We start from the raw sequence: 72,089 nt of genomic DNA, 5'->3' as shown, positions 1-72,089 counted from the left end.
CACACACACTGACTGACATTCACACAGAGCCACCAACATAAACCGAAATAAAAAATAAAACTAAACAGAAAATTAAAAACCAGACTAAGCGCAAAAAAAATTATATTTGTCAGCTTGATGGACAACAACTGTTGGATACCGGATGCCTTAAGAAGCTGTAGGATGTAATAAAACGAAATATATTTTACTTTTCATTTTGCAAATTGGCTGTGTAACAAAAAAAAAAAACAAAAACAGAAATACAAAAGTAGGTTGTTTGGAATGTGGTTTTAGTTTGGTTCGGTTTGGTCATACAAGTTCAAGTTATAATTTAAAACAGTCAGTCGTGTCAAGACATTTGGGTAGATGGATTTTTGACAAGTCAAACCAAAAAGACACAGACCACAAGATCCAGAGACTGACTGTTAAAACATATGTCGGCTGTCTTTCTTCCTCATTAAAATACCATTTTCTACAACAAAACGAAAAATGAAATGTGTTCTCCAAAACCTTGCCCAAAAAAACAAGGATCAGTTCATGATCACCCGTGTCTCTTTTAAATATAGAAATTTCCTATCTTGTCCTACAGGATAATTAAATATGGCCAGTCATTCGTTATCAAATCCCATTAATGAACGAGCGAACACACATCACTTTGTTAACCATGGTATTTATGTATGGATGAATGGCTGTATGCACTGATGTCTGTCTATATGTAGGTTATTTGGCTTAAATGCCAAACAACAGCTGTTATGTTTTTTATTTTTATTTTATTTTCCAAAATTTAATTTAGGCCATTTTTATCGAATTCGTTTTTATGAAACACTCACACACACAGATACTCTTTTGAATTCCTAAATGAAGTTTCTCTTTTTTGGCGTATGAACTCTCCCTCTCTGTCGCTATTGTTCTCAACACGAAATGAGTGAGTAAAAGTGATGTCAACATTGGTGGATGGGCTTCAAATTAGCGTTTTTAACACTTTGAATGGAAATTTTAAATGGATGGGGACATAGACGATGATTTTTGTAAATTGTATTCTATAGCGTTTATATTTACTCCTGAAAGACATAGAGCCGAGAAGTTGATAGTATATCCAAGAGGAGTGGTTGATTTTTAAATTGATACTAATTATATTGTCGTAAAAGAAATACACTTAATATCTACAGGTGCTTACGTACTGAGATATTATGTAGTAACCCATTACCACACTAGAGGGCGGAAATATAGCGGTGATCGCTTTGAAATTTTCCATGAGATTCCAGTTGTGGTCAGCAAGAGCTGCCTTCCAGTTGTGGTCAACAAGAGATGCTTGCGCCAGTACCCATGCTACAGATCCATATAACAGCACGGGTAATATTAGTGTTTTGTAGAGTGTGAGTTTGGTCTGACGGGAGGTGGCCTTGTTTCTAAACTGCTTACTTAGACACATTGTCTATACATAGTCTACTTAGTACATAGTAGCATCTGTGTCAACACTATTCTTCTTCGGCAGACTCCTTCTCAATTCGTTCAAAGGTGGCTATTCGACCATTATATTTATGTCATCGGTGTAGGCCTCGTCTGAATCCTAGTCCTTTCCGACTTTAACTGCCTTTTGTCAGTTCAAGTTATCCTGCAGAGCTGTATTAATTTTTCAGAAATGCCGAACGCAGACATGGCTTTAAACTCCTCTGAATGGATGCGGCTTTATAGTCGACGAATGGGTGGAATGTGTCGATGTGTTTTTCGTGGGTCTTTTCCAGGATTTGGCGAAGACTGAAAATCTGGTCAATGGTGAATTTGCCAGGCCGCATTGGTGTGGACCAATAATACCATTGGCTTCAGTCGTTCACACAGCACACTGGATAACACTTTATATGTGTTGAGAAGGAGATTTTTTCCTCTATATTTGGCCCATATTATCTTCTTCTTTTTGCTTCTTTTGAGGTTCCAATCATTGGGCAAGCATTCATCTAGCCAAATTGTACTAATCAGCTAGAGCATGCTCCTGACCAGCATCTGACCACCAGTCTTGAATAGTTCGGCTGGTAACCCATCGGATCCTGTTGTTTTATTGTTCTTCAGCCGATTAATTGCTATTCTCATCTTATCTTGGCAAGGTGGTATACACTCTATACCGTCATCTATTATTAGTTGTGGGGTATATTCTTCACCGCCACTATTTGATACTAAAGTCTTTTCAAAATGCTCCTCTCAGATCCTCAACACGCTGTCTGCATCTGTCACCAGGTTTCCTTCTTCATCTATACAGGAGGAGGATATGCCTGCACCAAAGCTTTCGGTTTGGTGTTTTACTCGATGGTTAAATTTCCGGACTTCGTTCTCCTGATAATTCTCTCTCGCATTACGTGTTGCTACTGTCAGTGGGTTTCTTATCATATCAGTTTTTTATATCAGTAGCATTCCGGGTTCTGGATTTTTTTTTCAGTATAGGCCGGTATTACGACATAGCCCCACGAAATTGTGCTGACACGTTGGCCGGCAGGTGCTCACGATAACTCTCAAAGTGAGTGACCGATTTCATCCAAATTTTGCACTTCGTGATACTTTTTCCAAACATAGTTCAAGTTCGAAGATGGGGAATATCGTCCACTCCTTCCGGTACCTCCCCCACAAAATGGTCAAAATTGAGCAAAAAAATAAAATTATTATTTCATACGAACGGACTATCCCTTTTGAACCAAACTTTGTACAACCTATTATCTGTACCAAGCCTAGATAAAGTCGGAAGATGAGACGCATGGGTCCACTCCTTCTTGTACCACCTCCACAAAGAGTCAACATTTTCAAGATTTTTAACTCCAATATTAGGCGGATGGAATCCCCGACCTGAACCAAACTTTGCACAAACCAGTATCTCTACCAAGTTTAAATTATGACCGAAGATTAATCCTTCTAGTGCCTCCACCACAAAAGGTAAACATTTTCCATATTTATAAATTCAATATTCGTAGAATAGAATATCCCATTTCAATCAAACATGCTACAGTCTTACAAAGTCTTAATCAAGTCCGAAGGTGGACCTTTGGTACCTCCCTCCAAAAGGGTCAACATTTTATAAACTTGTAAATTTAATGAAATTGAAGCGTATTGAATATCCGATTTGATCAACACTTTAATTCTGAAAACTCTTTGATAAAAGCTTATACCATGTATAAAGTGAATAATAAAACCTGTGTGTAATTCCGAAGAGCTGCGAAAACCATAGGCTGTGGTATTTATGTGTATATATTTGTCGGCAACATCGACTGGCACTTTTTTACTTTTTTTTTTTTTTTTTGTATTTAATAATAACATTTTTTGTTGGATCTTAAAAATTTTTTTTTAACATTTCAAGCCCTAATAATGGGTGACCAAGCCCTAATAAGGGGTTAAAAAATATTCTTAAAAATTAAAAATGTTGTTTATGTTTAAAAAATCAAGATAAATCTAAAAAAACAATTCTTAAAAAATCAACGGTTCAGCATCTGATGACCAATGAGTACGACTCTGTTTACCATTGAAATCATATTGTTAAAAGCCAATTTAGCTTAAGTTTAAAAATCGACGCTTTAATATCATGCTTATATACCCTTCAATGTATATGCATGGTCTTTAGAAATATGTTTTTCAAAAGCCAGATTGAGAAGAGATGACCCTTGAACGGCTAAAAGTCTCTTCAAAATCCCCATAAGGTAATAAATTCATGTTTTTGGCTATGGATGCCTAAAATATTTGGTTTACATTCCACAAAAATAAAATCTTTCTTTAAATTATTATTATTTTTATTCTAGTAGTCTTTCAAACTAGTTTATCCCATTTCATAATTATTATTTCGTCAACATAAATCCCCAAAATAACCCAATAAGCAGCATTGACATCACCGTGGCCAACATTGACATCACTCTCTCTCACATTCAAAACAAAACAAGAAAACAACGAACAGATTCATTCTTTGAATTGTTGTTGTGAAAAAAGCCAAAACAAAGATATTCCGTCTCTTTCGAAAAATGCATTCTTATCGAAGGCTGTCTCAGTCTCTCCCACACAGGGAGTTTGACAACAACAACAAAAACACAACTCAAGAAAAAGTTAACATATGCTGCTATACAAAGTGCAGCAGTAGTTCATTAGTGATGTTGGTGGTGGATTTACGTTTCAGTGAGAAACGGCAAACAAAAACAACAACAAAAACTAAATGGATAGAGGAGTTAATGGTGGATGATTTCTTGTTGTTGTTGTTTTCAATTCCAAAGCAAATATCTTTCGCAAGCAGCGGAAAACCCAAACCCCACACAACCAACAACAACAAACAATAGCATAACAAAAGTCATTTGCGCATTTGCTCTACTCTTCCGCTCGCTCTCTTTGGCCAGACACACACACACACTCTCTCTCATACACACACTCCATTGTTTCAACAGCGAACACTGTGTGTTGTTATGATAAAGACACACCGCCAACTACTGCTCAGTGCTAAGAAGTATGGAGTTTCACAATTTTATTAAATTCAGTTGCTTACGAACAAGCGGCATGAACGGTACGCGTTTATTTTTTGAACTCACAGAGAGAAAAATATAATTATAAATTATATATAATAAAAATAATTATTAAACCAAAAAAAAACTTAGAACGAAAACAAAAAAAAACATGAAAATTTGTGAAATGCTAATAAGTGGAAATTGTTGTATGCAAATATTTTTAAAAGGAAAATCAATTTGAAAAAATATAAAAAAATCAGAAAGAAAAAAAAAACAAAAATTGTGTTGAAAACTTAAAAAATTTGACAAACAAACAAAAAATATTTACAAATTTCAAAGTATTGGATTATTTCATTTGCAATTGCCCGCAACAAACTTGGATTATTTTTATAACTGCTATAAATTTTTAAACCCAAAAACCAAACATGGTGCGCAGTCTGGCCCAGTGGACGAAAACGTTAAGTTTTCCTTCACGTCTATCACCGAATCGCAATTCCAAAGATTGTTCCACATTGAACACAACGACGACGACAACGACTAGTCCGGTGCCACCACCCACACCACCAAGGAATAAAAATTCAAATTGTGCTACCTCTCGTTCCACATCATCGACAGTATCATCGGCCTCGGGCACTTCGACATCATCGCATAATAACAATAATATGCCAATTACCGAATTGGAACAGATTGTAAGTTTCGCACTTTTTAAAATTAATATTGAAAAGTAAATAATAAATTAGGGAATGATTGGATTTGAGGGAATTTTGGAGAATATTGAAGATGTTTGTAGGGAAAATTGGGTTACAGATATTTTAGGAAATTCTGAATTCTTGACAGTCCGGATTTAGAATTTCACTGTTATGAAATGATGTAATTCGTTTTGACAAAAAATTTTGAAAATTAGTAACAATTTACCACTATGTCAATTTTTAAAATGTAGCAATTTCAATTTTCTTAAAGTAAAAGAAAAAATATTCAAAACTATTCAAAAAATCCCAAAATTTTAGAATTTTTTAATATTAAAAATATTTCAATCTACAGTTATTTTTAATATTAAAAATAACAAATTTTTTTAATAAAACATACAAATTTTTTTAACAAAAAAACTAAATTTTTTTATAAAAAAATCTAAATTTTTCAAACAAGAAAAATCTATATTTTTTAATATAAAATCTATTTTTTTTTTTTAATAAAAACTCTAAATTTTTTAATAAAATATCTAATTTTTTTAATAAAATATCTAATTTTTTAAATAAAATATCTATTTTTTATAATAAATTGTAAAACATTTTAAAATCTTTAACAAAAAGATTTTTTTTGTTTTATATAATGAAAAAAATCTAAATTTAAAAAAAAATATCTAATTTTTTTTAAAAAAAAAATCTAATTTTTTTAAAAAAAATATCTATTTTTTTTAAAAAAAATATCTATTTTTTTAAAAAAAATATCTATTTTTTAAAAAAAAAAAATATCTATTTTTTTAAAAAAAATATCTAATTGAAAAAAATATCTAATTTTTTAATAAAAAATCTAAATTTTTGTAATAAAAAATCAAAATTTTTTAATCAAAAACTGCAAAAAGTCTTAAAATCTTTTTAACTAAAAAAATATTTTTAAAAAATGTTAATTAAAAAAATCAGAATTTTTACATAATAAAAAGTCGACCAGATATTTTAATATTAAAAATATTCAAAAAAATCTAAAAATTGTTTAATTACAAAAATATTCAAAAAAAAATGATTAAAAAAAAGTGAAATGAAAATTATGTTTTGGAATATAGGGAAATATTGTGATTGATATAAGTGACAGAATTAATTTTCAATTTAAAATTTTAAACATATTTTTTCTGAGTGAAGGTTTAAAAAAATGTTAAAAATATATTTTTTAATTTGTTTAAAATTAAGAAATCGAAAATTTGGATCTTGATATTTTATCTATCGATAGAGAGATATCTCCAAATTTCTTCTAATCACCAGTTTTTTCTTCGAGTGTATCAGTAGCCAGCTTTCTTTAATTTAATAAAACAAATAATAATTTTAAATTTAATTAGGCTCATTATCTATGTGTGTTTGTACTACTTTTGCCGGTTTTAACATGCAATGCCCTCCCTCTTCCTCTCACCCACCACACACAACACATTCTCCACATGTCTAATTAACATATATGGACAATGGCTGGAGTCACAAAAATTTCTACTTCTTCAACCATGCATTGTGCATTGACTCTATGTTTTTTTTTAATTTGTTTATAATGATAAAAGCAAGAAAATAATGTCTAATTAAAAATAATATAAAAAAATCTTTTATTGTTACGCTTCATAATCACAATAACAATTGATGGCGAAAATCCACAGCCAAGAGTAGTTGTAGGAGGAGTTGGAACGAGCCGCCAACTTTTACTTTAATTGAAAATTAACTCAAGCGAAACTAAGTATTATATTTTATTTGTTATTTTTATTTGTGTTTAACTACTGATATGTGATGTGCACTCATCGCACTCGACATGCTAAAATATTTCACATTTATTTTTATGTGGATTTTTTTCTCCAAACTTTCCATAATCAGGAAATTGCAATGCTTGGTTAACTCCAGGGTGCCCGAGCGACAGCTGTGTAAATAGTTGTTTTTTATTTAGTTTTTATTTTGGGAAATTTAGGCCATCATCGAGCGAACCTCTAACTAGCTGGAGGTCATTATGATAAGAGAAATTATATCACATTGTGAGGAAAAAACGTAGTTACAAAATCGTAACAGTAAATATTATGAAGAGAATTGGTGTGTGGGTTGTTATCAATTTAAATATGACGAAGTGTTAGATTTGTAAATACATATTTCTCAATAGCCAATCGATAATTCTTCATCCATCATTGATTATTCTGTTTTAGTAAATAATGGAATATTTTGATTTTTTGAATATTGTTATATGAAGAAAAAAATATTAAAAAAAAAAAAATTAAGCAAAATGTTTATAGATGAAAATGTTACTGATATGAAAATTAAAATTTTTATAATTAAATTTACCAAAAAAATATAAATTTTTTCAATTAGTTAATTTTTTTTCTAAAAAAAAAATAATAAAAAAGATTTCCTCAATTTTTCTCCATGTACAAATTTAAAATTTTGGTATAAAAATTGCATTTATTTTGTTTTTTTTTTAATACAATTTTTATAGATGAAATTACAATTTTGAAAAAATTGTATATATATTTATTTTATTATTTTTTTCAATTTTTTTTTTTTTATTAATTATTATTTTTTTACTAATTATTATTTTTTTTATTTGGTATTTCATATTTTTATATTTATTATTTTTTATTTAATATTTTTTATATTTATTTAATTATATTGCTATATATCCATAATTGCCACTACAAAATCTCTTACACACCTTTAAATCATATTACAATGAGGTTCTCTTTTGTTACTCAGCTCTACCATCATCTCTTCATCAATAACTCCTCACATCAGTGATATATAAAAAAAGAGAGACATAGTAGGAGAGATAATCCCAATTTGCAACGGGAAATTAATATCATCTCTGTTTATGCTGGGAGAGAGAGATAACCCTTTAAGGTTGATTGTTCACAATTTGTTGGTTTTGTAGTTGTGAAGGAAATAACCGTTTAATAATCGCATACTCTTTCTCTCTCTCTCTTATGCAAAAAAAAACATAACTGTTATACTCCAATGAAAGAAAAATATGGCAATTGAAAGTATCCCTTATTTAAGGCAATTTAATGACCCTGTAGGAAATAATATGTATGAGGTTTCTAGTAATTAATCATATTTAAATAATATGGAAATTTGTGTTAGAAAAAATCTACAATAATAAAAAAATTGACGTCATTCAATTTAATAATTATTAAAAGCAAACTAATCTCCATTTGAATTGCTTGCAATTAAGAATTTAATTTCATATTTCTTTTAAATGTATTTATTATTATATTTTATCCAATTTGCACAATTTTCCCATTTATGTTTTATTGCCATTAGAATTTTCCAACCTTTGTACTTTGTAATCAGCATTATTTCTGTATAGAAACAAATTGAAAAAAAAATGGAAAAAACCGGACACACTTTAGCCGGATTAGCATATTATCTAAACATTTAGATCTCTCAAATTGTTATGACCTTCAGTGGACAATTACAAACCATAGGGGCTTAATTATAAGCATTTATAGCAAGGTAATGAAAAAAAATGGAAATATGAAAATTATTGCAAAAAAATGTGTTTGCATGAGTGACTACAGACAATACCGGATTTTTTTATTTCAACTTCTTTTTTTGTGACACATGGAGGACACATGTGTCTCAGCTCAGATCGCTTTGACTTCTTTTCCTAACACACGACGGACACTGTGGGAAAAAAATAATATGTTGAGGATCCAAATAGAGTGCAACAAACCAGACAAGGCTCTCAACACTTATTTCCGTTCCAATGTGTGGCATATTGTATGTGTGCTTCATCATGTGGATAAACAGGATGTGCAGTAAAATGAGAAAAAATCATCTTCAAAAAAAATATGTGAACACATAAACATGTTTTTCATCTCTTTGAGAGTTTATTCCGTGTGCGTTTGTGTGACACCATGAGGGTGTAATATGCCACCAAAAGGATGCATCGTAATATGTTCAACATGTGTTGCAAGTTAATTGAAGTGAAGAAGATTTCTAAAAATAATGTCATGGGAATCTAAAGAATTTCAAATCTCTATTAATAAAAAAATCATGGGAATCTCAGGAGGGAAAAAATGTTTAGGCTCTTCTTTCCATCCTCCCCCCCTTCTTGAAACCAAAGACAGGTGCCAGTAGTAGTGCTGGTGTTTTGGATCACGACATGACCATAGCAAAGTGATTGTTGTTCTTCTCAAAATGCCATAGGTAATAGGCGGTTGGGGTTTTTCCTACTTGTTGTTGTTGGTTTTTAAATATTATGCAATTTTTTCTGCAATGTTTCTTGTTTATGTTGTTAGAGTTTTTTCTCAGATTTTTCTCATTTCGAAGTTTCGATTTTTTTTTTCGTTGTGAGTGCAACATAGTTTGTCATAGAAATCAGGTTTTTGCAACCAGCTTTTGCAGACATTTAAAAAAAAAAAACATTCTTTAATACCAGCCATTACCAAACGATGATGGTCGACGGATTGGCAACTAGCTAAGTTAAAAAAATGCTGGCATTAGGCTCAAATAAAATGCAAAAATAATTTGAAAATTTTAACGGTAGAAAGCTGCCCTGACTTAGTGATGAGATTCCAATTTAAGAATTTGGGATAAAATATTTCGGAGCAAAACATTGTCAAAATTTGAAAAAAATTAAAATTGAGAAATTAAAATTTTAACGGTAGAAAGCTACCCTGATTTAGTGTCGAGGTTCCAATTTAAGAATCTATGATAAATTATTAGAAATTCGATTTGATAGATATTTCCACCCAGTGGGAAAAGGTCAAAGTCAGTATTAAAAAATGCTTTGGGATATGTTATTGCCAAGGAATTACCCAGGGATAATCAATGTTTGAATTTTTTACGGAAAAATGGGATATTTCTTCCATCATATTCTGAGAACTTGGAAAAAAGTCTTGGTTAGTTGAAGGTCTTCTTATATAGGATATTGAGTACTCAAAAAAGGAGGTCTTATTTCTATAGAAGATCTGAAAAAATGGAAAAAAATATTCTCATACTAAATACAGTTATAGTTATAAATATTCAAGACCCTCCATCCCTTCCCTTGCCCCTCCCTCATCCTCCTTTGAACATTTTATAGTTTTTTACAAATAAATTTTCCAAGAAATCATTGACCGTAAAGTAGAAAAAAAAACAGAAAATCAATTATCGGATATCCATTTCACAAAACATATTTATTGGGAAAATGTTTTAAGTAGCAAGGTACATAGATAGATAGAATTTCGGAGGAGGAGGAGAAGGGTGGGAGGAACAAAACTACATGTGTCTTTGGAAAAAATGTTAACAGTAAACAGAAAAAAATTAAAGAAGCCGTGAGGTAAAGGAAAACATAGTGCTGACTTGCACTTGCTGCTGAAGGAATGAACGGTGGCGGCGACGACGACGACACGTTCAATGGGAAATTTTTGTGTGTGTACGTCGTCGTGTACGTGGTGGTCTGGTACCGCTAGGTAGTTAAATGCTTGGATGGATGGTTGGCTAGATGTCTGGCTAATGCATCCAAATGAATTATATAAGACCTAAAGAACAACAACAAGAACAACACCGATAAACAGCACAAGGATGATGAGTGTCAATGTGTGGATGATCTTCATCAGATCATCGTCATTATTATGTTAGCTCTTCTTGTCGTACACACATAATGAGGACAACAATTGTTGTTGTTGCTGTGGCACATTGTTAAACCCGCAGCAGCAGCAATGGTGTTGATTTGTAATTTGTTGTTTGTTTGATTTTCCCAGTTTTTTTCAGTTATAAATTCTTTTGAAAAAAATTCCAACAAACAGACATAGAAAGAAGAACACACACCACAATAACATTTGTTTGTCATCGCCAGCCATCATCATCATCACCATGATCGCCGATCGTCATTATGTATGCATATGGTGTGTTTACACTATACAACAATTTTATTTATCTTTTGTTGTTTTAAAATGTTCATTCCAAAACAATGATATCAAACAGAACATAGAGAAAAATAGAAAAAATTCAATGGATGACTGAATTACAAGTTTTTTTTCAAATCCAACAATTTCTATGACTGGTGTTTTTTTTTCTATCTAATTTGTCTAACAATTTTTTTGTTCATTTCCGTCTCTCATTAAACAAAGGCCCAGAGAGAACACAATAATAATCGTTTGTTTTGCTGTTGTATTGAGGAGTTGGAATATAAAACTCTAAATGAAAATAGGCTTTAGGGGTCATTAAACACGTTAAGTGACACCATCCAGATTATGCTTTTGAATTTTCGACATTTTTACTGGAAAATTTAAAGATCAATAATATTTTGATTGAGTTCTCTTCAAAACCCATATTCTTTATTTCAAAGCTTACCATTATTTACCCACATAAATATCACAATAATGACCTGTCTCTTGAACTCTTCCTAGTACTATTCTTCTCTCACTCTCTCTCTCTCTCTCTCTCTCTCTCAATCTGCAATAATGAAAAAAAAACTTAAAACAATTTAAATGAAGTTTTAACATTCTTTAAAATAACCCGAATAATTTAAACTTCAAAGATAAAACCAAGCTTTTATCACTTATCTTCCAGAACCAAAAAAATAAAATAATAAAAAAGAAAAGCAAGAAAAGAAATGATCATGACAATGTCTGCTGCAGCAGCAGTTGCCCGCATTTTTTGGCATTTCAATTCGTTGTTAAGTTGTTTTTACTTGTATTGTTGTTGTTATTGTTATTGCTGTTGTTCATGTTGCAGCACGAATGTAAAACACTAACTGTGAATGCATATTTCGTTTGCTGTTGTTGTTATTGTCTTCAATACAAATTGCAGCTGTCGGCCAACGTCGTCGTTGGTAAGGCCATTTACCACTCACACACAGACGACAGACTGCACTCTCCCTAATAAAGAACACGATGACGAAAATTCACCTGTTTATTTTCTCAGAGAATAAAGGTAGAGGTAACTAACTAACAACAACAACAACAGTGATCACAAAGTACTGTAACAATTGTTGGGTTCTGTGTTACAACAGCAACAACTACGTACTAGTCGTACACACTAATAATGATCAAGTTAACAAAACACGACAGAAGACAACAAGACAGCCGAGCGAAGGAACGAAACATTCATGGCATACAAAATGCAATGAGAATTTATTTTGTCTTCTTTCATTGTTGTTAGTGGATAGATGATTGTTTTGTTTAGAAAAGAAGAAGAATAAATGATGTTATGGACAAAAACAGTAAATAGAGACATGATTATCTTTGCCTGGCCGATATTTTCTAAATGGTTTTGGCCTAGGTAGCAGGCAGAGCATTATTTTTTGTTCTATACCTGGGAACTAAAAGAATTTTCTTTTGCAGCAATGTCGGGCTGTCAATCATGTTTCGGCACACAAAAAGAAGACGGCAATTTGCAATGGCCCCTACTTGTTGTTGTTGCTATTTTTGTTGCTTGCTATTGAAATGATTTCCTTTTGCCACAGCTGTTTTAAATCTTCTTTTGTTTGGTTTTGAATCAATAATGATTATTTAATTTTGTTGCAGAAAAAATTTAAACGTTGTTGTTGTTGGTTTTCAAAAAAATTATTTTTTTGTATTCTTTTTTTTGTGAGGCGTTCCGTAGAAATCACCTTTAATAATTAAAGAGATCAGCTGTTTTTTTTCTTTCGTGAAATAAAAACTTGTTTTTTGCTTTGTTGTTGTTCTTGTGGTGTGTTGTGTGTGTGTGCATGGGGAATATGACAGCTGAGAGAGTAGACTTTAGTCTTGCACGATGAAACAAACATGTTTTTGAATGAATGTTAAGGGGACCAAAGCCAAGCTTAACAAAGTCACAACAAGTAATGCTAATTCGGCGGTTTTTGGCAGACAGAAAAATAATTTAATGGGATAAATAAAGAAAATTAAATTCATTCAAGCGCAAAATTAATTTTTTGGTAGGTCGCTAGTTATATTTAGGGATTTGAATTTTATTTTATTGCTATTTATTTAAGAATTTCTTGGAAAAGCACCATTAGGGAAAGGGTAAAGCCAATATAGCGTTTTTAGAGAGCACATTTAAATAAAATGAAAATGTATTTAATACTGATAAATGATCGGATGTGGGAAACCCCATTGTAGAGATATTGGCGCTTTTTCTGTATCAAACAAATTGGAATAGGCTATATTTAAAACAAATTTAGAGGTTTAATACTTATTTTTTGGTCTATCGAAAATTATTTTGCATTTACAAATATTCTTAATTTATTTTATTTAAAAAAAATTGAAATTTATATAATGCGAGTGTTTCCGACAAGAAGCGTTATTTTGGCGTTTAAAGGAAAAATAAAGATTTTTTAAATAAAATATCGGATATTGAAAAATTAGAGCGTTAATATTTATATTTTGGGTCATGACAAATTTCGAAAAATTGTTTTAATATAAAATAAAAAAATGTTAAATAAAAAAATTAAAATAAAAAAAAATTAAAAATATTTTTTTATGGATTTTTTATATTATTAAAAAATCGCCTAATTAGCCTCACTAAATTTTGTAACCTGTTTATGTTTTATGATGAAATATCAGCTGTTTCATTTCATATATATTTTTCCATTTTGGGATGAACACGCCACGCCGGATGTTGTGAATACACAACATGAATAATCATGTTTTTTTTTTTTTGTGATATTAAAATGTATCACCAGAAAAAACTAACCAGTTCTCCTTAAGCTTACAGAACAAACAATAAAAACACACATTTAGAGATTCTGGCAGGTATCAAAGAAATAAAATGTAACCCAAAGAAGAAGATACAAGATAAAAAAGATCACACTACTGGAAAACACAGAAAGATATAAAATTTCATTCATGATTAACGTGGGAATAACCAGATGCTAATTTGTTTGGTCAGGCCAAACCGAATAGCATTTAATTTGTAATTCACTAAAATATGTTAATAATTACAGCCATTAAATTTAGAATACAACATAATTTTCATTGGGCAATAATAATTGTTAAAGTATACAATAAATAAATAAAAAAATTAAATAATGGTTATAGGGTTACTGGTGAATTTCCACATTATTATCAATAAATGGGAAATTTAACACCTCCAAAAAACAACCTCACTTCTTGGTAATGAAAGAAGAGGCATTGTTGTGTGTTGTTACCCCAACCCTCCCAAATTGAAAAAAAAAACTTGAGACCACGTGCATTAATTTTAAATGGAAGCTTGTGTTGTCAGTAGTAACCTCCATTTGTATGGAGAATAGTGTCGAGCAAAGATATCAGCCACGAGTTATAACCGCAGCCGCAGTAATCCTCCCGAAAAAAAACTTGCTATCTGGCACAGGCACTTATCACATTTTTTTCTTTTGTTTGTTTGGAAGAAGACCCATGCCAAGCTTTGTAAGAAAACTACAAACACACAATTTTTTAAATAAACAATTTTATTTTTGTTAATTTCGAATAAACAAACAAAAATAACAAACACACCGGGAGAGACGAGTAGGTCATAATATTCCATCCAGGGGGAAGAATTCATTTTCAATGTATTTCATTTATTTTTTTTTTCAAGAATATAACGGATCGGAATATTTTTGAAGAAAAAAAGAAGCAGCAGTTTTCATAATAATAACAACAACAACAAACAAGATATTGTTGTGTCTAATAAGCCAGACAGTCAGCCAGCCAGGCAACTAGCTAGACAAAGTCAAATGCTATTGCCCGCCGCCAAATAAGACCCATGCCAAGTTTTTGAGGAGCTAAACAATTTTTTTGTTTTGTGTGTGTGTGTTTTTTTTTTTTTTGGCCACTTGGGATTTGTTAATAAGCAAATCATTAGAGACATAATTTTGTTATTGTTGTTGGATTATCAGGAAATCTTGACGAGTGTTTTAAGTGTTTTGGAATATTTTTGTTAACAATTTGCAAATATATTTTATTTTTCTGTGGGAGGATTTAATGGTTTGTCAATTAATACAAGTTTATCAAACAATTTGTTCTTAATTGAGATAACAATTTAGAATGGAAAGTATAGAAGCCAGGCCGAATTTGTTATACCCTTCACTATAAGGTGAACGGGCATCAAAATACCTAAAACTGATAGGGACATTTATATGGGGGCTTTTAATTGATAACTACAGTTTAACTCGGGTTGTAACATTGGTACTGCGCTTTTAACATACGGAAAAGACGCATTTACAAATTTTTAGTATAAGAAAGACCATCTGAGAAACAAATGTAAGACGGCCTTGGTTGTATTAATGGTGGTCCTCTTCATATATTGAAAGCCCAGTTAGGGGAAAAACTGCTGACCATTTATTACCATTAACTTAAACCGAAACCCATTGTGAAAAATCAAAGATTGATCGAAATTGGTGGGCATTTTATGGTAAATAAATTTGAAATTAAAAAAAAATATTGGAAAATTTTATAAAGTATTTAAAAACTGTTGACATTTTTGTTTTACAAAAAATTATCTTAAATTTTTCATAATTCAAGTCCGAAAAGAAAATTAATTAAACTAAAAACTAATTAGATAACAAAAATATTAAGGGACCATATTTATAACAAAACGTTAACCATTTAAAAAACCGGAACCGATTAAAAAAATTGTCAAGCTTTATAAAAAAATTACATAAAAACGGCATAAAAATGTTAATTGACAAAAAATGTGACCTTTCAGTTGGGTAGCCCTAGGGTTGACAATAAAATTGTTCATTTACATTAATTACTTGGCAAAAAATATTAAAACTGAAATAAAAGGAGTTCAAGACAGCAACAACAACATTGCAAGACATGTTTTGAAAAAACTTGGTCTACCCCTTTCGTACAAACATTTCCATGTTTCTTATCTTTGTTATAATTATATTCCTAGAAGCCCAAGAGGAGAGGGGAAGTGAGTGACAAATTGCATAGGGGGATAGGGTAGTGTAATTGAAAATCATAAAATACTTGACATTAATCAAACCGGATGTTGACAAGCCAGCCAGCAAGTCAACCAGCCATCAGTTCGTTAATTCATTAATGCTGAAAAGTTCTTTGGGGTTTTTTTATGCAGAAATTAAAAGGGGGACGACTCTTTTCTTTTTTTTTACAAAAAAGATAAATAAATAAATATGGAAAAAAGAACAATAAAAATTGAAGCAAGTTTAAACAAAATATTTCAAAACAGAGAGAAGCAGAGGGAATGGATGGGGGACATTTTTATGAATTCATTTTTTTTTAAACAATTCAACGGGGCGGGGGCAACATTGTTATGATCGTTTTAATAAAAAGTTTGTTTTTCGGGAATGTTATTATTCCCTCTCTTTTTTCTCTTTAAGCATTGACATTTTTGATATATAAATATTTCAAGACAGAGAGAAGTAGGGGTCAGGGGAACATTTTTATGCTTAAATTTTATAAAAAATTTAAAAGGGAGGAGGGAACATTTTTATGACCACTTTATTAAAAAGTTCGTTTTTCTTCGGGAATGTTGTTGCTCCCTCCTTTCTCTCTCTCTCTATAAGCACTTTTTTGATTATTGATTCTATTTCCGTTTTGAAGTCGTCGTCGGTGTTGTTGTTGTTGTTATTATTATTATTTTGCTGTCATGCTTCATGTATGTTTGATTTTGTAATGGAAGAGCAGACGACCAAAGGTACCGTTGTTGTTGATTGTTTTCCCTGGCGCCCAACGCACACAACATACAGAAATCGATGGAAAACCTGTAGAGAGAGTAGAAAATAAATGTGAATGAAAACAAAAATAAATTTGAGAAATATTATTTTTTGTTTAGTAAATACTTACAGACCTTAGAGTTTAGAACGGTGTTCGAAAAAAGTTTGGCGGAGAGTTTGTTTTTAATTTTGAACAAAATTTGAAACGATAAACAAATTTTCTGGGTATTCTTCTTCTTGTTAAGGCAGGCAAAAATCATTAACTTGTTGTTTTTGAGTCAAAGGGTAAACACAACATCAAATTGTTTTTCTTATTTTGTGTAAAGGGTAAAATACGATGTTTTGTTTATTTGCAAAGGGTAACAATGCTTATTTTCCGACCTACTTTAATTTGGTTATTAACAAGACCTTTTCCATACTTTTTCAATTTGTATAAAACTCCTTGCCTTTTAGTTAACATCAATCATTAAATCACTCCATTTCCTTAAGACAACATCATCATCTTCATCATCGACTTAGAATCTGAAAATGAATTCATTATTCCATTTAATAACAAAAAACTTTCGTAAATTTAAGGTTTATTTTTTCAAAAATTAAATTCTCACTATAAATTATTCTAATCATTTTGTTTTTTATTATTCTTCTTACAGATTTACCCCGGTCCTGATCCAAAACAAGCCATAATGGGTTCTTTGGTCTTTTGCATACATCACAAACAGGGCTGCACTTGGTCGGATGAATTACGTAAACTAAAGGTAAGTTGAAAAAAAAAATAAAAAAAACATAAATTAAAACATTAAGTTAAAATGTCTAAGAGGTCATACTACCTGTTCTGGTGTCTGGCTGGCCGCTACTTCCTCCATTTTAATAACTGTTACTAATGTTGGTTAGCTTTTTTTATTATTATCACCATTTTATTTTTGTTCTTTTGTCATTTTTTTAATGTCCATAAAAAGCCACAACTTCCTTAAGCGGTATTCCAAGAATCAAATAGAATTTTAAGTAAAAATATTTGAAGTTTTGAAAGTCTTCTTCTTTCTTGGGGAAGTTCTAAAGAAGCAATTAAAGTTGAATTACCATCACATGGAATAAAAACAAACAAGTGAAAAAACGCGCTCAAGAAAAATTAAAATATCGAAAATTGGGAGGTACCCTTATATGGGGGCTACCCGAAAAATGGACCTATATTTATAATTTTTATTGGAGACATTTGGTACCCAAAAATAACACAATGTACCAAGTTCAGCGAATTCGCCTGAAAAGTGTGCTCAAAAAAATTTTAATTAAAATTATTTTTTTTTAATATTCCAACGATCGGCATTGACATTTTTGTAATGAAAATTTTCTAATTGCTTTAATTCATTATTAATTTTATTTCTATTGAAAAAATCCAACTAATAATCTCCTTCTTTATGTTTCCTTTCCAGGCCCATTTAAATGTGTGCAAACACGATGCCACCCAATGCCCCAATAAATGTGGAGCCCAGATACCACGCATTATGATGACCGATCATTTACAATACACCTGTACAATGCGTCGCACCAAATGTGAATTTTGCCAAAGTGAATTTTCCGGAGCCGGTTTGGAAGAACATGCCGGCACCTGTGGCCAAGAACCCATCTATTGTGAGGCGAAATGTGGCCAACGGGTATTGCGCGGACGCATGACTCTACACAAATCCAAAGATTGTACAAAACGTTTGAGACGTTGTTTACATTGTAATAGAGAATTTTCTGCCGACACTTTGGCGCTGCATGCCAATCAATGTCCCCGGGCACCAACTGTGTGTCCCCAGAGGTGTGATGTTGGCCCCATTGCTCGAGCTGATTTGGAAGCCCATTTGCGAGATGAATGTAAGGCCTTGGCTATTGCATGTTCGTTTAAGGAGGCCGGTTGCCGTTTCAAGGGTCCCCGCCATTTGTTGGAGGCCCATTTGGAGGCAAATGCTGCTGCCCACCTCTCGTTAATGGTGGCCCTCTCTGCCCGCCAGGGACAACAAATACAAATGCTTAAATCAGCCGTTTCAAAATTGTCCATCAACTTCACCGGTACCCTATTGTGGAAAATCACTGATTGGTCTTCCAAAATGGCTGAGGCCAAGGGTAAAGATGGTTTGGAACTTGTCTCACCACCATTCTATACATCTCAATATGGTTACAAGTTGCAAGCCTCAATGTTCTTAAATGGTAATGGCCCCGGGGAAAATACTCATGTCTCGGTGTACATTAAGGTGTTGCCTGGTGAATATGATGCTCTACTCAAATGGCCCTTCTCCCATTCCATCACTTTCACGCTTTTCGAACAGGGTGCCCAATCGGGTCAGGGTGGTGTTGCTGAGTCTTTTGTACCCGATCCAACATGGGAGAATTTCCAAAGGCCCTCAAATGAACCGGATCAATTGGGTTTCGGTTTCCCACGATTTATTTCACATGATCTGCTCTATAAGAGGCCATTCATCAAAGATGATACGGTATTTTTGAGAGTCAAAGTGGATCCAAGTAAAATTGTGGCCGTTTAAAATAAGATTATTTTTATATTTCTTATATTAATTATTCATATATAAATACTGTGTATTTAAATTAGCATTTAGAGAAAACAAAACAAAATGTAAATATTAACAACAACAAAAACATTATTTGTAAGCCATTGTTATTAAGCAAAACACCAAAAATCACAGAACAAAAAAAAAAACAAAACAAAGCAAAAAAGATTGAAAAGCTTCGCCAAAGTAATCCTTGGAGGTTACTTCATTTAGGCGATAGCTCAAAGAAGATATCTTAGACACACACATTTTAGTCAACTCGAATAGTTATTTTAATTATAAGTCAAAAAACAAAACAACAACAACAGAAAAACCACAACAACTCTACATTTTTAAGTTTTTTTTCTTTATAAAAAAACCGACAAAGAATTGCAAAGTTGAAGAAAATGAGAGTTTTAATTAAAAAAAAAACAATCAAAAAATATATGTGCTGGAATTAAACCAAAGGAGTAAACAAAAACAACACAAAACACCACAAATTAACATATTTTTTGTTAACAATTTTGAAAAAGTTAACAAATTTCACAACAACAACAAAATCATCAGTAACATCATTGTTTTTTCTATAAAAAATAAAGTTTGTGTCTTAAGTCTTTCTTTTTTTCTTCTTTTCTCTTTTAGGAGGAGAGAAAGAAATGGTCTCTCAAAAGAAATAAAGTTTATGTCTTAAGTCTTTGATTTTTTTCTTCTCTTCCCTTTAAGTTGGAGAGAAAAAAATGGTCTTTCAAAAGAAATAAAGTTTGTGTCTTAAGTCTTTCGCTTTTTTTCTTCTTTTCTCTTTGAGGAGAAGAGAAAAAATGCTCTCTCAAAAGATAAAAAGTATTACACAAAATTGATTGAATGATTGATAGATGTCACAAACAAAAACACAACAACTCTCACTCACACATACACATACACATACACCTGTAGTATACACATTTAATGACAACTCTGGTAGTTTGTATTTTTTTACTGTTTAATTTTTATTTTTTTTAAGAAAAAACGAAAAACAAGAACTAAAAAGAAAGAAGAAAATAGCATTCATAAACCATTTATCATTTCACAAATAGTCAATCATGGTTATAATGGTATTTGTAAGGATTATTTATTCTAATAATGTAATTTTTATTCTAATTCTAATAATCCAAAAATGTTACATTATAACCTTGATTTGACTGTATTTCAAAATCAAATATCATTATTATTTAATTTAATTTTTATTTTTTTAATTTTTTGATCATCAACGAATGTAAATTTGTTTTTTTATTTTTTCTTTCTATAAAAGGAAAATAGTCATAGCTATGTAACGCACATGTATTTGTATTATTATTATATACTTACATATACTTTTTATACTATAACAAAATATATTATGTATCTTTATCATCGAACGAAACGCCTAATTATAAGAGCAAAACACAATACCAACCAACACACTTATTAACATTACAATATGTTGTAACGTCTTTGACGTAACTTGGAAAAATGAATGAAGACTTTTTGTATAAAAAAAAACATATAACCATGAGTTTTATTTAAAAAAATGTTTTGGGGGGTAAAAATTGGTTGGCTTAAAATTTACAAAAACAAATGAAAAAGCATCAAGTTCGGACGGGCCGAACTTTGGATACCCACCGAACTTTGGATACCATATAGGTATACTGAAAGATACATGAAATGAAAATATAGTGAAAATACCAAAAAGTGAACCTATACCAATAATTCTACAAACCGGTTTATGTAAATCATTGTGTACACCAAATACAAATATCAGCAATTTTGTAATAAAAACTCTAAAGCGTGAGCTGATTCTAATAACGCAGGGTAGAATATACAATCCTCAAACTAGCGAATATTTTGGGTTATAATTATATGAGGGCTATGCATATTTTATGACCGGCATATGCCAATTTCGAATCCAATATTTTTTTTAGTTTTGTGTCTCAATTCATTCTTTCAGGAGGTATAATTATATGGGGAAGATTCCTAAATGCTGGCCGATATATTTCATTATCGTCAGGTTCGAGTTTTTTATCACGATTTTCTTAGAAAGCGAAATGATTGCAACTGATGGCTAAATCGTCTTAGAATTCCATATGTTCTAGGGTAAAACTGACAATTTCGAGCAGGCATGTTTACCCTTATACGATACCCTAACTGAGGGTCGATAGGTAAACACACGTTCTCTTTTTTCTCTTTACGTCAAACGTTTTCAATGGTGAAAATTGGGGACTATCGAAAATATGAGCCTATATTCAAATTTGAATGAATTCGGTTGAAAAGCGCGCTCCAGAACCCCCTAATATACCGTAAATTGGGGGGTACCGTTATATGGGGGCTACCCGAAAAAGTGTACCGATATTTATAATTTTTTTGTGGAGAAATTTGGTACCCAATGTACCAAATTTCAGTGAATTCCGTTGAAAAATGCGCTTAAAACCAAAAAAAAATAGTTTGGGCGTACCTTTATATGGGGACTACTAGAAAAAGTGGACCGATATTTATAATTTTTAGTGGAGATATTTGGTACCCAATAAGAACCCAGTGTACCAAATTTCAGCGAATTCAGTTGAAAAACGCGCTCAAGAACCCCAAAATATCGAAAAGTACAAAGGGGTACAGTTATATGGGGGCTACCAGAAAAAGTGAACCGATATTTATAATTTTTAGTGGAGAGATTTGGTACCCAAAAATAACCCAATGTACAAAATTTCAGCAAATTCGTTTAAAAAAATAACGTAAATTGGGGAGTACCGTTATAGGGGGGCTACCAGAAAAAATGGACCGATATTTATAATTTTTAGTAATTTTTTGGTACCCAAAAAGAACCCAATGTACCAAATTTCAGCGAAATTTCGGTTGAAAAACGCGCTTAAAACCCAAAAAAATCGTAAGTTGGGCGTACCGTTATATGGGGACAACGAAAAAAAGTGGACCGATATTTATAATTTTTAGTGGAGATATTTGGTACCCAATAAGGACCCATTGTACCAAATTTCAGCGTATTCGTTTGAAAAGCGCCCTCAAGAACCCCAAAATACCGAAAATTGGGCGTATCCTTATATGGAGGCTACTCGAAAAAATGGGCCAATTTTTAGTGGTACCCAAAAAGAACCCAATGTACCAAATTTCATCGGATTCGGTTGAAAATCTCGCTCCAAAATACCTAAATATCGAAAATTGTGGGGTACCGTTATATGTGGCTATGCCTATACGTGGACCGATATAGCCCATCTTCGAACTTGACAAAAGACGAATCTATGCAAAATTTTGGCAATCTATTTCAATTGGTTTAAACGCTAGAGTGATTAAAACAGGCAGACGGACATGCAGACATAGAATTTTACGCTGATCAAGAATATATATTTTATGGGGTCGAAAATTATTATTTGATGCGTTACATGGTGGAGGATATAAAAATGTTTACCGATAATTGGCGAGGTATCAAAAGTGGATTACCTATATGATTTATTTTAGGACTAGACTTATTAGGAAACTTTATATGAAAAATTAAGCTTTTTCGATGAGCAACTCTAAATTTACTCCGAATTAGGTCTATAACCAGTTTTTGATGAAACCCATGTTTAATTTGGTCAATGTGTATACAATTTATTATCTATAAGATTACAGTTATAAAATGAACAATGAATGAATGAATTACTGGCTATTAATTTTTATATCCATTAAATACAGTACCGGCTGCAATATATCACTGTTTTATAGAATTAAAATGTGAAGAAGAATACAGCAATGAAATCTACAAACTTAAATCATTCCCACGATAGAGGGGTCTACGATACGACCCGAGTCTTACTCGGCCAACGTCTGTCACCTGAACCCATTGTGTAAAAGCAATAAGACTGCTACAACAACAACAGACCTTAATTAAAGAAAGGAGGACGGAAACCAATTCCAGCTTAGCGGCTAATTTTCCTAAAAAAAATTTCCAACGGGAAACCTCATTACCAGAAATATAAAATGACACCTTATTGCTTATACATTTATATATAATAATTTATGTTATTTCTTTATTCGCATTGCACAATGTAAACAAAATATGAAAAAATGTATAATTTAAACTAAAAAAATATTAATACAAAAATGTCTTAAAACATAATAATATAATGGAATGTTGCATGGTCAGGATACCAGGAAAAAGAAAACAAAGAAAGAAAAAAATCTAAATTATGGCAATCTTTTCTTTAACAGATTTTCTAATTTTCGTATACGACTACGATCACCACCAGCAGCCTGTGATGTACCATCCGATGACTTTTCAGCACTACTACCGCCGCCAGTGAAGCTGCCCACACTGAAAATAAAAGCTCTTTTCGGTGTTGATGTAGAACCAATGGCAGATGTTGAGGCTGATGGACCACTTGTTGAAACATTATTTTCTGTTGATGTTGCATCGGCTATTAAATTATCTGTTGTGACATCCTCGTTAACAGAATTGGTTGCAGCAGCTGGTGGTATATCCGCTGCATTTCCATCAGTTTCGGAATTTTCATTTAGACCAGCAAATGCCGCAGCTGAGGCGGTACGCTTAAACAGATCTATAAGCTGTAATTGATCTACCCGTTTTACCGCTTTCATATCTAGAATTTTCTGATATTCTGCAATGGTTATGTCGGGCAGTAATTTCAACACCTGTTGTGTAAAATGTGCTGGTGGTTGTACTGGTGTCATTACCACCTTGATGATCATCTCAGCACGTGTCATATCTTTAACTACAACTTTTGTATAGGATGTTGGTGCTTTACGATTAACACTCGATCCAATCGATGGTAAATCCAATAAAGCTGTCTTCAAACTATGTGTATCCAGTAGTAATTGTTCACATCCCAAGACGTTGTTTGAACCATCGGATAATGTCAGCTTACATTTGTACAAGACATTTATGAATTTCGGTATAAAAACATTTACAAATTTATGACAGAATTGGGTGAAGTATTTCCGTGAGGTTGCCAAATTGTCACGCAGAATGGGTACGGTTTGTTTGAAATTTGCACATATGCTGGTAATGAAAGCACTTTGATCACCGACATTGTTAATACTTTGCCATTGCACCTTGGCCATAGCCTGCAGTGAGGGTTCGCAGCCAGCTTCTAGATCTTGTACCAAAAGTTGTATACAATTGGAGATTATGCTGTGGGTGTTGGGGGAATGGAAATAAAATTTCAAATTATACAAATTATCATTTTTAGGAGACATTTACATACCGATGAAAGACATCCCTTTCCTCAGACATATCCACTTTGCTGGCATAGGCAGTGGCTACTTTTTCTTTTAGTTTTTCCTCCAGTTGTTGCACCGTTTCCAAACAGTATTCGGCGGTGGTCAATACACAACATATGCGTATTAAATCGTCACGTGAAAATCGTTGAGCATCACCTTCCTTTAGGAAATTATGTATAACTTGGCCAGCAGCGGTCGATAGATTTTGCATATCTCTTGTCAGTAGAGACATACTTTTGCCTGTTTAATAGTTTATTTTATAAATTAATTAAATAAATATCACTTTTTTTTAATGGATGTGCGTGCAGTGCCAAGGTTATGAGTAATGGATTTTTATTAACACAAAATTTTTCACAATTCAACACAAAACACCAAAAACGAATATTAAACACAGAACTTAAAAGTGTAAAAAAAATTAAAAGAAATAGTATTTACAAATAAAACACAGGCGTAAGGTATTGAATTCAAGCGATAGGTGATATAAGTGTTAATAATGAGCCTTATTATAATTTGTTAAGTGCATGCCAAAATTGTGATAGATTAAACAAATGAACTTGAAATGAACACAACACCATAAAATTTGTACAAAAACTTTTTACAGATTTTTTTTTCAGATCACAAACCCAATAAAAGTAAACAATAATTAACATGTATAACAAAAAGTGATAGTAAACAAGTAACATGTGAGACCTTAGCACAACATCCTTGGGTGGGAACCTTTGCACAACTTCAGCCTACCATTGGCCAAAAATAATATCAAGTGAAAAAGTGTTAAGTTCGGCCGGGCCAAACGTTGTTTACCCTCCACTATTGGTACACAGAAAGGTACTTGAAATTAATATATGGAGAACAAACCAAAAAGTGGACATATACCGATAATTCTATAAACCGGTTTGTATAAACCATTATGTACACCAAATACAAATTTTAGCAATTTTTAATGAAAACCCCTAAGCGTGGACTGATACTAATAACGCATAGTAGAATATACAATCATCAAACTACTGCAATTTAGATTACAAAATTAGATTACATAGTGTAGGAATTAACGAATATTTGGGTTTATAATTATATGAGGGCTATGCCTAATTAATGACCGACATATGTAAATTTCGAACCCAATATTTTTGTTTTGTGTCTCAATCCTTTCCTTCAGTAGGTATAATTATATGGGGAAGATGCCTAAATGCTGGCCGATATATTTCATACTATCAGGTTCGAGTTTTTTTTTTTTATCGCGATTTCCTTAGAAATCGGAATAATTACAACCGATGGCTAAATCGTCTTAGAATTCCACAATTTGTAGGGTAAAACTGATTATGTCGAGCAGGCATTTTTACCCATATAAATTTTGATAAAAAAATGACCTATATTTATAATTTTTAGTGGATACATTTGGTACCCAATAAGAACCCATTATACCAAATTTCAGCGAATTCAATTGAAAAACGCTATCCATAACCCCAAAAATACCGTAAATTGGGGGTACCCTTTTATGGGGGCTACCCGAAAAAATGGACCTATATTTATAATTTTTAATAGAGAAATTTGGTACCCAATAAGAACCCATTGTACCAAATTTCAGCAAATTCGGTTGAAAAACTCGCTCAAGAACCCAAAAATACCGAAAATTGGGGGTGCCCTTATATGGGGACTACACGAAAAAATGGACCTATATTTATAATTTTTGGTAGAGAAATGTTGTTACCAATAATAACACAAAATACCAAATTACAGCGAATTCGGTTGAAAAACTCTCTCAAGAACCCAAAAATTCCGAAAATTGGGGGTACCGTTATATGGGAGCTATGCCTAAAATTTTGGCTATATATCTCAATTCGTTTAGACGCTAGAGTGATTACAACAGACGGACATTCGTCAGAGAATTTTACCCTGATCAAGAATATACATACTTTATAGGGTCGGAAATGATTATTTTGATGTGTTAAAACGGAAAAACAAAATTAATATACCCTCCATACTATGGTGGAGGGTATATTTATTACAATTTGTAATAGGAATTTTAACCACTCAATAAGATCCGAAAATATTCAAATTGGAGGCAATTTGGTTGTAAAATCCATGTAATTTTCCCAATGTTCGGGCCATAATTGCGGCTTCTGGAGCGACCAGAAAAATGGACAAAAATTAAGTATTTGGTCCATTTCATCCCCTAAATATTAACCGATCTTTACCAAAAAAAAAAACAATAGAGGTCTTCATTGACCAGAACCAAACCTACATGCAAAATTTCGTGAAGATTGATCCATAACTGTGGCCTGTATCGTGTTAAAAGATTATAATGGACCGACAGACGGACACACATGTCTAGATCGACTCAGCTAGCCGAGATATGACGATCGGTATACTTAAAGGTGGGTCTGGGACCAATATTTCGCGGGGTTACAAACTCTTGGGGCTGCATAAAGCTATAACACCGTGACAACATAGTTGTATAGGGTATTAAAATATACTTAATGTATCTCTTTAATAACTTTTTTTACAAAATCCAATCCTTGAAAAAATATTTTTTAAAAAGTTCGGCTTTTATCACAAATCCTTAACAATATTTTGTAATCAAAATTAATACACTAATCCCCTGGAAAATAAAGCTGACTACCAAGGTTGATAACCTCTGAATGATATTTCTTATTAGTAATATTAGTTGGGAGGCATTTAGCGGGTATACCAATAAAAGATTCAAGGAGCTAATAACATTGCGTTGGACCTACGACCCATGTATATAAGTCACGGATGGTGTAATTAATGATAAGGGTAATGTATATGTGTGTGGAATTATGTGGTACATCGTAAAGGGTTTAGCTGATTACATCAATTCCATAATTCATGGAATATAGGTATTTAATGTTTACTGGGTATGTTAAATTCCAAAAGCACTGGTAGTTCTTAGAAACTTGCCTTTTACTTATAAAAGAAGAAGGTATATAAAGATGAGTATGACGTAATAAACATTAATACAAAAAACTGAAAAATATATAAATACATACTTCATAATTTCTTAGCATTGTGGATAGGTGTAACAAAATTCTGTAGAATATTTCAAGCTGTATACTCGTATGTGTAATATAAATTATGTTAGCGATTCAATACTAATTATGGATTGCAATTTAATATAATTAGAATATGTCTTATAATAGCATCATATGAGTTTTGTATATATCAAAATCGTTCATGCGTAAATGTGAAAGATATATTTAAAAGAGCAATAATGTTTCCAAATATTAGAACCGATATTTTGAGATTCACCATTAGATGGATTTTGTTAAAAAAGTCCATTAATTAAAATATGTGTACAGGCAAATATTTACAAAAAAGATGAATACTAACAGTCGCATACAAAAATAATGAACATATAATAAAAATGGTAACAAACAATTTCCCAAGTAATATTTATGTATGAAAAGTGCAATGCAATATTAACATATGAAATGAAAAAAATACCAAATCAAAAAAAAACAAAGATGTACTTACCAATAGATGTCGATGAACTTAATAATTTTGGTATGCTAAATTCTAAAACTTTACTGGCATATTCACGTAAATATTTCTTAAAAACCATGGCCAATTCATACATGGGTTGTTCATTACTCAATTGATTACACTGGACCATGCACTTTTTATAGAAGACGAAGAGATCAGCAGAGCTACAAGAAAAAAATACAAATTAATAATAATTCCACAACAAAAAGGATAATTCAACCTTACCTTGGATATACCGTTGTCTTAGCCTCAGCAATTTTCAAGGGCTCCTTGACTTGTTCCACAAATTTCTCAATAAGTTCCGATAAATTTCTATCAATACTACGTATATAGATGTCCAAATGTGCTTTAAAACAGCTACCGATTTGATCATGGAATACAACTAAATTAGGATTTATGATGACATCTCCTGAAGATGTATCTGAATTTGTTGCTGATGTCGCTGTGCTTAATTTCTCTGTGACATTCGGATTTATGCCCAAGGTTATGCCAGTAAATCTTTTCGATAGTAATTGCTCAAAGGCTTGTGTCTTATTGATGGCAAACAGCAACAGACGTACATCAATTTCATTTGTTCTTTTAGCCATAATCTGTGATAGCTGATCACGTGTAAGACGACAAAATTCCACGGTTATTCTTTCCGATACCTCCCAGTCGAGGGGAAATACAGAGCCAAATTTATCCTCAAAATCCAGCAGATGTCGTTTAAGCCAGGCATAACGTTTATCAATTTTATCCAACCATGCAATATCTTGATTTTCATGGAACAGATGTAAATACTCTTCCAGTTGTTGGGCAATAAACCATTTCAGCAACTCCTTTTTAACTTTAGGATCCAGAACGGAAACAACTTTGCAGGCATCGGCCAATTGATTTAAACTCAAGCGGGGTTGATTGGAGGAGTTACCACCACTGTGCGATTTTGTGGTGGGCGAGAATGCCTCCTTGAAGTCCTCAGAGATTTGTTGGGCCAATGTGACCTGTATACGATCAACACTTTGTGATAGGGTCTTGATTTCTTCAATATCCGAATATTGTTGGAAGTGTTGATTGACCTCCGTAATGGCTTGCAGTGGATTTAGAATTTCGCCATACAATCGTTTTTCAATTAACTTTTCCAAACTTTCAATACCACCCACCAGCATATGTAAATGGTTAAGGGTTGTTATGGCCGATGTCAGATTTCGTTTGGCACAATCCAATTGCTTGATATCTCGGGTAATTTCTTTAACCATTTCTTCAGTCTTCTCCGCTCGTGTCTTAACATCGATTATGTGTTCGTAAAGTGAGGAAATAACTTTTTGGGCTTCATACAAAGCCATTTGGCCATCTTGGCCGGTGTTCGTCTGACCCCTAACCACAGAACGGATATTATCATCAATCAACGAGACTTCGTATTGCATACGCTGAATGGTATCATCAATTGTCGCCAAGGATTGTTCATTTGGAAATAGTTGATTAATGTAGTCCACACAATTGAAATCCGGTGCATCCATAGGGTCATCTGATTTTAGAACTTTATCAATGACCTGTTTTACTTCCTTGGAAAAATGTATTTTATTGTCACTTTCCATTGCACCTTTGGAAGCCGCTTCCAAAGGCAACTCAGTAGCACTCATTTTTCACAATTTTCGCAAAGTTTTTCACAATAAAAATTAGTTTTTCTTCGAATGATTAAAAAATTTTCGCGTCGCGTCTGGTAAGAAAAAAATTACAACTACAAACGTCACCAATGGCGCAATTAATCAGCTGTTTTTGTTTTGTTCCGTTAGGCGTATGTTAGTAATGATTAAATTATGGCGTATAACGTATAATGTTGAGACGGCGTATGAATATTAGCGCGAAAAGGGAAGAATTGTGGATGATAGTGGAAAAACTTTTCAATATTTCTGGGTTTACAGATGCAACTTTGGTAAGCAGAGTTGCCTAGTTCTTAGAAGAGAGAGGTATAAAAAGTGACAAGGGAGGAGAAATTCAAAAGATAATCGTAGAGTGCAGCAGCAGAGTTGCTTAAAAAAGTTGCATGTGTAAACCCAGACTAAAGGAAAAATCGAAAATTTAGTTTCCGTACTCAAAACTGGTAAAATTTTTCAAAGAAAAACCACTTCGAATTGGCCTTGGGAGCATGGTAAAATAACAAGAGTTAGTTTAGGTTCCATAGTTGAAAAGAAGCTTGGAGACGGAGGAAATTGAGTACCCACTAGTCCCTGTCGTCTGAAGGCCAGAACTGGACAGTGACACAGGAGATAATCAAATGTCTCCGTCTCCTCCTCGTCGGAGTCTCTTCCACACAGTCTGCGGTAATCAGTAATATCAAGGTCCCATATACTGGAAAATGGCCCTGATATTACAATGACCAATAATGACTATAATTTCAGCTTTGCTTAGGTTCAACAATGAGTTGGTTCTCTTGGTTGTCAAAGTAGGACAGATAGATCTTGACATATCGCAAAGTTCACTGACTCGTTCCTCGAAGAACGCCTCAAATTTCCAAAAAAAAAAAATATAATAGATCGGTGATTTGATTGAACAATCGATTGCTAGATCTGTAGATTGAGATTCTCGTCTAGCTAATTCCTCTGCTTTTTCGTTGCCCATGATGTCACGGTGTCCTGGTATCCAACGCAGCCGATAGCTGTAAGTGAGTGTTTCCAAAACTGCTTAACCCTTTAAATATTCTTTAAAAGCCGCTTGACTGAAAACTGATAATGTTTACTCCCCTACAGTTGCTATCCAGCTTGTAGGTAAGTAAATCCTTTGTTGTAATTTCTTTGTAAATATTCATTGAAAACTGATAATGTGTACTCCCCTTTAATGTATGTAAATCGAATTTCTTTGTAAATCGATTAGGCGAGTTATCGGCTATTTTGGCGCCGACAGTTTGTTTATTTTTTGCTGCTTGCAGATTGGAGCTTTCAGCCAAAGAACATAAAAATAATAAAAATGGATCCTTGTGTTATAGAATTTATTGGAGAAAAATCCATTATTGGTGTTATTCCAAATTTCTCTTTCGATCCACTGCATCTTATATCCGGTAGTGTGGGTCCCTTTCGTGCCGGTATGCCAGTGCATGTTCCACTCTGGTTGGGCATACATTTGAGGAAACAACAAAAATGTCGTATAGTACCACCAGAATGGATGGATATGGATCTGCTGGAGGAGATAAAAGAAGAAGAAAAACGGTCCAAGTAATAACAATAGGAAATTATACTATAAATCAATTTCATCCTGATTTAAATTGTTTTCAGATTCTTTACCAAAATGCCAAGTGAACATTATATGGTTGAAGCCCAATTGATTATGAGCACGGCACCCGACGATGTACCACGGTGTGAAGAAATACGCACTGTCATCAAAGATATATTCGATATACGTGAATCCAAATTGCGTACCTCCATTGATGCCTTCATTCGTGGTGAGGGTACCTATGCTAAACTGGATAATTTAACATTATTGGAAATGCATAGTGTACGACCGATATTGCCGCATTCATTGGATCATATTGCTCGATATCAACGCACAGCTGTTGCTACACAGCGGGATACATCAATGTTGGGCCTCAATTCCAGTACAATGAATTCTAGTTCATTTTTAACACAATAATAATTAAGGAGAGAAAATTTCTATATAATTTAGTGAGTAGTAGTTGTAAGATTTTGAATTGCTTATAAGCTAGGGAATTTTAAATATTTTAATATCAGTGTTAGCTGTTCTTTGAGATATGTAGAAGTAGAATTTGTTATTAATTATAGTTCGATCTTCCAAAACATTTTTTCGATAATTTGTTGCATTGGGTCCATTTAACGTTAAAAAATTAAAATTGAAAAAGAAATTAATGTTCAGACAGGAATGTGATTTGTTTTAAAGTTCGTTCCTTACTATGTTGGCTTCAGTTCATATTTTAATAAAGAAAATATTATAATCATTAATAATTTTTGAAATTTATAAAAGAGTAATCGTTCTGTTCTGAAGCGTTGAGGTTTTCTAATGGATAATTTGTTATAGTTCAAGAAACTTTTCTATAACGTTCATATAAATGTACAGCCCCAGTTATTAGGCGTTTCAGCTTCTTGACTTTTTTTACAATTTTTAAATACACATTTTTCATGTATCCTCAATGAAATTTCCCCAACGGAAGTAGATGTAATGTAACATTCCAAACTAGTGCAGATTCATCTCTCGCCCGAAGCAAAATACCTCGACACAAACCTGGACTGTCATCTACGGTGGAACAGGAAAGCTGAGGAAAGGGCTTAGAGAGGCCAGATTGCACTCTATACATGCAAGAATTCCATGGGGAAATGTTGGGTGCTAAAACCATCGACTATACACTAGTTTATAACACGGTGGTAAGGCCCATCCTTTCCTATGGTTCTCTTGTTTGGTGGCATTGCTTGCGCTATAAGTCGACATCCAGCAAAGTAGACAAAGAGCAGCCTCGATTCTTATAACTATAGCCGCGAGGAGCACTCACATGCAGCTTTGCACGCAATGCTTAACGTAAGACCTCTGGGTCTTAGCATTAAGCGTAAGGCTGCATAAACAAAATCTTTGGCGAAATTTTGCTTACAGGCTTGAATGTATCCTGAACGAACAAAGGTATCACATTGGATCAACGTGTAAAACTAAGTGACTGTATATCACCAGTTCTGAGATTTTACGATGTAGATGTCGTTATCCCCAGTAGGTCTGGCTTTTTATACAGACGGGTCTTCCAAAGAAAAACTTGTTATCCATATATTAATAAAGGAAAAAAACCCAAATTAGTTTCAATTTACCTTGTACATATTTTTATGCAACTAGTTATGTACTACTCTCATTTTTTATTATTACAAACAAATAATACAAAAATAAACGTTACAATGTTAGTATTCCATACCATGGTGTCATGATGTGAACAGCGGCTAAATGTGTTACATATAAACCTCATCTAAATTCTAAATACTAATAATTACTATATAAATATATTTGTATGTGTTAGTTGTTGTATAAATATTTTCAAAAAAATTGCAAATATTTTCTGGTTAAATTGCACTTAATTTCAATTAATTTTAAACTTACAAACTATGAGTTACACATTGACAGACAGACATTCCGACAGAGTTAATAAATATTAAATAGTTTCCGAACGTGGATCTAATTTATGTATAGCCTGCATTAATGTTGGATTATTGTTAATACTGATGCCCTTACGTGACATATTAGTTAAACGATCTGTGATGGGTTTTTGATCACGACCCTTTTGCCACCTAAAATTAAACATTAAAGAAAAGGAAGTTAATTTTATAAATTTCGAATAATTGATTATACTTACCACAAATGTGCACAGGTATGCAGTAGCGGAATATACAATGGCAGCAAATCTATATCACACAGTGTCTCATAACGATTTAGGGCCAATGCCGACCATTTCTCTGCCGATGGATGTGGCACCGGTGAATTGGTACAAGCTGCCACCAAACGGCACAATATCAACAGTACCGGTTTCGAACGATCCATAAATATTTTATTCAACAGCATAAAGGTATTCTCCAACAACGGAATACAGGCATCATTACGTTCATCTAATAACTGACACGCTTTCGTTAATTCGATATTTTGTAGAAAATCCAAAAATATTGAACTTGATCTCAGTGTAGAATTTTGTGCTATATGCATGAGAAGATCTTCAAAAGCTTTGCCCCGTTCGGCAATTAGCGATGCCGAAAAGTTACCCATTAGCACTTTATTTGGAAAATCAATATTGGACATTTGCTGTGGGTAATCACGTTTCAGATTTTGATACATATCACGAAAATCGGTGTAACGTCTATCAATTGTTGCCGGTTGGGGATCGATGGCGGTGCGTGTATCCTGTCGCACTGTTAGCTGATAGATGACATAACGTTTCACTTTTAAGTCTTCACCATCTGGTGGCATAATACGTGCCGAGAGGATTTCAAATTGCAAAACTGGAGTATTATCTGCGGGAAGTGTTTGGGGTAAATAATGTGGAGGACGTTCCCAGAGATCTGTAGAAATAACAAAATTATGTTATTTTTGTGTATATTAAAAGAGTAATAAGGATAAGAATATATGCTGGTATATTTTGTGGCTTTAGAAGACTTATATGAGATCTGTTATCTATAGAAGGCTTATATAAAGTATTTTGTACATAGAAGTTCTATATAGGATCTATCTATAAAATGTCTCTAAAAGCTCTTCGGTTTATAAAAGTGTCATTTTATAAATATCAGACCTATTTCAGATGTATTATATAAGCTTTTTAATTGCCAAATTGCCGAGTTTCTTTGAATTATCTAACTTACCTTTTTGTGGCGTTTTAGCTTCGGCGTCTTGTATGGTCAGTGTACCAACTTCTATACTATCCGGACTATCCAAGTCCTCTGGATTATCTGGTACATCTATAGATGAAATCATTGTTCTACGAGCCATTGCTGCACGCACTGTAAACAAAAATAAATATAGCATTTAAGTAAAGGTTGGAAAATTCATCTTAGTTCTTTAGCATATGGACACTTCGAAGGGGCGTTTTATGGGGTTTGCGAGGGCAGTTCTTTACGACATTTAAGTGCTGACATTGTGCCAGTTAAAGTTATCCTGCATAGCCGTATTAATTTTGCGGTAATGTCAAACGAAGACATGACTTTAAACACCTCTGAGTGCATTGGGCTGTCGAATGCGGGTTTTATAGTCGACGAATACGAGGGCAGTTCGGAATGTTCTTAGCCTACCACAAAAAACCAGGTATAAACAGAAAAAAGTTCAGTGTTTTATAAACTTCCATCTCTGTTATGAAGACATGTTAATTTTTTTCGATCTGGCAGCTCCTTCATATAGCAACAGGTGTTCAAAAAAGACGCATCGGCAATTTTTTTCAATTAAAACATGCATTTTTTATTTTTCCATTGTAAAAAAATGCGGATGCATCTTTTTGAACAGCCGTTTCTATATGGAGGAATTGCCAGATCGAAACATAATTTAACAAAATGCAAATTTGCAAAATGTTGAGCCATCAATTTGCTCGGCCAGCGCTGTACTCCTCTGGTCATTACCTAGTACAGTCATTACCACAACTCATGGTGGGCATTGAAATTCCCTAGTACCAGGCGGTTATTACCTTCCAAAAAGCGGACTGATATCCGATAATACAGGTGGTGTATAGCTATTCATCGGCAGTATATTAACATTTAGCATCTCTACCATCGGCAGATGCACACTTGACTGACTACATTCAATGGGTATGGGTCACTAGGTTCTAGCTCAAGCAAGATAGGTCTGGTGTAATAAGAATGCAAGTTATATACACCGCTTCTGGTGCAGTAAATTTATCGTCGGCCAGCTTAGTTTCCTGGATCGCATCGACCATTATTCTCCTTCGATTCATAAACTCCATAATATCGCTGATCTTGAACTGTTGTTGTGAACTGCAAGAACGATGCATTCTCTAGGCGCGAAACAGCAATATGCGGTGTTAGGTGCTGCGTGTTTTACCGGTGCGGATACTGCTGTGCTGTATCGTATTCCAACGAAGATTCGAATGACAAAACGGACGACGACTCCTGAGGCGTGCTAGCGCAGCTTGAAGCGACGTAACTCCTTTCGCAGTCCATAGCAACCTCAAAAATATACCTATTCTCTACATCCATTGCTTTGTTTAGGGGCTTATCTCGGATTTTTCTGAATTTTTTGCCACAGGTAGGTCTCGTCTATCTGATCACAAAGATATATGACTTTCATGGGGAAGTCCATAATTTCTGAGATATGGTCCTCTGAAGTTCCGAAATTACTATGCCCATAACTTCATTATTTATGGATCGATGAAGGTAATATTTGTATTTGGTATTTGTAAAGCGTACACATTATATTTTCCCTTATATTCGTCTTAATAAAAAATTATCAAAATATTTAAGACTTCGGCCATAATCGGTCCTTAAATGTCGAAGTTATGAGCATATGAATTCCGGAAATTCAGATGTCCATATCTCGGGAAATATGGATTTCCCCCATGAATATCATATTTTCGTGATCAGGGAGACAAAATCTACCTGTGGTAAAATTTTCAGAAAAATCGGAGATGAGCCCCTAAACTCAACTTAAGACCTTGTTTCAACACATCATTAAATATTTATTATTAATTTTTTTTTATATTCTACTTTTAATATCCTAAAAAGACGATATATGTATGCAGCATGATGTCATTTAAAGTAGATCAACAAAAAACTTTTGCCATGAGCACAATTAAAAATTTTCAAATTAAAATTTTTTAAATACTTTTTTGTGGCAATAATAAAAAATAACACCAAAAATTTCACTTTAGATTCCCCAGAAACTTCAACGGAAATTATAACACAATAACTTCATTCAAAATCTTTAATAACACTTCCTCCTTATGTTGTTGTACTTCCCCATATCCCCCCAAACACACACATACACAATGAATGGGCACCTTTGTTCAATATTGATGGTCTCATTATCATTTATCACAAATTACCTTACATTAATATAAAAAAATAAAATAAACCAAATCCAAAAGACAATGAAATCCCACACCCACCGAAGACGACACTACGAATTGCTGGAATAAACTGAAGTGACTAATCTTGCACACACAAAACAAAACACAAAATTGCAATGGCACGCAATATGTAATTTACACTTCACATTCAATAACAACCTCACTGTTCGTTTCCTTCACACATAAATATGCTTTGTTTTACAAAACAAAAAATATTTACTTTTATTCTTTATTTAAGTGGGTCATACGAGTAGTAAGAAAGTCTAACTTACTTATGATGATGGTTGTAAAGATGAGCGAAACGACTTATATATAACAACAACAAAATATTTACTAATACTTTATTTAATTCATGTACTGTAGTAATTGCACACAAATCTGTGTCTCGAAAGAGAAATTTACTCAATGAGAAAACAGCTGTTTTTACAATAAACAGAAAAAAATAAAAACGAAATACCAATACACATACCAATTAACATTGAATGACGTATGACATGCAGTATACGCCGAAGTGCGTTTGGACGTTTTCTTATTGGATAAAAGGTTCTTTATACTATGTGATTTTTCTGCTTTCGTGTTAGATGGTAAATTACGGTTTATTGTGTAGAAAACCGATGCCGGGTTTTCTGGAACGGGTTAATAATAAAATGTTGTTGTGTAGCTACAAAATACATGATATGGGTTATCGATAGCCTGGTTCTGTTTCCTGTATCTCCCAAATTTAAGAATATATTGCAACTTGAATGAGTTGTGCCCATAGTGAATTCGGCGATAAATGAGTCGGTTTAGCTGGTTTGGTCTTCGAATTTCTGTCAGCTACCCGGGAATCTGAGGGAATAGGCAGCTCTATGAAGCGGCTATTGGTAAACTCCCTGAAAGTCCTGATTTATATTAGGCGAGTTTACTTGCGGCAATTTTTATCGCTCTTTTTTGAACTTGCTTCATGCGTCTATACAAGGCAATTCGGTTTCAAAAATATATATTTTTTTACATTTTGTGACAATGTTCTGATTGTTATTTCAAATTACTGACACTACAAACAAAATACACAAAACGAATTGCCAGAAAATTGTCGGTACGGGCAATTTTTTTCAATTTCTATTCCCCTTGCCCCTCTCTCCCGCAAACAAAGACTTGCCGCAAGTAAACTCGCCCGATCTAAATTGAGACAAACCAAGGCAATCAGTTTTCCCATGATTCAGGAAAGTTGGGTGCTTAGAGGTTATGAAGTCGGGAGGCCTGTTGACGGAGACGACGATAGGAAAGTGATCTGAGCCGAGTGAAATTACGGGTTGCCAAGTTATGCCATTTATCAGAGCCGGTGCCATAACGGTGATGACTGGCGATCTCCTCTTATCCTCGTGGGGGCATCCTCATTAACCGTGCAAAATGTTGGACAAAATGGTGTAATAAGAATGCACCTTCCCCACCTCCGCTTTTGGTATGATCCTTCCGCACAACGTTGTATGCTACAGTTCTGGGTCAGCTTAGTTTCTTGCATCGCACTGACCATTATTCTCCTTAGAATCATAAACTCCACAATATCGCTGATCTTGAACTGTTGTTGTGAACTGCAAGAACGATGCATGCTCTAGGCGCGGAACAGCAATATGCGGTGTTAGGTGCTGAGTGTTTTGCTGTTGCGGAGACTGTGGGGGTGTCTCTTATACCGACGACGACTACTCCTGAGACGTGCTAGTACAGCATGAACCGACATAACTCCTTTCGCAGTACTCCAGGATCTGGTTCAGTCCAGAGCAGCCTCGAAAAAGCACCTTTTCTCACCGAGATGGTCCTATGGTGCTAAGGGCCGAAGCAAGCCACTCTTATGACAATAATGACGCACACGAACATGTATTGGCTTAACTCTATTTTGGTAAAAGCGATCAAGATTTTTCCCAATGCTAGGTATTTTTTTGCTCTAATTATGAGGATATATTGGTTTCTTGGGCACATACTCGGTTATTTGACCCGGGTACGGGTACCCGGTTATACCCGGATCCCATTAATGGGTATAATTTTAATTTATAAAAATACCTTCCCATTGAGTGGTGATATGAAGGGGTTATCTCTAAGGCCCATATTTTTTGATCCACAACAGATACAACCACATATCGCAGCATTTTGGCTGCGTCGGGGTTGGTGACTATAATGGACCCAAATTCGAATTTTAGGGAGTTTTATAGCAAAAACGGGATCCGAAACCCAGTTTTTTGACTAAGCGATCTGTGATAAACTCTTTAATGGAAAAGTATTTCCATAAGCTTTAAAACGAAACATATTTTGTATTAATCGGATCCGTAAAACCGGGTATAACCGGATACCGTAATTAGGGTAAAAATATCTACTTCTGAAAAAAAAAAATTCAGAAGAAATCAGATAGTTTTTACTATACTAGAGTTGTTCCCATGTTTTTTTTTGTGGTGGCAGCAGCTGGTCGTTGACCACCTCTGAGTCAATGGGATTGTAATAAAATGTGTTAAAGTTTGCTGTAGGTGAGAAATCCGCTCCTCAAAAACAATGTATTGTATGCTGCGTATCGTACGCTTTGCCTTCATGTGTAACAACGTTATATAGTGCGCGTATAACACAAGGCGTTGTTACAACAGCTTCACAGCTGTTAGATCGACTTTGTTTACAATTTGCAATGTTGAAGATAATAAAAAAATTGTAAAAAATTGTATAAAGAATTAAGTGATTTTTAAAAAATATTGCTACTTTATTTGGGCATTTTAGAATTTGTGAAATTAAAAAAGTACAGCTAAACCCCCTAAAATATGGATGCATCCGAATTGCTAACCCAAAATGTAGATAAGACTCAGGTACATTACAAATCACCCAACAAAATGCATTATTCAATACAAAAATGAAATTAACAACAACAATTATTGTAATTTTCAATAGCTACCACCTTTACATCAGAAACGTATACTGGCCTTTGTCAATCATTTTCTGATCAGTTCCTGTAGTTTCCTCAATGAATTTTCACTGCAATGTGAAACGAAGTTTATTGAACTGGAGAGGAAACTTCAAAAGGTTGAGGCGGCCTTGACCATACTGGAGGCAAAGGTATGTGTAGTGGCTTTGATAAATATTTTAAAATAATATTCAATAAAATTTCCTTAATTACAGTTAGCTTCGATTCCGGATGTAGAAAATAAAGAAACAGCAACGCCCAATAGTGAAAAGACTGCAGCAGTGGAACAAAACAACAATAATAATAACAACAACGATGTTAGTAATAAGACTGAGCCTGGAAATAACAAGGCACCGGCAGAACAAGAAGAAGATGTAGCAGAACAACCAGCTGCAACACCAACTCCTCAAGGTATTCCAGCATCGGAACATAGCTTGTATAAGAAATTCTTTAAAATGTTACAAGTTGGTGTACCCTTGCCGGCGGTACAATTGAAAATGCAATCCGAAGGTCTTGATGCAAATATTCTAAGGTAATGTAGAAAGAAAGGAATTTATTAATGCATGGCTGTTTTGATTTAGATTTGGATGTTCAGTTCACAATTAGTTTACTAATTCGTTTCACTAATTTCAACATATTTTTATATTTTACAGCAATCCTCAAACACTTTTACCTGCAGAATCAACCGATGAAAGTTGATACCGTAGTAGGAACGTATGAAATTATCCAAATACTTTTACTGTGATTATAAATGATCGTTCGTCTAATAGAAACGATAAGAGCAAACAATTTGATGCCATGGCATGGTATTGTTTTTTTTACAATGAAAGATTTTAAAACTCATGTTTTATAAATAGAATACAAAAAATGTGTAAAATAAACAATTCGAAAATTTGATTTATCTTTTCATTCATTATTATTATTTTTTTTATCGCAGCAGCCCAGTAACTCGAATTCTAAATATGTGAAATAATTTTAAATGGGTCTGCCCCTCGAAGTATCTATATATAAAGCTTAAAACAATTAAAAATACAATACGTACCGAGAGATAGATGAATAACGTAATTCAAATACAAATTTCAAAAGTGGCACGGGGTCAATTTTATGATACCCTTCACCACCTTGGGTACATACAAGGGATGTGTACAATGTAGACAATGTCCTGTAGATAGAACAGACAGAGCATTTTTAGAGCTCCATTAAAATGGAATCAGACGAAAATAAATTTAGACATTTGAGCTAATATAAAACAACCCGTACACATACCATTCTGAAATCTATGAGAAGTAGCGTTTGAATGAAATTAGACAAAATTATGTATGGAAGCTTGATTTATTAAAAAAAATAAAAAACACTTCGCATACATCAATCTGGCCATAATTCAGTACGCTGTGCAAAAATTTGTCTCAATCGGACAACTATTGAAAGTTTTGTGCACCATTCACATAAAATCGGATAAAACTGTATATGGGAGCTATGTATATCTAAATCTGAACCGATTTCAACAAAACTTCACGAAAGTCAACCTCTAGTTATTTGAGTACGCTGTGCAAAAATCGGACAAATATTTCAACCAAACTTTGCATACACCAATCTGGACCTAATTCAGTAGGCTGGGCAAAATTTTGTTTCAATCGGACAAATATTTGGGAGTTTGGTGCCCAATTCACATAAAATCGGACGAAAGAGCTATATCTAAATCTGAACCGATTACAACAAAATTTCGCATACATCAATTTGGGCCTAATTCAGTAGGCTGTGCAAAATGTTGTCTCAATCGGACAAATATTGGGAGTTTGGTTCACCATTTACATAAAATCGGACGAAATTATATATGGGCGGTATGTCTAAATCTGAACCGATTTTCACGAAACTTAGCACACACCATTCTAAAGTCAGTTCAGTACGCTATGCCAAATTTCGTGCAAATCGGAGGCTTTATGGGGATTTTGATTTACCATTTACATAAAATCGGACGAAAATATATACGGGAGCTATATACAAATCTGAAGCGATTTTCCCGAAACTTAGCATACATCATTCTAAACTCAGTTCAGTACGCAATACCAAATTTCGTGCAAATCGAAAGATATATGGGGACTTTTATGCACCATTTACATAAAATCGGACGAAAATATATATGGGAGCTGTATCTAAATTTGAACCGATTTTCACGAATCTTAGCACACATTATTCTATACTCAGTTCAGTACGCTATGTCAAATTTCGTGCAAATCGAAAGCTATATGGGGACTTTGATTTACCATTTACATAAAGTTGGACGAAAATATATATGGAAGCTATATATCTAAATCTGCACCGATTTTAACAAAACTTTGCATACACCAATCTGGACCTAATTCAGAAGGCTGGGCAAAATTTTGTCTCAATCGGACCAACCTTGGCATTTTGGTGCACCATTTACATAAAATCGGACTAAAATGTATATGGTAGCTATATCTAAATCTGAATAGATTAAAAAAAAATCTGGGCCTAATTCAGTAGTTTGTGCAAAATTCGGTCTCAAGCGACAAATATTGGGTGTTTGGTGCACCATTTACATAAAATCGGACGAAACTATATATGGGAGCTATATTTAAGTCTGAATCAATTTTCTCCAATTTCAATTGGGTTCGTCCATGGGCCAAATAAGTGGCATGTGACAAATTTCATTCAAAGATGATCATAAATGCGACCTGCACTTTGCTCACAAAAAAACCTGGATGGACGGACAGACAGATGGACATGCATAAATCGACTCAAAAAGCGATTCCATGCATTTCAGTTTTGTATCCAAAAATATGTAATATCTATTACATGGGTTTATCTCTCGAATGTTTATATAAAACTTTATTTGAATTTACCTTTTAAGGTAACATACTCCGACTTGTCCTCCTTATACCTCCAGCTGATATACATTGTAATGCAATCCATTAAAACGAATTCCAATTTATGGACATATAAACAAACAACTGTTAATTTTTTTTCATCTCCAAAAACACTCTTTTTTGATTAGAGTGTTTTCAAAATTCATGGTTTTTTTATTTTGTTTTTTTAAACAAAAATTACAAAAAATGTAATTTTGTACAACTTAAAAAATGTACACACACGAAGTAAAAAAACAACGTCGTCGTCTTCAGGCATTACGAACCGGCTGGTGGGGCGAATAATTTAGAATTGAATCATTTGACCCTTGCGTTTCTTGTCACCACCCAATTCGAAATGTTTGCAACGCTTCAATGGGGACTGTTTGCGGTATTTGCATTCAGTGCATTCCATACGCAAGACAATCTTTTTGGTAGTTTTAGCCTAAAACGAAGAGAGAAAATATGTCATTAGTATTGTATTGAAAAATGATTTACAATAAAAAATTATAAAAAAAATAAACAATTGTCCATATCTTCAGGTGAGAGATGCCGATATATATTCCATACAGCATCCCATTAACGAAACCCTACAAATATGGCAAACCAAAAAATGGTTCATTAATATGGCATATATTTATCCCACCAAAATGCCTAGTTAATAATTTAACAACAGCAAACTGGTTCTACGAATATGCCGAGTGCCTTCATACTGGACACAGGACTTCTGTTCCTTTAATGTCATATTCAACAAAAAATTTTACAAACTTACCTTCTTCCTGAAGATGGGCTTAGTTTGACCACCAAAACCTTGTTGTTTTCTGTCGTAACGACGTCTACCTTGGGCACCCTTACGCTCCTTGGACTTCTTGTACTGGGTGACTTTGTGCAATTTGTGGCACTTGCACTTCTTGCAGAAGGTGCGACGTTGTTTTGGTACGTTTACCTAAAAATAGCACAAAAACATTTATCGGTCAGTATATGGAACTCCAATTACACCACAGAACACTTTGAAATTCAATCATAAAAAATCAAAACATTTTTTATCCACTCGAGTATCTTCTTGTTAGAGCACTATTTTATTTTTCTAATTTCACCGCTTTTATTTACTTTGCTTCATATTTTCACATAAAATATTTTCTCAATTCTTTTTAGGGCCATTTATTTTAAATCACTTAATTGGCATTTTCTGAATTAGGGAAGGCTTTTGCTTTGATGTTTTTTGATTTTTTACATTAAATTTCATAAAAAAACTTTTCGGCACATACCATCTTGACGAATTTCAGTTGTCAAAGAAAGAAACGAAAAGAAAGAGAAGGGAAATAACGGATACGCCATCTGTGTCAACATCTGTCAAATATAGTGTTATGCTCATGCAACACAGCCCCAATGCACATGGTTGTATTTTGTGAAGTGGTCATGTCAAAGAATAACAGTCGTGGCAATCAAATTAATGGCTTTTATTATTTTTAGCTGTCTTAATTCAAAAATTACAATTCAATTGCAATTTGTTATGGATACAGAGGAAACAAATCAATAAATAGTACAATAATACAGTGTGGTAAATGTTGACGTGAAAGAAAGAGCAACTTTAAAATAAATATACGCTGTTGTTGTTATATATATTTGACATTTTAGAACATGCAAATTCTGAAATCTAAAGGTATATGTAAAGCATTAGCCATGGTACAATTATTCATGAATTACAATTTGTTTCATATTTGGTATTTTCCAGAACCAGCAAGAATGTATAATTTTTTACTAATATAACTATTTTTCCTTTATGATATCGACAAAAATCGTAAAAAATTTTACATTCTTGCAGTACCGGAACTTTCCAATTGTGGCTTGTTATGCCAAGGTGTAGAAAATGTGTGGCTGTGTTTGTGACGTTTTGAAAAATATAGAAAAATATTTTCTAAAACATGTTAGTTTTAAGAAGGTAAGAAGGACTTTCTTGATTTGCAAATGAATCAATATCTAAATCATATTCCCTACCATGGCATAATTATACAAGGTAGTCTCATGCAGTCATATGTTTCCATTTTTTTCATAAATTTCCCTTTGAAAAAAAAGCTGAAAAAGCTGAATACTATAGCTTTCAAAATTTAAATGAAAATATCTACCTTCGAATGTACGCATGTGACAAAAATTGCTAAATAATTTATATTTCTAAATATTTTGAAGTTCCCTGCCACTAAAACTTAAAAAAATAAGTAGTAACAACCATGGTTGAATCTTGAGAGCAATGTTAGCTTTAGAAAATATGCCAATCGACATACATAAAATTTAATGGAATTTCTTTTCAAATTATAGATTAGTAGCAAGGGTTGCCATCATCAGATTCTCAAATGAAACTACCTTCTGTAATTATCCCATGGTTTAAAGCATTAACATATATTTAAAATCTTCCGCGATAACGTTTTGTACCCACCAGGAACCTCAAATATGAAATCATAGTGACTTCGGTTCGAAAATGCACCTAGTAGTACGTTTATATTTAACCGGATTTCGTTAACCCAGTGGATTTCAATTATCAATACCTTTACATGTATGTCAAATAAATCCACATAAAGTAGGTCAACCCGGTAAAAAGTTTTTTAGGATCATAAAACTACCTTTAAAGGGTCAGGATCATAAATTGATTTTGACAGTTTTCAAAGTCAAATATAAAATATAAAGGCGCGTTAAAACTATACCTTCTAAATCGACTCGATGTGCAAATCGTTATATCAAAACCTAGCTGTTTAGAATAGTATAAAAAAGGTGACCAGATTTTGGAAACTAATATAGATGACATCAAGGAAAATTGAACAATTTAATAGAAAATACATGACATCGCGAATAAAATAAAAAAATGCTTGCATTCAAATGGTCTGTTCCAGTAGTTTTTTAATAATAAATCTAGTAAAAGGAAAAATGTCAAAATCTATCACAGAGTAGAAAATAATACGAAAAGTTTTGGAACGAAAAACTAGTAAGACTGTCAAAATTAGACGTCAATACTTCAAACTCAACGCAATAGTCAATCAGAAGATGACACTCTTAGACTACGTTTAGTGTTCTCTTAAATTTGGTTGAAAATTTTACTAGTTTTATTTTTTCAGGAACGGGTTTCTAGTAAAAAGTTGCAAAACTTGCAAAAATAATACATTCTTGCGGGTTCTGGAACGAAACATAAGTCTATTAATAATTTGTATTTTCTTTCCTTTTTGTAGGCCAAAAGTGTGAAAATGGCAACACCCATTATATGGGAAATATACAAAATCCTAATGGCGTTTTTACACGATAAGTATTTTACATATGTGGTGTCACTTATTTCATCCATATGTATTTCCTTACGTGTGTCAAAATTAGCAGCAGGAACCTCAAATAAGAAATTATAGTGACTTTTATTTTTTGTGTTCAAATCGGCATATTTATTTTACATATGACATAACCTATAAACAAAAAACACTTTTATTTTTTCTTAAATCAACATTATTTTTTTATTAAACACCTACAAACGAAATTATAATTGTTGCCTTTTCATCCTTTTCTTTGACTTGCAATTGAAATATTTTTTTCAACAATGTGTTTCATTCAAACAGCTGATTTCCTTATGTTTCACATAGGAAAATAGAGCGCGTCCTAGTCGAAAAAAACATATGTAATTGCATATCGTTTTGACACATTGAAATTTCCGTATGTTTCACATGACGAGTTCGAGTTGCATATGTAAATAAAGTGACAGAACATATGTAAAATACATATCGTGTAAAAACACCATAAGTAGACGTGTTCTGCCAATTTTCATCGAATTAGGTTGTAGTGTAAAGTACGGGTTTACCGATATAGTGGGGACCAATCAAATTCGTTCGTTGTAGACCTCCCTTTTCCTTTCCCTTTTTTGGCAATACTTTAGCTGCTTCTCTTTTCCTCCGATGAACCTGAGATTTCTTGTGAAGGTTGACATCGTTAGCTATAATATAATTTTTGAGCAAGTTTAGCATAGTTTAGTATTTTGGATATTTATAGCATGTTCGTTATAACCGAACTAAAATAAATGAAACCTGAAAGATGGGACCGAATAAATAGTTCGTTATAAAAAAGTTCGCTACAGAGTAAAGATTTGTATGAAAAATATGTCTTAAAACTACGGGACCAAGGAATGTGGGAGCAGTGCCAAATTTTGCTCCGATCTATCCAATTTGTTGCAACTTGCTCTCTAGACCAATAATAAGCCCATGTACAAAATTTCATTCACCTACGATAACTCCTATTTTTGCGACGTATTGTGGCGCCATCCATGGTATTAATCTGCCAGGGCGTCATCTATATTTCAATCGCTAAATTGCTTTCATATATATATTTTTGTTTACATTAGAGCATATTTTTAGGCGTTTTAATTGTCTTCTATTTTTTACAATAAATTAATTTTAGTGTTGTTTCAAATTGACTTTGTATCAGAAACAATTGTTTTTACAATATTAAAGAGAAATTCTCTGTTAATTATTTACTTGTAACTCTGATATATGCCTGTATATTTTAATGCACATTGCGGTATACGACGGTACAGTTCCCGATTATAATAACGCCCTACAACAATTTTTATACAATTATCATAGATGTTCTTCTGAATACAAACTCATAGATCTTACTGTACTTTTATACAAACAGGTTTTCTTTACTCACAATTCACTTTTGTTCAGTTTCCTAGAATTTAACTACACCATTCGGTGTAAAAGCATCAATTGAAATGTTATTCTATTTAAAAAATCCAATTAGAAAAATCGAGACTCAACTGTATTTACTAAACGCTATTCTCCTTGCACTCTTTCTCTCTCTCTCTCTCTCTCGCTTACTCATCAATACAAATACGAAAAATACATTTGCAAACACACGACGCACACAGCCACACAGCTCTGTGTGTTTGTGGTTTATTCATGACGCGCTAACGAAATGATGCGGCGTCGGTAACAGTCGGCTGACTGTATATCAACTGTCTAGCTTCGACAGACAAACGAATGAACGGCCAGGCCATAATAGAGCACTGTACAATATTCCGTCGATGATGTTTGTTATATTAAAAACAGAGGACGATAACAGATTGTGTTCAGTTTATTTCGTACAAACAATCATCGAGGGCGACCGACACAACAACTGAAACAGAAAAAACGAAAGATGAAAGAGACAAAGAAAAGAATAAAACAATAATGCAAAAGCAAAACAATGTGAATAGTAGAACAACACAAAACTGCAAAGCAGAGACGGAAATTCGATGCCTTGTTTAACAGTTCTTAACGTGAAGTTAAAACAGTTTAATGTTGATGAGATGCGATGAGACCCCGAACATAAGACACAGGGATGGATATGTCCGATGCCCAGAGTTATTTGTTCAAGAAAAAATAGTTAACTTTGTTTATATGGTGAGAAAGTTAACTAATGATGATGATGAAATACGAGATAACAATGCTTTCGTTTACTAAAAATAGTGTGTAATGTAGACAAACAATTTTATAAAACAAAATAGAATCCATAAAATTGTTCCTATTGCATTGTGGCTTGCTTGTTGAAAACCGGTTTAGAAACGAACGAAATCTGGTTAAATTTAAACGTACTTTTATCCAAAATATTTTTTCAAAACAAATACAATCAATCGATAATGTTCAAAATTATCTGAGATTTTCGTAAAATATTAGACGGGTACTGTACAACGACATCAAAAAACTACAAGATTGACCCACATAAAAGCATACGTTAGTGGGAGTTGTAACCTAAAAATTTCGATCTGAAATGTCAAAAATCGAGTAATTCTTCAGACCATATGAACTTTAGAAGGCCACTCAATTTTTTTTTTTACTTTACCTACCTTGATGCTACAGTACTCAGTTTTCACGTGCGATATAAATTATAGAAAAAATAGTTACAATATTCCATGGCATAATTATAAAAGGTAGTCTCATGCAGTCATATGTTTCCAATTTTTTCATAAATCTGCTTTTGACAACATTTAGCTTTCAAAATTTAAATGAAAATGTCTTCCTTCGAAATGTACGCAAATCTTGTGTCCAGTGGCAAACATTTTTGAATCATTTATATTTATTAATATTTTTAAGTACCCTGGCACAAGGTAGTATCATTCAGTCATATATTTTCATAAATTTGCCTTTTGCTCTGTTCAGTGAAATAATTTATTTTTTTTTTTAATATTTTGAAGTTCCCTGCCCCTAAAACGTATAAATATAAGATGTAACAACCAAGGTTAAATCTAGAGAGCAAGGCTCACCTTTAGAAAATATATTTTGTTTAATTGATTGAAAATATGTCTATCGACATACGTAAAATTTTATGGAATTTATTTTGCATATTACTTATAAATGATAGATGAATTCCAAATTAAAATTAGTTATCATCAAATTCGCAAATGAGACTACCTTCTGTAATTATACACTGCCTATAAAAACTATAAATATATATTGTAATATTCCTATCAATGTGGGGCTTTAGAAAAAAATATTTTTTAATTTGCTGAAAATTTACCAATCGTCATGCGTAATATTTTATGGATTTTATTTTTCATTTTATTTGAAATTGATATATGAATTCCATATTAAATAGGGTTGCCATTATCAGTTTCTCAAATGAGACTACCTTGTATAGTTATGCCATGTGTTCAGCTTTATAAAATATATTTTGTTTAATTTATTGAAAATATGCAATTGACTTACGTAAAATTTTATGGAATTTATTTTTTATATTACAGTACTTTTCGTTTATATTCCATTACGCCTAAAGGACATAAACTGACATTTTTTTCCAAATTCATACGAATTATTTATTCTTTAGTGCACTTCGCCTATAGTCCATTGTCGTTTAAATGCCACGTTTTCCGTGCATGCAAAACAAACGTTGCATTGAAGAAAATTTCACATAGTCCACACTGTTTTTTGATATATGTATTTTAAACTCGCATGACATTTTGATTTCTAGGAACATTTACTAAAAAGTGTTAAATTCATAGAAGTTGCGAAAATGGGTAGACGCGTTATATCTATCTCGTTCCTTTTTTAAAAAGGAACTAGTTCCTTTGCTCCATATAGTTCAGACTCCTACATAGTTCCTTAGGATATCTCTCATCGTTCTTTTTGTTTTTTTCGTTTTTCCCATATAGTTCCTTTGCTCCATATAGTTCCTTTGATCCATATAGTACCTTTGCTCCATATAGTTCCTTTGCTCCAACTCATAGTTCATTTGAATCTCTCTCTTTTTCATTATTCTTTTTTTTTTCTTTTTTTCCATATAGTTCCTTTGCTCCATACAGTTCATTTGCTCTTTATAGTTCCTTTTCTCCAAATAGTTCCTTTGTTCCATATAGTTCCTTTAATCCACATAGTTCCTTTGCTCCATACAGTTCCTTTGTTTTTTATAGTTCCTTTGCTCTTTATAGTTCCTTTGCTCCAAATAGTTCCTTTGTTCCATATAGTTCCGATCCCTTCATAGTTCCTTTGAATCTCTCTCTCTCTTTCATCGCTCTTTTTGTTTTTTACGCTCACACAGTTCCGTGTTAATTTTTTATTAAATGCAAAAATTGAAAATTGTGCAAAAATGAAAAAAAATAAATGAAGTTACAGAAATGAACTGCAGGACGATAAGCATAAAATACTTTTTTATAAATAAATAAAAGTATTTAAAACAAAAAAAAAAAAATAAGATTAAAGTATTTACACAATTTGAAATACGAACGAATGAAGAATATGGAAATGAAGGAACGAGATCAGAAAAAAAGAACGAGGGAAAAAGGAAAAGAAAAAAGAACGAGATCAAAAAGGAGCGAGATCAGAAAAAGGAACTATATTAATTAAAGAGCTGGAACTAGTTCCGATCGTTCCTTTCTCGGAATAGTTCCAATGAACTAGTTCGTTCCGGAACTACCCAACTCTAATGAAGAAAAAATTGAAATTATAAAAAGACTATGGAGAAAATGGATTGAAATGTGGACAATTGAGCGCCAAATACAAAGTAGACAAATCAAAAGTTTATAAAATAATAAAAAATAGTTCTAAAATTAAAAATGCTTCAAATTCGTGTAATCTAAAAACATTGCATCAAGGAAAAGGCGATCATACTAATACTGAAAAGGCGTTTATTATATGGTTTAATGAAATGCGTGGCCAGAATGCGATGGTGACTGGCCATTTTCTTCAGAATATAAGTGTTGTGATGGCGAACTGACAATTTGGTTTCGGACAAATTTGTTGAAGAATGTCATAATAATATTCATGATGAGGAATCAACTGTTGAAGTTTCCATTGAAATAATGAGAACATTTTGTACAGACAACAAAATTGAACTAAACTCATATGTTTTTAAAGAAGCGTTCGTTGTAAATTCCATACAAAAAGAATCATAATGAGATTACAGAATCCTTTTAAACCTTATGAACCAATCGCATTTGATTTAATCCTCCAAATGCTTAAAATGGACTTCATACTTTATTTTTTATTTCATTACAAAAAGCTTTCAAAGCATTTGGAACAGAATAAATAATACATTATTGTTTAAACTATTGATTTAATTTACAAAAAAATATATGCATTTGTTTTTAATAAATTTTAATTTTATTTAAAAAGAGTACATACGTTGTGTATATTCCATGACGTGTGTTATATCAGGATTCAGTTATAGTTTATTAAAGAGCTTAAAACGAAATTCGGATATGGATCTAATTCGCTTATATTCCATAAAAATTGTGCAACTATAGTTGTGGACTACAAGCGAAAACTACTGTACCTACTTACCTTAAGTCCTGATTTATATTAGGCGAGTTTACATACGCCAATTTTTATCGTTCTATTTTGAACTTCCTTCATTCGTCTATACAAGGCAATTCGATTTGAAAAAAAAAAAATTTTACATTTTTTGATAATGTTTCGGGTTGGTATTTCAAATTACTGACTCTACAAACAAAATACACAAAACGAAGCGGTACGAGCAATTTTTTGCAATTTCTATTCCCCTTGTCCATCTCTCCTTCAAACAAAGACTTGCCGCAATTAAACTCACCTAATATAAATTGGGACTAACAATCATAAGTATGAATCCCAATCCTACACTCCAACCACAAAATCCAAAAATTGAAATTGTACCAAATTTAGTAAACAAAAGTACGAATTTCTCAAACTACCAACACAACTCATTTTTACAATGCAGTAGTAATCTTATTTCCGAATTTCAGAGCTGCGTACTCATAAGTACATATATCAGAAACTACTTGCAGATTCCAATCCTACACACCGACGGTAATATTCATTTCAATTTTCAGAATTCCAGTTCCATCTGTTCCACCAAATTCAAATTGTACCAAATTTAGTACTTCTCGTACACTCTTCCAAAACCACCATCTAAAATCGACATTGATTCGCATTCCAAAATTTCAAGTTTTTAGCTCTATCCGTTCAGATGCTACGAAATAATAATAAATGAAGTACATTTTTGTACTTTTCGGTTACCTAGCCAAATCTAGCTAGCCAAATACAAATTGTACTTTTTAATACATTTAGTACTTTTCGTGTCGTTCGTAATTACATATACATAGATAACAAATACATATAAAAATAATATAATTTGTATTATAGTACGTTTATATTGTACCCGATTTCGTTAATCCAGTGGGTTTCAATTGTCAATTGTTTTTTCATCCTTATAGAGTAGGTTAACCCGGTAAATGCCGTTTTATTTCGAGCTTCTAAATTCGAAAATGTTTAATAATTATTCCATGTGTAAAGTCATTCTTGACATACTGTATCTGCCTATGTACGGAAAACTCCTTTGAACTTCTTCTTCGAGCCATTGTCATTCACGAATATTAACACATGACCACTTCTTTAATTTCGGAACATAGACATGTGCTAACATAACAATATTTTCATAAAAATATCTTGTTTACCTTACAATTGCGCCAAAAATAAAATTTAAAACCCCTATACACTGGATAACAACGACGCAAGTTGTGTATACACACATTTCGAACAACTGAACTGCCCACAAAGCGTAGGTGCATCGATGATTCTGATAACTGGGTGAATTGCTTAGGAATCCAAGAACAAAAAAAAATCCACCGAAAGATTCTTTACAAAACGAAATTAGTCATGATTTCTAACATAAAAATGTATGCAGATGTGTTCTTCAATGTCTTCGTATGGTATACGATGATGTTATTACATCTTCGGCAAAAATAACGTTCGTGCGTTATGTTAGCTATCGTACAAGATATCTATGTGTGCATGTATGTCAGTCAGTATACTCATATTTTTTTTTGCAAATCTCTCATAGAACCATTCTACTGGTGATTAGTCAGTTGTTTTGTGAATGAAATCATTGCTTTTTCATCACTACGACGATATGCAATTTTTTTCTGTTTTATTGTACACACAGACGCAAACACACACACACACAAATACACATCTGCAAGAATGCATGTACATGGTGAGTGTGTGTATGTTACACTCATACATATTTTTGAGTTGTGAATTTATTCTTGTTCTTTTTTTACATCGTACATCGGTACAGATGTCATCAACCCACATTTCCGAGGCAGTCATAAATATTAGGGTGTAACGAAAAAAAATATTTTTTACTACAATTTCGATATTTTAGTACGATTACATTGTACTGGATTTCCTTAATCCAGTGGGTTTCAAATGCAAATGTGTGCTAACCCGGTAAAAAGTTCTAATATAAAACGCCATATACATTAGAACTTTTTATCGGGTTAACCTACTTTATGAGGATTTATTTGACATATATGCAAAGGAATTAACAATTGAAACCCAATGGGTAAACGTAATCCGGTTAAATGTAAACGTACTATAAATTCCGTTTTTGGAAGTATTAAGAACTTGAAGAAAATAAATTATTGTGTTCCCGTATTAAAAGAGGTTCATTCCACTTTCAACATCTTGAATTATTCGTCGAAGGTCCCACAAAGTATATTTATAGTACGTTTAAATTTTGTACTGGATTTCGTTAACCCAGTGGGTTTAAATGAACAATTCCTTTGAATATATGCAAAATAAATCATTTTAACGTAGGTACTTGCTTGCTTGTGACAGAAAATTTGTTCCATAAACCGAGCTTAAAAAAAGATTTCCGTGGGCAGCTCTTCCAATTTGAAAGACTATTTTCCGATATGTTGTTTTCTACTTGACCGTTCCATCAAATTCATGGCCTTCCCCTTCGGCGTGAACCATTACTTGGCTAGCTTTTATATGCCTTTCGAGCTGGGGCATCTTGGCCTAGCCAACGTAGTTTCTGCAGCCCAATCCATCTGACTATGTCGATGTCTGAGAATAGATGGTATAGCTTATGGATCATTCGACAACAATTCACCGCCGACGCAGATCGGCCCATAAATCTTCCGGAGAATTTTTCTCTCAAGAGCTGCCTCAATTGCTTGCGCAAGTACCCATGCTTCAGATCCGTACAACTTTGTTTCTTTACATAGCTCGGATTTTTCCATAAGCCGACCTTAAAAAGATTTCCAAGCGCAACGGTCTTTTGTACATCTCATACAATTTGAAAGACCATGATCAGATGTGAATTTAGTCTGGCGAGAGGTGGTCTTGCTTACTTAGTAACTATAGTAGTAGTGGTGAACACTATTCTCCTTCGGATTTCAAAACTGATGTTATTAGTTTTGTTTATGGAGGTACCGAGGTATATAAAATCGTTCACCACCTCGAAGATGTATAGTTTTCAAGTTCCACAGTTGGTCCGAGAGTACTGGACATCTTGCGTGTTAATACAATCAGCTTGGCCTTCCCGCCATTTACTGCCAGTCCCACTTTAGCAGACTCTTTCTCAATTTTTTCAAAGGTGGCTGTTATCGTTCGCAATGTTCTCCCTATTATATCGATATTTTCGGCATTGTTTGGTGTCCAGAGTGTCATTTCTGTTCACATTTGTATCTTGCATGACCTTTTCCAGCAGGATGTTAAACAGGTGACACTACAAACTTTCATCTTCGGTATTGAAGGTCTCCGAGAGTCCCTCCCCGACTTTAACTACTGACCTTGTGCCATTTAAAATTAACCGTATTAATTTTGCAGGAATGTCGTACGCAGAAATAACCTTAAACACCTCTGAGCGGATAGGACTGTCGAAAGCGGCTTTATAGTCGACGAATAGGTGGAATGCGTCAATGTGTTTTTCGTGGGTCTTTTCCAGGATCTGGCGTAAAGTGAAAATTTAATCAATGGGGGATTTACAAGGTCTGATGCGGCATTGGTATGGTCCAATAATGTCATTGACCAGCATCTGACCACCGATGCGCCAATAAAAATCTTTAATTCGCATTGGTATGGTCCAATAATGTCATTGACCATTGGCATTGGCGTAAAAGTCGAAAATCCATTTTTAAAATTTTTGACAAATTCAATAGTCGAGTTTTAGTTAAACGGCATATACATTAAAACTTTTTTTTTGCAAAGGAATTGACAATTGAAACCCACTGGGTTAACGAGATCCGGTTAAATGTAAACGTACTATTAAAGTAAACAAAACATGTTCAAGAATTGACTTTTTGATCAGAGGCAAAAGTCGACACAAATATAAAGATCCTGTAAATTTATATACAGGAATTCAAATGGTTCTTTGGTTTTGCGGTGGTTCGGCATTTTATAGAATTATAAAAATTAAAATTGTTTTACGAATCACGTCCTTGTTTCACATACTTTCTCACCTTTCACGCTCAGTGTGTGTGTGTAGTGTATCTACATAATCTCCGGCCCATGCATATTTTGAGATACCCAAGTGTGCCCGCATTTGCACAAAACCTCAACACTTCTCGTGAGTACACACGCAAAAATATTTTCCAATGACGCTAGAGACCCTTCCGTTTACTTCTGCTTCTGCTTCTTCATCTGTTACCCTGATAAGGATTATGCAGTCTGTCATTGCAGCAGGTGTGGACAAAACAATTGACGATAGATAGACAAGCCGGCCGACCGACAGACAGACTCGCGTTACAATAGTCGTGTATAGCCATGCTTACATATTAATAACAACTACCTGATATATTGGCTACATACATCTATCTGTATGAATGTACATTTGCTTGCCTTGCCATTCGATCACATTTTGAACAAACAACAAAAAAGCTACTTCACTAAACTAAAAACATTTCCCCGCACACATTTTAATTACCACTCTTAACAGTTTTTACTACACCACCAGCGAACGAACGACGAAGAAAAATACAAATGAGAAAAGAATCAGTCAAGCGACAGCGGCCATCGTCGTCGACGACCCACTATTATCATGGAAACTGTACATTCATCGTATAGTTTGCGAACACACACACACATTGTGTGTTGTGTACCTGTCGATGTACAGTAGAGGCCAAAATTGAAGCATCAATATACAAAAAAAAAAACATAAAAGAACATTTTTACAGAAGTTTATCATGTATGCCAGTAATTCGAAGTTGAATTCACTCCTCATAATAGGAACAACATTACTTACATACTTATCTGATTTTTGACAGAACATTTGTTCAATAAGCCGATCTTAAAAAAATATTCCATGAGTGTCGCTCTTGTGGGAAGCTCTTCCAATTTAAAATATGTACCATATTCCGAGATGTTGTCTTCAACTTGATCTTTACAACGAATTCGTGGTCTTTACCTTCTACGTGAGCAATCGGTTGACTAGGTTTTATGTATATGCCTTTTGAACTAGGGCATTTTCATCCATTCTCAAAAAATGACCCAGCTAACGTAGTCGCTGCAGCTCGATATGTCTGACAATGCCGATGTACGAGAATAGATGGTACGATTCATGGTTCATTCGACGGCGATATTCATCAACGACGCAGATCGGCCACAGATCTTTCGGAGAATTTTACTCTCAAACACTACAATATCAGCGCTCCTCCGAATTTCAATTAGCTTTATTTATGGCTGTCCTTGGTATATAAATTGCTTACATTGACAATATGAAGCTGTAGTTCTCATGTTTCACAGTTGGTCACCGTTCTACTTCATTCTCTTGAAGCGTTGATGCCAATCCTGAAGTCATCTTATGTGTTTCCGCCTCACTCTCCTCCAAATTTCAATTAGCTTTATTTATGGCTGTACCAAGGTATATAAAAATTCTTAACTACCTCAAAGCTGTAGTTCTCATGTTTCACAGTTGGTCCGAGTCTACTGGTATCGTCGCCATTTACTACCAGACCCACATTGGCAGACTCCTCAATTTATTCAAAAGTGGATGTTACCGCTCGCAATGTTCGATCCATTATATCGATGTTATCGGCGTATGCGATTAACATGTTTTGTTTGGTGTTCTCGTATGATATTATGTCTGAAATATCACACCACTAACTGCCACCTTGTCTGAATTCTCGTTCGGTATTCAAGGGCTCCAAGACGTTATTTCCGACTTTAACTGCTGACCTTATGCCAGTTAAAGTTATCTTGTATAGCCATATAAATATTGCTGGAATGTGGTTTTCGTATGTTTTTTCCAGGATTTGGCGCAGAGTGAGAATCTGGTCAATGGTGGGTTTGCCAGGCTTGAAACCGCATTAGTATGGTCCAATAAATTGACCATTGACTTCAGTCGTTCACACAGTACGCTGGATAGCACTTTATATGCGATAGAAAGGATAGTTATTCCTCTATAGTTAGCACATATCGCCTTGTCTGAGGTTCCAATCATTGGGCATGCCTTCCTGTAGCCAAATTGTACTAATCAGTTGATGCATGATCCTGAACAGCGTCTGACCCCCGGTCTTGAATAGTCCGGCTGGTAATCCATTGGCACCTGTTGCTTTATTATTCTTCAGTCGATTAATTGCTATGATGACCTCACCTTGGCTGGGTTGTATACAATCTATACTGTCATTTCTTATTGGTTGTGGGGTATCTTCTTCACCGTCACTATTTGATACCAGAAGCTATCTGCAACTTTGATAAAAGAGAAAATAGATTTTTTTTGGTATTGATTAATGGCCATTTCCGAGTTTATGGTGATATTTGATGATAGCTTCCAAAACGAAATTCAAATTATATAGAAACCTGAAAATCGTTGACAGAAATACAATGAAAAAAACTGTATCGCCATATTACCCATAATATTACGTTTATATTTAACCGGATCTCGTTAACCCAGTGGGTTTCAATTGTCAATTCCTTTGTCAAATAAATCCTCATAAAGTAGGTTAACCCGGTAAAAAGTTCTAATGTAAAAGGTCGTTTACATTTAACCGGATTTGGTTAACCCAGTGGGTTTAAATTTTCAATTCCTTTGAATATATGCCAAATAAATCCTCATAAAGTAGGTTAACCCGGTAAAAAGTTCTAATGTAAATGCAGTATATGTGCCGTTTAATATAATTATCAAATGTCTTTAATTAATCTATAATAAAATTCTTTGTTATACACTTTTGTCTGACACTGTATAATGCATACTTCAAACAATCGACATTATTTTTTGTTTTGTTTTCAAAAACCTAATGACACTGACAGACCACCACCACCACCACCATATATATAAATGAGCGATTATTCATTAAATCTATTGTTATTGAGTTGAGGTTACCTGAGAAAAATTCGGAAACGTCAAGCAAAGCTTATCGAAAGCTTATTTTGATTTTGAAATAGAACAAACAATAATAAAAAAATGATTCTGATAATGAAATGGCAAATAACAAGCACCGAGTACAGACTTGCAGGCATGACGTGGTACTGATACTCATTCTGGTACACAATTTGTATTAGTTGCTGCTGTAATAAAAAAATTAATATGTTGATAAAATAAATGTTGAGAGTTCTGTGGATGTTGTGGTGAAAGAAAATCTTTCGATAATGTGTGCATTTATATAGTACAGTATATACAACGGATGTGGGAGCACATTTTTTGATGAAATTTCGAAGACATTTTTACATATAAGCCCTGTAGTTCTCTTTTTGTATATTATTGACGAACGCGATGTCTTTCTGTTCAGGACTTGTTTTCTGCATCAAACGGAGTAGATTGTCCATAATTTTCTAATGATATTGAAGTTTAAATATATTTATACAGTTGCGAAAAATAAAAAAGCACCACCCATATCAACTTTTCTTTAAGTTTGAAGAACTTTGGAATTTATATTTAAAAGAAAAAAATCTATATGAATATACACTCGTTTTGATTTTTATAGTTTTTATTACATACATTACCGAGCTTAAACAGATTTCCAAGCGTGTCGGTCTTGTGCGCATATTATCCAATATGAAAGATAATGTTGCATTCTACTAGATCTTTCCATCGGATTCGTGGGCTTCCTCTTCTGCGTGATCCATCACTTAGCTCGCTTTTATATGTCTTTTAAGTGGGGGAATCCTCACCCATTTCCAAAACATTACCTAGCCAACGTAGTCGCTGCAACTCCAACCGTTTGACTATGTTGATGTTCGAAAATAAATGGTAAATTTGGTACACAAAATTTGGGCCAAATACCAAAGACCCTATTGAGATAATTGGTTCCTCGGTTAGTTGAACAAAAAAAAAATGTGCAAATTTTGATGTGCAATTATCCGAAAAATACTGTATTATTCTATATTCAAAGAAATATTTCATACAAAATTGATTTAAAAATTTCTTTAGACACTCTTTTTATAATTTATTATTTATTGAATTTATACTCAAAATGTACGAGTTAGGGGTCCATTTCGACCACTGAAGAATCAATTTTATTAGTAAGTATTTCAAAAATAAAACATGCAGATTGGAACTTTCTTCGAGTTTCTAAACTTAGCAATCCTAGTAATAAACACGTAGATTTATAAGAGGGCGTGTCAGCAGTGATTTTTTCCAAACTTTTTAAAACATCTTTGACATCCTTTCTACACGAGATATATGGAAAACATCTGTTTATTGCTAAGGAAATGCCCAAAGTTTTTGAATTTTATTTGACAATAGCATTAGAAATTAATTGCGACATTGGCATTTCTGTATAAACAATTTTTTCAATACGGATCAGAAAATTGGTTCCTGCGCAATTTCTTAATTTCACAAAAGCAAGTACCTTGTAGGATTTTATGTTCCAATATGAATAAAAAATATTCGTTATAGGGAAGTTCGACTGTATATATATATATTAAATGCAAATCCACGCGTTTATTGCTGCCAAATCTAAAATATTTTAAAAAACTTGAGGAGGCAATCGAAAACACTCGGTTTTAGACTTTTCCATAGTTATTATATTGAACTACATATGTATATAAAATGTAATGCAGTGGCCCTTGTCTACATCACATTAACAATGTTTTTTAAGTATTGTACGCATCATTGAACAAGCTACTCCATTTATGCAGAAAGTAGCGTACAAATTATCGAAAGAAGTTACTCCACTTATTGTTTCCAAAAATTTCTGTTTTGAGAATCTTTGATTTAATTGCGTATTTTTCAGACGCCAAAATTTATTGTTGTTGCTGTTAAACAGACACAATAGACAAACGTGTTCTCTAATGTATACACTACTTCATTCATTATTAAAACCTTCCCGCTCTAATCATGATTGAAATTCCAAAATTGTGTCCGCAATAAAAATGAATGTGTGGTGCAAAGACCTAATAAAAAAATGCGCAACGCCAACTATTTACCACCAAAAAAAATTATTATTTGTTATTTCATATTTTCTAATAATTTGCTCTGGATTAACCTATAATTGGTTCAGATTATAAGCTTCGCTCCAAATATTGAGTTCAATGTTTTAATAAAGAAACCCTAAATAGGTCGATTATGTAGCTTCGCTCCAGCTATGCTACTTATACCTATTTGCCATAATATACCCAGATTACGTAGCTTCGCTCTTGTTATCCTATCTTACACCTCTTACTACTAGAGTCTAAAATTTCAAATCAAAATAAACACACATTTTTCTAAGCGACCTCTCTCAAATAAATGTCACCTAATGTGTGGTATTATTGAATAAAAAAAATAAAAGCTGGAACATATCTGCAAAACAAGGCATGCTATTAAAAGTTATACAAATCATACAATATTCATTCGTTTGGTTTTCATTCATCAAACTTACCCCGCCGCGCGCTTAAAACATACCTTTCCCTCCCATCTATATAAACCATAAACCACCCATCATCAAAAATAACACGATACTGCCGGCCGGCCGCATTAATGTAAACCCTACATTTTAAGCGCTATTAACCAGAATGGACACATTATTATTAACGGAAAGCAAAGTAAGATGAAAGATGTCCACTGAAATGACAAACATCCACATCTATCCATCCATTCATCCAATGGACTAACTTACGAACCAACCAACCACCTTCTTCTACTAATGCTAAACGTACAGTGACTGACTGACTTGGCTGTGTACATTTAACGTCAATACAAATTTTCAAATTTTACCGCCAAACATCATTTTCAAATCTCTGAGCCAACTGTACTCACGGAACCCTAGCAAATTTTGTATGAATTTACTCAAGAAACCCATTTGCCCGGTCATTTCCCAAGGCAATTTTGATCAGATTTTTTCCGTAGACATGTCAAAATAAAGAGGGATTTTTTCTCCATGCAATGTCGGTGGTCCCATGCGAATCGGAATAAAGCAAGGGTCCCAAATCGAGGCTAAAGACCCACAACCTCAAAGACTTTGAAATGCTAGCAATTCGTTATACGGTCACATTAACTTTGCAATGGAACAGACGCCTTCAGTCGATTACGGACATTCAACGGGTACACATCTCTTGGTGGTTGAAAAAGCTATCACAAACACGACAAGCCAGCAAGCAAAGCTATACGCGTCGTTCGTTTTGTTCAATTGACAGACCGACCGACCTCAAGCAAGCGACGACGAGTAGCATTTTTCTCTGAAGCGAAAACGATTGTGTTTTTGCATGAACACATAGCCACATTATAAAAACAGAAACAGATTGCAAATATTTTCAAGAGTCAGCAAGCAGCCAACAATTCATTCATTCACACACACACAACCACTCAGCCAACCAACTGCCTACCTACCTAACACATTGTTTTGTGTGTGTGTGCGTGTGTTTGTGTGTAGCACTAACAAACAACTAACTTAATACTAGCCACAACAGCTAACGTTAGAGGGTTAGAGAGAGAGGCAAATATAGGCGGCTTGTTGTGCGCTCTTACCCCCTGTATACACTGCGAAGAAAAAGTCTTTCAATACTTAAATACACACCGCTAACGTAAAAATTAAACAGTGTGTCTGTGTTGCTCGTTGGGTACGGTTCTCGGTGCGAGGAAATTTATAGAAACGCAAGAAAAAACAAATTAAAATATTTCAAAGTGAAATATTAAAAAAAAATAAATAAAAGAAACAACATTTTTTGTAATAAAATTACAAAAAGTGAAACAAAGATATATAACGGAATAGAAGTTATATAATTTGAAATTAAAAAAAATATTTAATTTTTTAAATAAAAAAACCAAACAAACAAAAACACATCATGTCTGCCGCCACAGAACAACAAAATAACGGTGATGTCGCTGTTGAGAAAGTTGCCGCCGATGCAGTTAAAGAAGATTTAAAATCAAAGAAACCTGCCGTTGCCGATAGCAAACCCGCGGCGGCTGATAATGGCACAGCGTCAAAGGATGAAGTCAATGATGAGGATGATGCCGCACCCGCTAAAGAACAAGTCAAAGGAACAAAACGGCCTGCCGAAGTAAGTAACGCTAACACTAATGTCCTTTTTTATATCCTTTAATCACAGAAACCCATAATTTTCTGGTAATGGTGGGCATTTTAAAATTTTCTGCGATAGGTGAATCGATAGTTTTTAATTACTTGTCTGTTGTGATAACATTCTAGAATTAGGGTGGTGGTGGTATAGGTAGGTGACTACTGTGAGTATATAAAACGAATTAAGCCAACCCGCCTGCTGCCTGCTTGCCTTTTAAGCTCTAGCAAAACAAGCCAGAGCAAAAAAAATAGGTAGTATTTTTTTAAATACAAGATATCAGTCTGTAGCATAAAAAGGGAAGAACAAGAGTATAGAAAAAACTTTAGGAGGATATTTCTGTCGTAAGCGCGCGCATTTTATGCCATTACTACATATCGTTGTTTTTTCTACTGCTACCAACATCTTTATATAAATAGTACACAAATGTTGTGCTGCGGAGATGCTTTACCACTGAGATTTGTGTGTACCTACATACCACCTACCTTTTTTGTTTGACGACAGCAAGGATACTTGATCTGGATCTTTCTAGATTTGTGATGTCCTTCCTTATTCTTTACTATGTTTGCAATGTGATTTTGAAACAACAAACTATACAATTTTATTTTTTCTTTAAAATTAAAATTCTCTAGAAATTCATTCATTGCAAATGATTGTCATCATCGTCTTATCCTGCCCACTTTTAGTTTTACACACACACCCTGATTTCGATAGTACATGACCAACTTTGAATGCATAAATACATAAACACTTTGAGGTTGCAAAAAAAAAATAATAATAATCATTATAATAACATACACTATCAGAAACCATTAAAAATGTCAGGCATTACAAATGTGTAGTTATTATTATTTTTTTTTTTCAAGGAACCGGCCGGCTCAAGTTGTAGATCAAATAACGTTGCTTTGCAAATATTGGATTTTTTAAGCTTTTTTCATTTTAATGGGAAATTTCATTTTCGAAAACGATCCTATTTTTATAGAAATACCATTATTTTAATTCATTTCAAATTTATTAATTTCTTTTCCACGACAATCATTTAAAAAAATGGTTTTATATTTAGGCGCTCTTTGATCATTGGCATGCAAACAAACACAAACGAACATGTCTTTTCTAGTAAATACAAAAGCAAAGCCAGCCAGCAGCATGCATGGCCCATTTGTACAGTCTCTGAGTGTAGAGAGTAGGTAAATGACGCCAAAAAACAAACTGACAACGATGCCGCCACACAACTCTTCTCTCTTCTATTTAAGGTTTTGTTATATTTTTTTTTCGTCGTGTTATTCACTTGTTTGTGTTGTTTTTTCACATAGATTCAAAACAAAAACATGAAAATGTGAATTAATGTTACGTTCTTTTGTGTGCAAGCAAGCCAGCAATCCAACAAATTATAATTTGATTGTTTTGTTTTAAGAGCAAAGTGTCATGTTGTTGTTTTGCCAATCATTTATTTATTTTTTGTTGTTGAGAGTACAGAGAGAGCACTTGATACGGGACAAAACAACAAGATAACAAACGAAAAAAATAAAAATTGTAAACAAATAATTGGCGGAGCTTTGTCGAAGTTGAAAGAAACTACCGCTCTCGCATTTTCTCTACCTCGCTCTCTCTCACCTTTAGCATTCATTGCACTATAAACAGTGCAATGACAAGGCGCGCACACACTGTAAACAAATAAAAATACAATGCTGCTGCCGGCAGAGTTGACGGCGTTGCTTTTCATACATATACAATGAATGAGTGAATTCTTAACGTGCAAATATAATACATATGTATGTGGACGACATATAGTATATGTGTATGTAGTATATAACCGGTGTCTGCCGCTGCGGTGGCGGCGGTGTCGGCTGCTGTAACATCGCCCTATATATTTTTTATGCGTTATTTCTCTTGCGCTATTTCTTTTTGGTTTGTGCCATTTTCTTGAGTTTCTTTTCACATTTTTATTTTCTCAAGCTGGCTGGCATGCATACAAGTGCATGTTTGTGTTGTAGAGACGGAATAAAGAAAGGGGGTGTAGTATAGTAATAAAAGAGGAATTGAAGAAAATGACAGAAAATACGAGAAGACGATTAAAATGTACGTTTAAACGCCATACATCGTTACGTTAAATCACCCTTAAACCACAGAAATAAATTACAGAGGAAGTAAAGAAATGTTGTTGTTGTATATTCTGTTACAGGAAAAAATATTTTACGATGTCTGTTAACAAGCGAATAGTGTTGTTTCAAAGATGGGGTGGGTGGTGGTGGTGTTATGTGGAGAGGAGAGTTGTGTCGTATATATTTCAAGTACAGTTTGGTTAGCAGTTCTGTTATAATGATGGAAGCTATATATGAATTTATGGTTATTTATAAAACAACGTTTACATTGACGTGATTTGAATAAATAATAAATGACAATAAAAATGTAATGATCTACCTTAAATTGTATTTTATATATGTATATTTGATAGATTATCGATTCCTTTATATTATTTATTTTTATATCAAAAAATCAGTCTCTTTTTATTGAATTGTTGCTAATTTCTTCCCTATTTTTTACAGGCTAAAAATTCTGAATCAAAGAAAGCCAAGAAAGACAAACCAGTTGATGGTGATTCGGATGATGAAGAAGTAATAGATGAAGAGGGCAATGAAGGTGACAGTGATATCGAAAGTGACGAATACGATATCCCATACGATGGTGAAGAAGATGACATAGAATGTGAAGGTAAATTCCATTAAAATTTTCAATAATAAATCTTTTATTGCATTGGAATTCTCAAAAAAAGTTCATTACATATATTTTTTATTTAAAATATCAAAATTCTATATGTATTTTAATGGACTATAAGCGAATTCCACAGTATATAACTGTCATTCAATTTAAAAAATCACATTTTCTAAATTTCCCTTCTTTTTAATTTTTTTTTCAGATGAAGATGATGAAAATGATGATGGTTCGGGTTCTGATGATCAAGCGTAATAATAATATAGTAGTCAAAACCTTTTAAATTAATAATTATTGAAAAGAAACAAAACAAAAAAATGGAAAAATTCAACAAAAATCGCAAAACACACTAAAAAATGTTTCAACAACAAAATTTTAATATACATATTTTTTATGTTAAGAAATATTTTTTTTATTTCTTATATTTAGTTTGTATTGTGTATTAATGAATGTGTGTATTTCATTCTGTTTTTTTACAACAAAAGCGAAACTCTTTATTTTCTATTACGACAAGAAAAAAGGAACAACAACAACAGAACCACACAACATTTAATTTGATCTTTTTTTCGCTCTAATAATATTGTATGTTTAAGTCATCTTTTTTATATATTATTTAAAATTATATATATAATACATATAATTTAAACATAAACAACTTAAAAATGAAAAAATACAAAAAAGTAAACACAAAACCATTAATTAAGCATTAGACGTTATATCTGTAGCTATAAAAAAAGAGAAGAAAGAAAAAAACAAAACAAAATACAAACAAAAAGTATTTAAATAAAAACAAAATTATAAAAAAATATAACAGTTTTTTGTATTTACCAGAATAAGAAAAAAAAACGTATTTTCTTTGTGCAACTTTTCTTTGCTCATCCCAACCTCCGCAAATTTTTGGCGCGTCGAAAGACCATGTGTAAGCAGAATTTTGTCTGTGACGAAATTTTTTGTAAAAAAAAAGTATAAATATTTTTCATACACACCACTTTTTTTTTGATTCATTTTGCGCAGACCCAATTAAGAAAATTGTGTTTTTTTGAATACGTATTAATTCGCCATACTCTTTCTTTTTCGTATAGAGAATATATTTTCTTAGGAAATTGACTCATAAATGCAAATATTTATACAAAAAAAAAAAAAACAATATAGTATTTATTTATTTTTGATGAAATTCAAATGTTGTGAAAGGAACGTAATGATTTGTGTGAGATGAATAAGAGAAATGACCTTTATATTTTAGAAATGAAACGGTAAATTACTTCCATATATTGAAAATTATTTTGGAATTCACAATCTTTAGTAACGGAATATAATATTGAATATGGGGGTAATTTAAAGGACTTCTGTATGTAAAAAAGATACCTTCAGGAGGAGGTTCCTTAATAGAAAGGCTTTCAGATTGGATATTTCTAATTTAAAAAAAATTATTTTTTTATTTATTTAAAAAAAGATACCTTTAACGGGAGGTTCCTTAATATAGAGGCTTTCAAATTGGATATTTCTATTTTAAAAGTTCAAATAAAATTTTTATTTCATTTATTTATTTATTTTTATCATTTTATTTATTTATTATTATTATATTTTATTATTTTATTGTTTTTATTTTATATTTTATTATTTTATTTATATATCTATTTTATTTTTTTATTTATATATCTATTTTATTTTTTACTTATTTTATTTGTATTGCTGTAAGTTAAAAAAAGAGGAGGTTTCTTTATAGAGAAGCTTTTAAATTGGATATTTTTATTTTAAAAATTTAAATGAAATTGTTATTTTATTTATTTATTATTTTTAATATTTTACTATTTATTTTTTTATTTTATTTCCATTTTTTATATTTTTTCAGCCTAAGGCTGAAAGCATAAATGCCACAAAATGGTCAAAATTTTGCTGAAAATTACTTTCGAAATATAATCTTGAAAGATGGGACTTATCGGCCCACGTTTTCTAGTACCTCCCCCATAAAGTGTCAAAAGTTTGAATATTTTTTAATTTAATATCAAGCGGATGCAATGTCCGATTTGATCCAAATATTGTAAATCATAATTTTTTAACAAAACCTTGATCATGTTCGAAAATGGGACCCATCGGACCATCCCTTCTGGTACCTTCCCCGCAAAGTGTAAAAATCTTACAAATTTGTTAATCCATTACGAAAAGCGAATGCAATGTCCAATTTTATCCAAACTTTGTAAATCGTAATATTTTTACCAAACCTAGATCATGTCCGAAGATGGGACCCATTGGACCACCCCTTTTGGCACCTTCCATGGTGTATCTATAAATAGAACCTTATATTATCACAATTCCTCTACACAGGTTTCAATTTCATAATCATCAATAGAAAATAAAAACTGGGTCTATGATTTCAATTTTCTGTATACACATATACAACATATGTATGTATTTGTATGTATGCATTATTGATACAATAAGCAATCAATATTTACGACGACAATCAGCGATAAGGCAAGGCAAGTAGAGGCATATTAAATACTCGGGGCTACAACAACACACCCGTACAAATAAAATCCACAACCGGCACACTAAGGACATGACATTAAACAGTTAATACTACCCAAATCACCATTATCATTTTGTCTACCCCTTACCACCTAGAGTTGTTGTTGTTGCTGTTTCATATCAGGGGGATGATGGAAGAAGAAATGTGGTGGTTAAATGTTGTACGTGGTGAAAATAGAAAGCCATCGATGGCGGACGACCATACACACCGAGTGTATGTATACGAGGTGATGTTATACTTAATTGTACAGTCCCACGTACCTATCTGGATAGTATAATTAAATGGTAAATGTTAGGCATCAGTGTTCTCTTTGGGTATTTTTTGTTTAAATCAGATCTTCAGGCAAAGAAATGTAATTTTTATTATATTCATTTTAATTCAACTAATCCGGTATTTAAATACCAATACCGACCATTATTATAATTTTAAAACCATTTAGTACTTACGTTCTCTTATAGTACCTATTTCCAAAACTACCTCAATATCTTAACACTACACACCAATTCTGACCGCAACAGAAATCTAGATCTATGCCTAAATTTGGTATCAGATATTACCCACTTTGTACTCTTGTAATACCTATTTCGAAAAAAGAATCAAATTTCAAATATAGTTTCACCCAAATCCATATTTAATCTAATTCTAATTTAATTTGTATAAAAATTAGTACAATTTAGTACACATAATTAAAAATTTCCCTTATTACCTACATCATGCATTCCAATGTAAATCTTATTATCCAGAATTGCAGCAGTATCGGATTTCTCTTAATCCAAATTTGGTACCAAATTTAGTACACATTAGTACGAAATTTAGTACCATTTAGTATCCAATTTCTGGATTCCTACTCTATCGATTCAAATTTGGTACCAATTTTACTATACATTAGTACGAATTTCCAAAACATTCTATAAAACCCAATCCCACATACTCCAACAAAGAACCTAACCCCAAATTTCAGGATCCCAGCTTTGTCTGTTCACCCAAATTCAAGTTGTACCAAATTTAGTACACATCTGTACGAATTTCCAAAACCTTCTACAAAACCCAATCCTACACCTCAACGGTGATCCTAACATCAAATTTCCAGATTCCAGCTGCATCGGTTCATCCAAATTCAAATTTGGTACCAAATTTAGTACCCATAAGTATGAATTTCCAAATCTTTTTTGGGTAGCCCTATCGTACATCCTAACAATGATCCTAACATCAAATTTCAAGATTCAAGTTCTATCGGTTCACGCAAATCGAAATTTCCAAAACATTCTACAAAGCCCAATCCTACACCCCAACAGTGATCCTAACATCAAATTTCATGTTTCCAGCTCTATCGATTTACTCTTAATCCATATTTGGTACCAAATTTAGAACCAATAATGTTAATTTCAGAATTCCAGCTCCATTTGTAGCACCAATTAAAAATTGTACAAAATATAGTACCATATTGTACTTTTCGTATACATGAGTACACGCTTTCAAAATCACATCCTCATTATATCGACCCTACTTCTCAACATTAATTCGCATTCCAAGTTTTTAGCTCTATCCATTCACACGCTATGAAATTGTACAAAATTTAGTACATCTTAGTACTTTGGAATATCATTTGGTACTTTTCGTACCATTCAAGTATGAATTTCCAAAAACCCAGCTTTATCTCTCTCCTTTGGTCCTACATACCCCAATCCGACACCCCAACAAAGTTCCCAACTTCTAATTTCAGGATTTCAGCTCTATCGGAGTTCGCCCAAATCGAAATTTGGTACCAAATTTAGTACCCATAATTACAAAAATGTCTTAAACTGGATCCATACCCCAATTTTATACTCCAATAGTAATCTTATTTCCAAATTTCACTGTTCCAGCTTTATCGGGTTTCGTCCAAATCCAAATTGTACCAAATTTAGTACAATTTAATACTTTTCGTACACATATGTACAAATTTCTAAAACTACGTACATATTCTAATCCTAAACTCCGACGGTATTGGTAATTTCAGGATTCCAGCTCTATTTGTAGCACCAATTAAAAATTGTATCAAATATAGTACCATATAGTAATTTTCGTATACACGATGAGTTCACGTTTTCAAAACCACCACCTCATTATATCGACCCTACTTCTCAGCCTTAATTCGCATTCCACATTTCAAGTTTTTAGCTTTATCCATTATTCACACGCTACGAAATTCTACAAAATTCAGTACATTTTAGTACTTTGGAAAAATCTTTGCTATATCTATTTTACACTCTACATTTCGTACGAATTTCCAAACACCCAGCCTTATCTCTCACCTTTGGCCCAAGAGTGGTCCCTCACCCAAAATTTCAATATTCTAGCTTCAGCCGTTTCGCCTGGTCGTAGATGAATCGTTAAGTTAGTCAGTCAGACAGACAGACGTATAGATGCTCGACAATAGTACATATGTATGTACATACAATTTTTACAACCACTGCTAAAAATTTGCACACATTGCGCACAACAAAACCGAAACGACGAACCAACGAACAACACGACCATCTGCTGCCACAATCGTTGTCGTTGCCGTCGTGCAACCTACATTTTTTGGAAACCCATAAAATAAAGGGATATTTTTTCAATATTGGTTTCAAGAACGTGGAAAAAAAGTACAGTTTTAGTGGGAAAAAATATAAACACACAGAACTGTGGAAGGTTTTATTCATGAACACAGCTGTCGTCGTCGTTTTGTGCATGTGTGTCCGTCGTGTGCGTCCGTTCGCTGTCTATGCTTTCCTTTCCGAACAACATAAAAACACTTTTATAGGGTGACTAGCAGCTAGTAAAAGCATAGCATTTATTTAGAACATTTAGCAGCAGGCCGCATAAAGGTCAGGTAAAAGGCGTTTGATATAACCGAAGTACATTAGGCTGCTTGGTTGTCGTAACGAAGGTCATAACGAAGACGAAGAAACCGAATAGGACATTTATATGAAAATGGTTGTACAGTAGGTGCGTGAGTGAGTGCGTGTTTTCACATGAAACACACTCATCAACATGATATCAGTGGAAAAGGACACTTCAACGCCCACAAAATTATTTTGTGTTGAAATGAACGGACGGACTATGAACTAATCCATTTATGTTTATTCGAACTGTACTTGTGTATTTTATACATTGTATTGATTCGGTTCAATTTTTAAGTATCGAGTTTTGGAGTTTTGGAATAAACAAGACAAATAAATTAAGATATTTTTATGTATACTCAATAATTCCTAGAAGGGACAAGTATGTTTTACCTTCAATGGCAATCAAGGTCAGTTCGATGGAAATTACTTACAAATTTGTGTACCCACGCCTTACAAAGCGGTCAACCCATTTTAGATATGTTAAAGGTCTTAAAAGCATTTTCCCAACGAAAAAGTTCTAAATTTTGTTTCTGGCCTATAAAAAAGAAAAAAAAAACAGTAAGGGGAAGTAGTAAAGTCGGACTGGGCCGAGTACATGATACCCTTCACCACCACTATGGGTATATTATACATACGTATCCTAACATACCTCGCCTTTTCGAAAGGAACATTGGCATGAAATTAAACGAACTTAAATATGCGATTTGTATTTATAAGTAAATCAACTAACATCAATCCCAACACATGCCATTCTGTAACTTCTGGACCGATTTCAAGAAAAGTTGACACAGTAGAGGTTATAGTAACTTCAGTAGATTGTACTGAATTTTCACGAAACTTAGCACACATCAGTCTCGATATAATTCAGTGCGCTATACCAAAATTCCTGCAAATCGAAATATATATATGGACTTTGGTGCCTCATATACCTCACATCGGACTGAAATATATATGGGAGCTATATCTAAATCTGACCCGATTTTCTCGAAACTTGACACACGTCATTCTAGACACAATTCAGTACACTATGCACAATTTCGTGCAAATTGAAAGATATATAGGGACTTTGGTGAACCATTTACATAAAATCGAACGAAACTATATACAGGAGCTATATATAAATCTGATCCGATTTTCTTCAATTTCAATAGGGTTCGTCCTTGAGCCAATTAAGTGAATTGCACCAAACTTCATCAACGTCCCAAAATTTGAAATTGATTTGGTTGTTAGTTTTTGAGTTATTGTGCCGTTTGGAGAAAAATGCGGGACCTGTGCAGGGGTTTACTGTAAGGAACTAGCTATAAATAATTCTTTACGAATATTGAACCTCCCTCTGCCAGACTGAGTTAGTCAAAGAACTTATTAAAAATGACTTAGAACTGATATCTGTATAAGTCGGCAACATCTCTATCTGTAAGACAATCAAGACGCTTACTATAAAAACCGATTACTGTCTGTAACTTTACCGTGAAATAAACGGAAATGAAATTGGATCTGCTGATCACTCTCAGTCTTGGTTCATGGCAGAGCATAGTGGGTTTAACTTAAACTTAAAACCCCATTCTCGGTGTCAAAAAATTTAATTTAGTTGACCTTCTGTGGAAAGGTACCAGAAGATAGAAATATGTATATGTTGAAATGTTTGTGGTTAGAGGTAAAAGAAGCAGTGGTCAAATTGGTCCCATCTTTGACTCTGATATAGGAATTTATGTTGACACTTTGTGGGGGAGGTACCACAAAGAGTGGACATATCGTAATGGTTCCCATTACGATGTGTAAACTTTAATTGGATTGGATTTATAAAAATTTAACATTTTTATTCTATGTGGGGAAGGTACTGGAAAGAGCGGACCGAAAGGTACTGGAAAGAGTGAATCACGAAAAAATATAACATTCATGAGGGAAAACCATATTTCCCGAGATATTTAACTCTGAGGTTCAGGAATTCATATGCTCATAACTATGACATTTATGGACCGATTATGGTAATATTGGC

General features: G+C 33.2%; 7 protein-coding genes across 7 annotated transcripts; 4 read left to right on the top strand and 3 right to left on the bottom strand.

Moving 5' to 3' along the window:
* The first annotated feature begins 4,855 nt into the window (after positions 1–4,855).
* Positions 4,856–19,243, top strand: LOC133321975 (TNF receptor-associated factor 4). Its single transcript, XM_061531044.1, has 3 exons — positions 4,856–5,131; positions 17,375–17,479; positions 18,152–19,243. Exons 1-3 carry the CDS (start codon positions 4,868–4,870, stop codon positions 19,241–19,243), a joined length of 1,461 nt encoding a protein of 486 aa, XP_061387028.1. The 5' UTR covers positions 4,856–4,867.
* Positions 19,244–23,430: 4,187 nt separating this feature from the next.
* LOC133321940 (vacuolar protein sorting-associated protein 53 homolog) lies at positions 23,431–29,583 on the bottom strand. The gene is made up of 4 exons (XM_061531015.1): positions 28,214–29,583; positions 27,980–28,152; positions 24,472–24,727; positions 23,431–24,398 (listed from the first exon to the last, which is right to left on the bottom strand). Exons 1-4 carry the CDS (start codon positions 29,560–29,562, stop codon positions 23,435–23,437), a joined length of 2,742 nt encoding a protein of 913 aa, XP_061386999.1. The 5' UTR covers positions 29,563–29,583; the 3' UTR covers positions 23,431–23,434.
* Positions 29,584–30,931: 1,348 nt separating this feature from the next.
* On the top strand, positions 30,932–31,591 carry LOC133322037 (probable DNA replication complex GINS protein PSF2). The gene is made up of 2 exons (XM_061531108.1): positions 30,932–31,176; positions 31,237–31,591. Exons 1-2 carry the CDS (start codon positions 30,932–30,934, stop codon positions 31,589–31,591), a joined length of 600 nt encoding a protein of 199 aa, XP_061387092.1.
* Positions 31,592–33,075: 1,484 nt separating this feature from the next.
* On the bottom strand, positions 33,076–34,441 carry LOC133321929 (sorting nexin-21). Its single transcript, XM_061531004.1, has 3 exons — positions 34,297–34,441; positions 33,303–33,999; positions 33,076–33,237 (listed from the first exon to the last, which is right to left on the bottom strand). The coding sequence occupies exons 1-3, from the start codon at positions 34,421–34,423 to the stop codon at positions 33,102–33,104; spliced, it is 960 nt and encodes a 319-aa protein (XP_061386988.1). The 5' UTR covers positions 34,424–34,441; the 3' UTR covers positions 33,076–33,101.
* A 4,842-nt stretch (positions 34,442–39,283) lies between these two features.
* Positions 39,284–40,182, top strand: LOC133321919 (WASH complex subunit 3). Its single transcript, XM_061530992.1, has 4 exons — positions 39,284–39,328; positions 39,411–39,575; positions 39,639–39,955; positions 40,077–40,182. The coding sequence occupies exons 1-4, from the start codon at positions 39,284–39,286 to the stop codon at positions 40,120–40,122; spliced, it is 573 nt and encodes a 190-aa protein (XP_061386976.1). The 3' UTR covers positions 40,123–40,182.
* A 2,261-nt stretch (positions 40,183–42,443) lies between these two features.
* Positions 42,444–43,689, bottom strand: LOC133321962 (large ribosomal subunit protein eL42). Its single transcript, XM_061531036.1, has 3 exons — positions 43,556–43,689; positions 43,060–43,233; positions 42,444–42,732 (listed from the first exon to the last, which is right to left on the bottom strand). Exons 1-3 carry the CDS (start codon positions 43,556–43,558, stop codon positions 42,595–42,597), a joined length of 315 nt encoding a protein of 104 aa, XP_061387020.1. The 5' UTR covers positions 43,559–43,689; the 3' UTR covers positions 42,444–42,594.
* Positions 43,690–61,693: 18,004 nt separating this feature from the next.
* Positions 61,694–64,997, top strand: LOC133321995 (bacchus). Its single transcript, XM_061531065.1, has 3 exons — positions 61,694–61,969; positions 64,531–64,696; positions 64,902–64,997. Exons 1-3 carry the CDS (start codon positions 61,751–61,753, stop codon positions 64,949–64,951), a joined length of 435 nt encoding a protein of 144 aa, XP_061387049.1. The 5' UTR covers positions 61,694–61,750; the 3' UTR covers positions 64,952–64,997.
* Positions 64,998–72,089: the final 7,092 nt, after the last annotated feature.

Source organism: Musca vetustissima, unplaced genomic scaffold (assembly GCF_032173495.1).
Source record: "Musca vetustissima isolate MV318-11 ecotype Yass unplaced genomic scaffold, APGP_CSIRO_Mvet_v1 utg75428, whole genome shotgun sequence".
NCBI classification, from domain to species: Eukaryota; Metazoa; Arthropoda; class Insecta; order Diptera; family Muscidae; genus Musca; species Musca vetustissima.
Note: the sequence above shows the minus strand (reverse complement) of the source record. Positions and strands in the feature narration are given on the sequence as shown.

What these genes read in the sequence shown, in the direction of transcription:
- LOC133321975 (XM_061531044.1), top strand. Translation starts at nt 4,868, where the DNA reads ATGGTGCGCAGTCTGGCCCAGTGGACGAAAACGTTAAGTTTTCCTTCA. An exon ending in TTACCGAATTGGAACAGATT is followed by an intron (nt 5,132 to 17,374) that starts GTAAGTTTCGCA and finishes TTCTTCTTACAG; the next exon opens with ATTTACCCCGGTCCTGATCC. An exon ending in ATGAATTACGTAAACTAAAG is followed by an intron (nt 17,480 to 18,151) that starts GTAAGTTGAAAA and finishes TTTCCTTTCCAG; the next exon opens with GCCCATTTAAATGTGTGCAA.
- LOC133321940 (XM_061531015.1), bottom strand. Translation starts at nt 29,562, where the DNA reads ATGGAAAGTGACAATAAAATACATTTTTCCAAGGAAGTAAAACAGGTC. An exon ending in AAGACAACGGTATATCCAAG is followed by an intron (nt 28,153 to 28,213) that starts GTAAGGTTGAAT and finishes TTTTTCTTGTAG; the next exon opens with CTCTGCTGATCTCTTCGTCT. An exon ending in AAGTTCATCGACATCTATTG is followed by an intron (nt 24,728 to 27,979) that starts GTAAGTACATCT and finishes ACTATTAAACAG; the next exon opens with GCAAAAGTATGTCTCTACTG.
- LOC133322037 (XM_061531108.1), top strand. Translation starts at nt 30,932, where the DNA reads ATGGATCCTTGTGTTATAGAATTTATTGGAGAAAAATCCATTATTGGT. An exon ending in GAAGAAGAAAAACGGTCCAA is followed by an intron (nt 31,177 to 31,236) that starts GTAATAACAATA and finishes AATTGTTTTCAG; the next exon opens with ATTCTTTACCAAAATGCCAA.
- LOC133321929 (XM_061531004.1), bottom strand. Translation starts at nt 34,423, where the DNA reads ATGGCTCGTAGAACAATGATTTCATCTATAGATGTACCAGATAATCCA. An exon ending in AGCTAAAACGCCACAAAAAG is followed by an intron (nt 34,000 to 34,296) that starts GTAAGTTAGATA and finishes TTATTTCTACAG; the next exon opens with ATCTCTGGGAACGTCCTCCA. An exon ending in CATACCTGTGCACATTTGTG is followed by an intron (nt 33,238 to 33,302) that starts GTAAGTATAATC and finishes GTTTAATTTTAG; the next exon opens with GTGGCAAAAGGGTCGTGATC.
- LOC133321919 (XM_061530992.1), top strand. Translation starts at nt 39,284, where the DNA reads ATGGATGCATCCGAATTGCTAACCCAAAATGTAGATAAGACTCAG. An exon ending in AAAATGTAGATAAGACTCAG is followed by an intron (nt 39,329 to 39,410) that starts GTACATTACAAA and finishes AATTTTCAATAG; the next exon opens with CTACCACCTTTACATCAGAA. An exon ending in CTTGATGCAAATATTCTAAG is followed by an intron (nt 39,956 to 40,076) that starts GTAATGTAGAAA and finishes TATATTTTACAG; the next exon opens with CAATCCTCAAACACTTTTAC.
- LOC133321962 (XM_061531036.1), bottom strand. An exon ending in AGCCCATCTTCAGGAAGAAG is followed by an intron (nt 42,733 to 43,059) that starts GTAAGTTTGTAA and finishes TCTTCGTTTTAG; the next exon opens with GCTAAAACTACCAAAAAGAT.
- LOC133321995 (XM_061531065.1), top strand. Translation starts at nt 61,751, where the DNA reads ATGTCTGCCGCCACAGAACAACAAAATAACGGTGATGTCGCTGTTGAG. An exon ending in GAACAAAACGGCCTGCCGAA is followed by an intron (nt 61,970 to 64,530) that starts GTAAGTAACGCT and finishes TATTTTTTACAG; the next exon opens with GCTAAAAATTCTGAATCAAA. An exon ending in AGATGACATAGAATGTGAAG is followed by an intron (nt 64,697 to 64,901) that starts GTAAATTCCATT and finishes TTTTTTTTTCAG; the next exon opens with ATGAAGATGATGAAAATGAT.